Below are 72,089 nucleotides of genomic sequence, written 5' to 3' on the forward strand. Positions count from 1 at the left end.
ATGGTGGAGTAGGGAGGGCACTTACTGCTCTAGCCCAGGAGAAGATAGTTTTAAAAAAGTGTAAATAGAGTAGTCTCAGGGAAGAGTTAGGGAAAAAATGACAGAGGAAATTCTACTGACATTAGAGGGACATGGTAGAGGTGGACACCTGGAGGGCATGGTGCCCACAGCTCACACCTCCTACAGCTGAGAGCCTATGCACCAGAACTGTAAAGTGAGGTGAGTGAGACAAGACCACAGTAGCCCGAGCCACCAGCAAAAATGGGGCAGGAACCTAGAGGGAATGAGGCTTAAGTCTCTGAGGGAAAGTGTGTCAGCCAAAATAGAGGAGAGAAACAAAAGGGGACAGTACAGACACCTTTCTTTCTCTCCAATCACCTCACAAAGGCATGCAAGCTGATAGAGCAGGAGCCATTTTGAACATACATAACAGCTGTGCCAGCTTGTGTCTGCACCAGGTAAGCAGCCGACTCCTGACTCTGGTGGGGAGAAATAACAGGAAACTAGGAACTTATAACTGTGTGAAGCTTCTGAAGCAGGACTGAGAAAAAATAAAAAACTGAGTGTGTGTGGGAAGACTTTCAGTGTGGCTGGGACTTTGAGCACTCTCAGTGGGAGATGCCACAAGCTTGGGGGTTCTTGGTTACCTGATGAGAGACATTTCTGGAGAATCTGAACTTATACTGAGGACTACACAGATCCTTTGTGTGGTTCTTTGGACAGAGCAGACAAATATTATACCTACTGGGGCTAGTACTCAAGCACTGGTCTCCATTGAGGAGAAGAGCCCAACTGAGCAGAATATACTTCCCTTCTGATTAAAAAAAGGAGAGAGAAGACTTAACATGCCAAACTTGGGTGTGTCACCTGAGGCACATCCTTAACCCTGGAGACTGAACAGAGCTCTCTGGCCACACCCACTACAAGCCTCCAGAGATTCAGTGAAAGCAGAAAGTCCACTTATCTACTGAGTCATAATACAAAGATAAAATCCACCACAGTGAAAAAAAAAAGAAGTCTTGCTGGTCTGGACAAGTGGTGGCAAATTCGTTCAATTTCTGTTTGTTATGAAAGGTCTTTATTTCACCTTCATTCATAAATGAGAGCTTTGCAGGGTGTAATAATCTTGGATGACAGCTTTTTTCTCTTAGGAATTGGGCTAGATTTTGCCATTTTCTCTTAGCCTGCAGGGTTTCTGATGAGAAGTCTGCTGTGAGTCTAATTGGAGATCCTCTGAAAGTAATGTGGTGTTTCTCTCTTACCCATTTTGGAATCTTCTTTTTGTTTCACTGCAGCAGTTTGATTACAATGTGTCATGGCAAGGATGTTTTCTGGTCATGTCTATTCAAAGTTCTGTGTGCTTCCTGTACTTGGATGTCTCTTTTTCCAAACCCGGAAAGTTTTCTGCTAGTGTTTCACTAAAAATGCCTTCTAATTCTTTCTCTCTCTTCATGCCTGCAGGAACTCCTAGAACCAGAATATTGGTTTTATTTCTTTATAGTATCCTGTAGATTCCCAACAGTTTTTAGATTTCTAATCTCCTATTCTTGTGTTTGGTTTGACTGTACACTTTCCTGTGCTCTGTCTACTAAGTCTGATGTTCTCTCTTCTGCCTCACTGATTCTATTGTTAAGGCTCTCCACTGCACTTTTTATTTGTTCTGTTGAAATCTTCATCTTGATTCCTCCTGATAATTTCAATTTCATGGGAGAGATTTTTTTTCATGTCCTTCTTCATGGATTTCAGTAGTTGGTGCATTTGCTTTCGATTACTTCTATGTAATTTTATGACCAAATTTTTGAATTCTATTTCTTCTATCTCATTGTCTTCATGATCTAGTATTGAAGTGTCATGTTCTTTTGGGAGCATGATGATGTTTTCCTTATTCTTGCTTCTTGGATTCTTGCATTTGTTTGGCATTTGTGCAGATACTCATCTTTTTTTTTTTCTGCTGTGGCGGTTTTTATCATTGTATTATGACTGTAGATTAATGGACTTTCTGCTTTCAGTGAATCTCTAGAGGCTTGTAGTGGGTGTGGCCAGAGAGCTCTGTTCAGTTTTCAAGGGTAAAGGGTATGCCTAAGGTGACACACCCAGATTTGGCATGGTAAATCTATTTTTTTTAATCAGAAGGGAGTTATATCCTGTTCAGCTGAGTTCTTCTCTTCAATGGAGACCAGTGCCTGAGTACAAAATCAAGTGGGTATAATATTCACTCTGTCCCAAGGACCACATAAGAATCTGTGCTCTCCATGTGGGACCTCTGTCCTTAGTGAGAATTAACAGTAATCTAGTCTTCAAACACCTGTTTAGCTGGGAGCCTAGGGAAAAAGTTCTCAGGCAAGCAATATTGTGAAAAATTAGTTCTAAGTAATATGAAAGATAACCCAGATAGCCATGCAACCTAGGAAAAGTGTTCCTCCTGGGGGTATCCTGGGAATTAACTGAATGTAAATGAGATTTATATAAATCCAGAAAGGACTATGTAAATTGCAAGGGATAAAAACACACATTTTCAATAAAAATGAGGGCCACCTGCAGGAGCAGGGAATAATATAAAAAAAGTTAAAAAAATGATTAGTTAAATTAATACAAAGGTGTACTACAGGGACCAGCACTGTGTCACAGAAGATTAATGCCCTGACCTGAAGTGCCGGCATCCCATATGGGTGCTGGTTCGAGACCCAGCTGCTCCACTTCCAATCTAGCTCTCTGCTATGACCTGGGAAATAGTAGAAGAAGGCCCAAGTGCTTGGGCCCCTGCATCTACATGGGAGATCTGGAGGAAGTTCCTGGCCTTGGATCAGCACAGTTCTGACCATTGTGGCCAATTGGGGAGTGAACCATTGCGTGGAAGATTCTCTCTGCCTCTGCTCTTTCTGTGTAACTATGACTTTCAAATAAATAAATAAATCTTTTTTTTTAAAAAAAAAGTACACTACATTTATGCTTCTGCTTCTCTGTTGAAATGGTTACCACCTGGATAGACTTCATCCCATGTCTTCTCTCAAGGCAATTAGGAATAGAATGAAGAAGTGTAGAAAAGGGGGATCATGGGTGAAAAAGGCATTATGCACTCAGTAATACAGGAAAATTCAGATGAGTGTTGCAACTTATAGGGTTTGAGGTTGTCCCATTAAAGAATGAGGGTGATGTGTGCGACAACATCTACTTGCATATTCAAATAGACCTTGGGTAGTGGAGTCTAATCCAGATGTGTGCACAGATAAGTTGAAATTTCTCATGGTATATAGGTCACCACAAACTAATTGCCTTGTGCTGCACACAACACTTATTATCCAGGCCTAGGGTACAGTATTATGGCTGGAACACATGTACTTGATATGCCTATGGTCACATCACTGGTTTGCACTACAATAATGTGGGGAAAGAATCCTGGGTGGCCCACAAATCAGCAATAAAACAAATAACTTTGTAATTGATGAAGATGGTATTCCAAATAACTGTTGAAATAACTGTTACTCAACTTTAAATTTTTATTAACAAAATTTACACAAGAGCCCAATTCAGTTCATATACTTGATCACAATAATAAGAAACCAAAAGTGCAGCTTGTATAAGAGAAAAAATTTCTGAAAAAATGCTTAACTGCTCTGTCACAATTCATCATGAAAACTGCCCAATACTTACTAAGGTGTGATTCTACCAAAGAATTCTTCCAAACAAATTATATTTCAGGGGCTTTCTGTAATCTTGCTATGTTTTGTGGAAGTTTGCCTAATAATAAAGGTATTTCCCATTACAGTACAGTCATAGGATTTTTTCTTTCTATGAGTTGTCAGGTAACCATTGAGAGGTGACATATGGTACATGACTTTTGTATGCATGTATGTTTTCTCATTTCTGAGTCTCTTCATGTGAATTGATTAATGGCAGAAGAATTTTTTCACATTCATTCAATTGACATTTTACTGTTTGAATTCTCTGGTGTTTGTTGATGTTTAATTTCTTGTTTTTTAAGATTTTTATTTATTTATTTGACAGGTAGAGTTACAGACAGTGAGAGAGACAGAGAGAAAGGTCTTCCTTCCGTTGGTTCACTCCTCAAATGGCCACAATGGCCAGAGCTGCACTGATCTGAAGCCAGGAACCAGGTGCTTCTTCCTGGTCTCCCATGTGGGTGCAGAGGCTCAAGCACTTGGGCTGTCTTCTACTGCTTTCCCAGGCCACAGTAGAGAGCTGCATTGGAAGAGTGGCAGCTGGGACCAGAACTGACACCCATATGGGATGCCAGCATAACAGGTGGAGGATTAACCTACTGCTCCATGGCCCCAGCCTGATGTTTAATTTCGGGTTATGTTTTTTTCAGATCTACTGCACTTGAAGGATATCACCTTTTTTGAGCTGCATATTTATGCAAGCCTGAATTCCATGAAAATATACTTCCACATTCATTACATTCCTAAGAAACCCCTTGTGTGAATTCTCTGATGTATAATGATTGATTTCTGACAAATGTCTTTTTGTCACACTAATAATATTTTTGAACTTCATTTTTTAAAATTATTTATTTATTTGAAAGACAGAGTTACAGAGAGAAAGAGAAGCAGAAAGAGGTCTTCCATCCACTGGTTCACTCCCCACATGGATGCAATGGTTGGAGCTGCAGCGATCCAAAGCCAGGAGTCAGGAGTTTCTTCTGAGTCTACCACGTAGGTACAGGGCCATCTTCTACTGCTTTCCCAGGCCATAGCAGAGAGCTCGATCAGAAGAGGAGCAGCCAGGACTAGAACCAGTGCCCACATGGTGTGCCAGCACTTCAGGCCAGGGCTTTAACCTACTGTGCCACAGCACTGGTCCCAACCTTTCTTCCTTACGGGAGTGCCTATTGTATGGGATGTAATTTCCAGCAATAGGCTCTGTCACATAGTTATGTTGATTTTGGAAAAAGTCCTTCACATTCATTATATTCTTAAGTTCTCTCCCTTGTGTGAACTACATGTGTTATGAGGTATTCCTTTTGACAAAAGGCTTTCCCACATTTATTACAAGATTTCCACCATGTAATCAATTCTCTGATGTTATAATGCGTGATTTTGGCAGAGTGTTACAACACTCATTCCATTCATAAGGTTTCTCCCCCATGCAAATTCTGATGTTTCATGAGGTGTTACTTATGGATAAAGACTTTTCCATATGCATTATATCCAAAGTGTTTTCCCCCATATGAATTTGATGATGTGCAATGAGGGCTGAATTATGGGAAAAAGCTTTCCAAGTCATTATGTTTAAAAGGTTTCTCTTCATGTGAATTTTCTGATGCATTCAGAGATGTGACTTATTGCCAAGGGCTTTTCTACAGTCATTGCATTCATGAAGTTTCTCCCCGGTGTGAATTCTCTGGTGTGATATGAGCTATGCTTTATAACATATGATTTATAAAGGCATTTCCAAACTCATTAGATTCATAAGGTTTCTGCCCTGTGTGAATTGTGTATGATATGAGGTATAATTTATAGGAAAAGACTTTTCTGCATTTATAAGGTTATTTCCCGGTGTGAATTCTCTGATGCATTTGGAATTGGAACTTAAAATCAAAAGTTTTTCCACAGTCATTACACTCATGAAGTTTCAATACTGTGTGCATTCTCTGGGGCATTATGAGGTTTGACTTTTGTCCAAAGGCTTTTCAGTCATTACATTCATGAGGTTTCTGCCCCATGTGAATTCTCTGATACACGATGAAGGTTGACTTATGGCTAAATGCTTTCCACACTTACTACAATCACAAGTTTTCTACCCTGTGTGAATTCTCTGCTGTGATATGAGCTTTGCCTTTTGTCCAAAGGCTTTTCCAAAGTCATTACATTCATGAGGTTTCTCCCCTGTGTGAATTCTCTGATGATTCCAAAGGATTGATTTTATCCAGAGGCTTTCCCTCAGTCATTACATTCATGGGGTTTCTCCCCTGTGTGAATTCTCCAGTGTGATCTGAGGTGTGACTTTCATACAAAGGCTTTTCCACAGTCATTACATTTATGAGGCTTCTGCCCTTTGTGAATTCTCTGGTGTATGATGAGGTGTGACTTTTGTCCAATGGCTTTTCCAGTTATTACATTCATGAGGTTTCTGCCCCATGTGAATTCTCTGGTGTAATATGAGGCAGGACTTGTGTCCAAAGGCTTTTCCACAGTCATTACACTAAAATGGTTTATCTTCTGTGTGATTTCTCTGGTGTACAATGAGGTCTGACTTTCTTCCAAAGGCTTTTCCACAGTCATTACATTTATGAGGTTTCTCCCCAGTGTGAATTCGCTGATGTAGGATGAAGGCTGACTTTCTTGCAAAGCCTTTTCCACAGTCATTACATTCATGAGGTTTCTGACCTGTGTGAATTCTCTGGTGTACGATGAGCTGTGACTTTTGTATAAAGGCTTTTCCACAGTCATTGCATTTATGAGGTTTCTCTCCTGTGTGAATTCTCTGGTGTAATATGAGGTATGACTTTTTTCCAAAGGCTTTTCCACAGTCATTGCATTTATGAGGTTTCTCCCCTGTGTGAATTCTCTGATGTATGAAGAGGTGTGACTTTCGTCCAAAGTTTTTTCCACAGTCATTACATTTATGAGGTTTCTCCCCTGTGTGAATTTTCTGATGTTTCCTGAGGTCTGACTTTTGTCCAAAGTTTTTTCCACAGTCATTACATTTATGAGGTTTCTGCCCTGTGTGAATTCTCTGGTGTACGATGAGCTGTGACTTTTGTATAAAGGCTTTTCCACAGTCATTACATTTATTTGGTTTCACCCCTGTGTGAATTCTCTGGTGTAATATGAGGTATGACTTTTGTCCAAAGGCTTTTCCACAGTCATTACATTTATGAGGGTTCTGCCCCGTGTGAATTCTCTGGTGTACGATGAGGTGTGACTTTTGTATAAAGGCTTTTCCACAGTCATTACATTTATGAGGTTTCTCCCCTGTGTGAATTCTCTGGTGTAATATGAGGTATGACTTTTGTCCAAAGGCTTTTCCACAGTCATTACATTTATGAGGTTTCTGCCCTGTGTGAATTCTCTGGTGTACAATGAGGTGTGACTTTTGTATAAAGGCTTTTCCACAGTCATTACATTTATGAGGTTTCTCCCCTGTGTGAATTCTCTGGTGTAATATGAGGTCTGACTTTCTTGTAAAGGCTTTTCCACAGTCGTTACATTCATGAGGTTTCTCCCCTGTGTGAATTCTCTGATGTATGAAGAGGTGTGACTTTTGTCCAAAGTTTTTTCCACAGTCATTACATTTATGAGGTTTCTCCCCTGTGTGAATTTGCTGATGTTTCCTGAGGTCTGACTTTTGTCCAAAGGCTTTTCCACAGTCATTACATTCATAAGGTGAATTAAAACTGAGTGATTTTCCAGAAGGTTTACATTTATAGAGTTTTTCCCTTGTATTTAGTATCTGATTCATTGCAAGATGTGACTGGTGAATGACAGGTTCAACATACCTAATGTACCTATAAAATTTCTTTCTTGTGTGACTTTGTTGATGCATACTGAGGCTATAATTTTCATGGATAGCTTTTTCTATTTGAGTTGCTTTTCCAAAAGTGACGGTTGATTTATCGCAGTTTTCTGCCATATGAACCCTCTCAGATTTACAGAACATCTTTCTTGTGAAGACTTTTGCTTGTCCAATGGGTCCAAATGGCTGCTTCGTGATGTGGATATTGTCATGCTGACCAAGAGGCTCACAGAACTGGAGACAATTTCCAGGTATCTTAGTGTTATCAAATTTCTCTCCAACCTGTAGTTGTTCAGGCCCACTGGGGCAATACACAGTGTGACATTTATTGCATTTCTCAGGATTCAATCCTGAATAGGTTCCCTTTTCAATAATCAGTGTTGGAATATGGCTTGAATTTAAACTAGGAGTTTTTCTTAATTCAACTCTCTTGAGAGCTGATGTCTTGTTATTTTCCATAAAATCCTGATTCAAATTTTTATCCTGATTTTCCTGGTTGATCCTAATCAGGTCATCCCTTTTCATGACCACTGAAATGAGAAAAAAGCAGAGATGTCACTGAATCACACGTAACTGTTTCTCCTGGCATACTCATGTAAAGGGAATTAAGTTACTTGTTATCCAAGTGGCATAAGATTTTCACAAAATCAGTATGAGGTACTTATTTATGACCATTATATGGTTTTTCTCCTTAATACATTAATATACCATGAGGTTTCCCATGATCCTGTTTACTATGGGAATTTGTCAAGGATGGTAGAATGACATTTGTGCTATGATGCGTGGGATGCCTGCTTCTCAAAACAGTGTCAGTTTGAGCCCTGACTACTCTGCTTTCAGTACAGCTCTCTGCCTGTGTAAACTGGAAGGAAGCAGATAATTGTTCATGTGCCTGGGAACCTGTGAGACACCAGGGAAGACTAAATGAATTCTAGAGTTTCAGCTTCAGACTAGTTAGACCTAAATGTTGCAGGCATCTGGGAAGTGAGCTCCTAGAAGACCTCTTTTTCTCTCTTTCTTCTCTATCACTCTGCAATTTTTCATCACTATCACTCTGCCATATTTCATCACAAAGATGAAATAACTATAATATATTTTAAAGAATGGACAAATATTTAATAAAATATTCACCCACTACCTAGCAACCATTTTTCCCTGTGCTTTTTCTCCAGTTTATTTTTATAAAAATTGTGTGTTTTTTGCTTCTCTGATATTTCAACCATGAATATAAAGAAGTTTTACTGATCATTTACTTGCAGGTGGAGAAGAGTGAAATGTGCCTGTACTTTAAGCAGGACAACATTGAAGGAGTATGATTTGAATCTATGATTGTCTCATATTCAGTCTTCCTAGGTAAACATCAGTGAAAGAGAGAAAGGTCTTCTTTTGCCGCTGGTTCACCCTCCAATGGCCACCATGGCCGGCGCACCACGCTGATCCGATGGCAAGAGCCAGGTACTTATCCTGGTCTCCCATGGGGTGCAGGGCCCAAGCACTTGGGCCATCCTCCACTGCACTCCTGGGCCACATCAGAGAGCTGGCCTGGAAGAGGGGCAACCAGGACAGAATCTGGCACCCTGACCAGTACTAGAACTCGGTGTGCCAGCGCCACAAGGCGGAGGATTAGCCTAGTGAGCCACGGTGCCGGCTATTTGCTTATTTTTCAATGATACTGAAAAATAAGAGAGAAATCATACTTCAAACTTCACCATTAAAGAAATCTGAGCCACTCAACATCAACCCACAAGGCTACTCAACCTTGGATCTCAAAATCTCATTACTTTCATGGTGAGTCTAGGATCACTTATTTTCATGTTTTATATAAGTTCATGCTTAGTTTTTTATTTCTTTTTTTTCAAAGATTTACTTTATTTATTTGAAAACTAGAATTATAGAGAGAGATAGAGACAGAGAGAAGTCTTCCATCTGGTGGTTACTCCCCATATGGGCACAACAAGCAATGCTGGGCCAAGATGAAGTTAGGAGCCAGGAGTTTCTTTCTTGTCTCCCAAAGGGGTACAGGGTGCCAAGGACTTGGGCCAACCTCTGCTCCTTTCTCAGGTGCATTAGCAGAGAGCTGGATTAGAAGAGGACCAGCTGGGATTTGAACTGGCACCCATATGCAATGCTAGTGCTGCAGGCTGGAGCTTTAACACACTGCACCACATTGTCATTCCTAGCTTCATAATTTCTGATGTCACATCACAGAGGCTTACTCATGACCATCTTTTTTTTAAGTTTTATTTATTTATTTGAAAGTCAGAGTTAAACAGAGAGAGGAGAGGCAGAGAGAGAGTAAGGTCTTCCATCTGCTGGTTCAGTCCCCAATTGGCTGCAATGGCTGGAACTGCACCAATCTGAAGCCAGGAACCAGGAGCTACTTCTAGGTCTCCCTTGGGTGCAGGGGTCCAAGGACTCAGGACATCTTCTACTGCTTTCCAAGGCCATAGCTGAGAGCTGGATCGGAAGTGGAGCAACTGGGTCTCAAACTGGTGCCCATATGGATGCTGGCACTTCAGGCTAGGATGTCAATTCACTGCTGCACAGCACCAGCCACATGAACATCTTTTAGTATTTACTTATTTACTTACTTGAGAGTCAGAGAGACAGAATGAGAGATAAAGACAGGCTGAAACAGAGGTTTGCCAGATATAGGCTCACTCTTCAGATGTTTCCAACAGACTATAATTTTCTTATTTATTTGAGAGGCACAGACAAAAAAAAAGAAAGAAACTAAGAAAGAGAGAGTTCACATTTATTGATTCAGTCCTGAGAAAGTCCTATGCCTGGGCAAAAATCATGAGTGAGAACTCAATCTGAGCAATGAGTTAGAATAAGTTTCCAGGAGCTGGGATTGGGGCATAGCAAGTAAAGCCACCACCTGCAGTGCCAACATCACTTATGGGCACCAATTTAAGTCCTGGCTGCTCCACTTCTGATCCAGCACTCTGCTATGGCCTGGGAAAGCAGTAGAAAATGGCTCAAGTCCTTGGAGCCCTGTACCCATGTGGGAGACCAGGAAGAAGCTCCTGGCTCCTGGCTTCAGATCAGTGCTTCTCCAGCCATGACAGCCAATTGAGAAGTGAACCAGCAGATGGAAAACCTCTCTCTCTCTCTCTCTCTCTCTTTCTATCTGCCTCTCCTTCTCTCTCTGACTTTCAAATAAATAAATTAATAAATAAATCTTTAAAATAACAGAAACATTAATCTTAAAAAAATAAGTTTCTGTATGTTGCCTAATTGACAAGCACTGAAGGAACTAATAAGTGCATGAAGGAAAAGGTATGAAAGTATAGAGAAGGACAGTTAGAATTGGTGGAATGTATCAAACCTAGATAAAAGCCTTAATAACATCAGAAAATGACTGGATTTTTTTTAATCAAAGAGCATCTTCACTAAGAACAAAAGTTAGAAAGATACTGGTATCTCTAAATGCCTGTGTCTGATGCACAAAGCCAACTGTCATCAGGAGTAAGGCTTGAGAAAAATTCATGGAAAGAACATCAGTCAACATCTGCACACTTTCTGTCTTGGCCTCCCTGTCCCTGATGTGCAGACTGACCTGGAAGGCTCCGATTCAAGCATTCATCCACCATCCATGGCTCTGCTCCTCGCTCCAACTTGAAGATCAAGTCAGGTTTGGTAGTGCAGTACCCTATTAATGGAAACAATATAAGACTATGAAATCACTATCTTGGGTTATTTAAAGGACTACAGCTTGGTCCAGCAGCTATATAACAAATGTTCAAATTTGAATCTTTTGTAAGATGGTAGATATTCAGATTATTCATGGACTCAAATTCTATACCTGCCCAATATCAAACTTCATAAAGTGTTCCCTTATTTGTCAAATAGCAATAAAATGTTATCGCTGGGCATGTGATGGGTGTCACTCACCCAAGGAGAACAGACTGCTGTAGGTCTCCAGCATCACATCTCGGTACAGGATTTTCTGAGCATTGTTCATTTTCTTCCATTCCTCCCACATAAAGTACACAGCAAGGTCTTCAAATGCTATCATCTCCTATGATATTACACTTCCAGTCAACATATTGACTCTGCACAAAATAAACACTGACAGTTGTGTGGATATGAAGGAAAAAAGGAAGGATATGGTTTCACATTAGACTTATTGAGTGTTTAGAAAGCCACACAGAGCATTCAACAGAGTCAAACCCATGATCTACAGGCTGTGAGAAATGCCCAAGCTGCAGGAAAATAGGAGGTTCAAATCACAAAGGCCACATCTGTCAAGGGGAATTGCACAGCTGGCTAAAAAAGGGGCAATATTGACTCTTGAATGGGCAATGTGAAGAAGTATGTAGAAGCATTGAGAAAAAAAGGCAAGAAACATCAGTGAAACTATGATGGGATTGAACAGAAAATAATTTCCAGGAAAACACCATGCATATCATTTGCAGTATGTCAGAGAAAAATAATAATAAAGACAGGGCAGACATTTAGCTTATTGTTTATGATGCCACTTCAGAGTGTCTATGTTTGATTTCCAATGTCAGCTCTAGTCTTTAGCTCCCAGATAATTCAGACCTGGGGAAACAGCGGTGATGTCACCAATGAAGGAGGCCTAGATTCCACTCTTCAATCCTGGCTTCAGTCCTGCCCCAACTCTGTTTGCTATGGTTATCTAGGAAGTGAATTAATGTGTCAAAGCTCTCTATCTCTCAGTCCATCAACTTTTTTCTCTATCAGGCTAAAAATATTTTTAAGTAAGAGAAAATACAGGTCAAAGAATACAAATTAGCTTTTGCCCTTGTCTATGATTATTCTAATGATAAACAATTGAAATAATATTATACCTAATTAAAGTGAAAGCAATGGAAATACTTGCCCAAAACATTCAAATGGTAAACATTTGAAATAACATTATACATAATGAAAGTGAAAACAATGGAATTATTTGTCCAAAAAGAGAACCTGGGAATGTCTGTAGTACAATCTGCATTTGTGACTCACTGAGAAAAATGCTTAGAGATTTGTTTAAGAACCTGCAATAGTCACCAGAATTGTGATCCAGCAGGCTAAGCCTCCACCATCAATGCTGGCATCCCATGTAAACAGAGGATTTGATTCCTGGCTGCTCCACTTCCAATCCAGTTCCCTGCTAATCTGACTGAAAGAGCAGTGAAAATGGCCTGAGTATTTGAACCCTTCCATCAAATTGGGAGACCCATGGAGTTTCAGGCTCCTGACTTTGGCCTGGCCCCAGTCTCAGCCATTATGGGCATTTGGGGAATGAAACAGTAGATAGAAGATATCTCCTTTTGTCTCCCTGTCTCTCCCAATCTCTGTAAGTTTGCCTTTCAAATAAATAATCTTAAAAAATAAATGAGCCAAGATGGCGGAATAGTGAGGGCGCACACCAGTTGTCCGGGAAAAGATAGTTTAATAAAAGTGGAGTTACTGTAGCCTCAGGAAAAGGCTCAGGAAAAAATTGCAGAGGAAACTCTTCCAGATCTAATGGATGTGACATGGAGGACCTACGGGGAGAGCAAGGTCACCCACCGCATGGAAGCCAAGCTGCGGAAGCCAAGCCACAGAGTCTGCGCACCAGTGCTGGAAGTGGAGGTGACACAAAAACCTTGGTAACCTGAGACATTGGCAGGGAAAGGCAGAAAGAGCCTACAGAGAATGAGGCCTGCAGCCTCATGGGGGAAAGTTCACCAGGCTGACTGGAGGAGAAAAAAAATGAATAAATAATGGGAACCGGCAGAGACATTAGCCTCTCTCTCCACTCACCTTATGAAGCCAAGCAAGACAAAGAGCAGGTGCCATTTTGCGTATGTAAAGCAGTGTGCACCATTTTGCCTATGTAAAGCGGCGCCTGTCATTAGCCAAGCAGAAAAACCTGACTTTGGTGGGGAGAAATAACAGGACGTTAAGACCTAGTGAAAGTGTGGAGCTAACGATCTGAGACTGAAAATCTGAGGGTGGGCAAGAGAACTCACCGAGTACACAAACTCAGTAACCTGGGCAACCTGGTGAAAGATTGTGGAGAAATTTGAGAGCACACTGAGGGCTGCATAAACTCTTTGTGTGGTCCCAGGGGTAAGCAGACGAATACCCACAGGGGCCAGATTTCATATATCAACTACCCTCAATTCTACTCAGCTGTGTGGAATTACTTCCCAACTGAGTCAAAAAAGAGAGAGAGAGAGCAAAAGAACAATCTGGGTGAGTCAACTTTGGCACACGCTTAACCCTGAAGAACCAAACAGAGCTCTCTGGCCACACCCATCACAGCCTCTAAGGATCCATCAAAAGCAGACAGTCCACTTAATCTAGAGTCACAGTATAATGAGAAAAAACACCACACCAAAGAAACCAAAGAATATCTCCAATATGCCAAACAACAAACGCAGAAACAGAGGTAACAAGAACAAGGAAGACACTGTGATGCCCCCAAATGAAATAGACATCCCAATTCAAGATTATGAAGATAATGAGATAGAAGAAATGCAAGAAGCAGATCTCAAAAAAATGGATAAGAACATTAAGAAGTTCTCAAAAACAAATTCTTGAACTACAGAAATCCTTAATGGACAAGATAGAAAATCTCTCTCGCAAAAATGAAATATTAAAGGAGGAATCAAAACGAAATGAAACAACTAGTAGAACATGAAACTGTGATAGTGATGAGAAATCATAATGAAATTAAGAATTCAATAGATCAAATGACAAACACATTCGAGTGCCTTAAACACAGAATGGGTGAAGCAGAAGAAAGAATATCGGACTGAGAAGACAGAGAACAGGAAAGGATACAGTCAAACCAAAGAAAAGGAGAGGAAATTAGAAATCTAAAAAATACTGTCAGGAATCTACAGGATACTATTTAAAAAACCAACATTCAGGTTCTAGGAGTTCCTAAAGGCATGGAGAGGGAGAAAGGATTAGAATGCCTTTTTAGTGAGACAACATAAACTTTAACACAAAAACTATTAGGAGAGACAAAGAGGGGCACTATATAATGATTAAGGGATCAATTCAACAAGAAGATATAATGATTATCAATGAATATGCACCTAATTACAGGGCACCAGTTTATTGAAAAGATTTGTTAAGGGACTTAAAGGGAGACTTAGATTCCAATACAATAGTACTGGGGGACTTCAATACTCCACTCTCAGAAATAGATAGATCATACAGACAGAAGATCAACAAGGAAACAGCAGATTTAATCGACACTATTGTCCAAATGGATCTAACAGATATCTACAGAACTTCTCATCCTACACATAAAGCATTTACATTCTTCTCAGCAGTACATGGAACATTCTCTAGGATTGACCACATACTAGGCCATAAAGCAAGTCTCAGCAAATTCAAAAGAATTAGAATCATACCATGCAGCTTCCCAGAACATAAAGGAATGAAGTTGGAAATTAGCAACTCAGGAATCCCTAGAGCATATGCAAACACATGGAGATTGAACAACATGCTCCTGAATGAACAATGTGTCATAGAAGAAATTAAAAGAGAAATCAAAAATTTTCTGGAAGTAAATGAGGAGAACAGCACAACATACCAAAACTTATGGGATAAAGCAAAAGCAGTGTTAAGTTAAAAGTTTTTATCAATAGGTGCCTACATCAAGAAATTGGAGGGAGGAAGCAAGATGGCAGAATAGGAAGGGAGCACACTGATAGTCCAGGGAGAGATAGTTTAATAAAAGTGGAGATACTGCAAGTTCAAGGAAGAGTAGGGGAGGAAACAGCAGAAGAAACTCTTCCGGAACGCGTGATTCACAGTGGACCTGCGTGGAGAGCGTGGGAGCCCACAGTTCGGGACACCAGCGGCAGACTCAACACACCAGCGCTGGAACGTGAGGTGAGCCGAACCTCAATAGCCCAAGACACCGGCAGGCAAGCAGAGACAGGAGACTAGAGGGAACGACCCAGAGTGGTGAAAGTTCACCAGGCTAACTGGAAGAGAGAGAGAGAGAAAAAAAGTGACTGCTTTGGACACGGGTTTCTCTCTCTCCGCTCACCTCTCAAGGGGGAGCAAGACAAAGAGCAGGCACCATCTTGGACATACGTCATAAGCAGAGCAACCTCAGGTCTGCATCGGCCCTGAGCCTAGCAGAAAAACCTGACTCTGGGCGGGGTGAATTAACAGGAGATTAGGACCTAGTAAATTTGTGGTGCTACTGAACTGAGACTGTGAAAAAAGAGACGGTGGGGGAGAGAACACACGGAATTCACGTGAGCACTCTCCAGAGACACTACAATTCCGTAACTTTGGCAACCCAGTGGGAGACTGAAGGAGACTTTGAGCCCACTCTGAGGGCAGAACAGATTCCCTGTGTGGTCCTTGGGAAAGAGCTTCCGATCTCTGGCTCCTGCGGGTGTATCATTTGCCTGCTAACTACCTCCAACTTCGTTCAGCTGCACGGAATTACTTCCCTTTTGAATAAAAAAAAAAGAAAGAGAGAGAGAGAGATTTGCCACGCCTAACCTGGGAGTGTCACCTTTGGCACACCAAACAGAGCTCTCAGGCCACACCCATCTCAAGCCCTAAGGCTCCATCAAAAACAGATAGTCCACTTAATCTAAAGTCATAGTATAACAAGAAAAAGCACCACAGTGAAGAAACCAAATATCTCCAATATGACAAATAACAAACGCAAAAACCGAGGTAATAAAAAACAAGGAAGTCACCATGACACCCCCAAATGAAAAAGACACCCCAATTCAAGATTATGAAGATGATGAGATAGAAGAAATGCAAGAAGCAGATCTCAAAAAATTGATAAGAACATTAAGAAGTTCTCAAAAACAAATTCTTGAACTACAGAAATCCTTAATGGACAAGATAGAAAATCTCTCTCGTGAAAATGAAATATTAAGGAGGAATCAAAATGAAACGAAACAACTAGTACAACAGGAAACTGTGATAGTGACTGAAGTGAAGAATTCAATAGATTAAATGAAAAACACAATAGAGAGCCTTACAAACAGAATGGGTGAAGCAGAAGAGAGAATATCGGACTTAGAAGACAGAGAACAGGAAAGGATACAGTCAGACCAAAGAAAAGAAGAGGAAATTAGAAATCTAAAACATATTGTCAGGAATCTTCAGGATACTATTAAAAAAACCAACATTCGGGTTCTAGGAATTCCTGAAGGCATGGAGAGGAAGAAAGGATTAGAAGGCTTTTTTACTGAGATATTAGCAGCAAATTTCCCAGGTTGGGAGAAGGACAGAGACATCCTAGTACAGGAAGCTCATAGAACCCCCCAATAAACATGACCAAAAGAGATCCTCACCATGACACGTTGTAATTAAACTCTCCACAGTGAAACATAAAGAAAAGATCCTAAAATGTGCAAGAGAGAAACGTCAGATTACTCTCAGAGGATCTCCAATCAGACTCACAGCTGACTTCTCATCAGAAACTCTACAAGCTAGGAGGGAATGGCGAGATATAGCCCAGGTACTAAGAGAGAAAAACTGCCAGCCCAGAATATTATATCCTGCAAAGCTATCATTTGTGAATGAAGGTGAAATAAAGACTTTTCATAGCAAACAGAAATTGAAACAATTTGTCGCCACTCATCCAGCCCTGCAACAGATGCTTAAAGATGTGTTACACACAGAAACACGGTCATCAATATGAAAGAAGATAAAGGAAGGAAAGCTCACAGCAAAAGATCACAGGGAATTCAAAGCATATATTAGAACTTATCTTTGGCAAATGGCAGGGCAAAGTTACCACTTATCATTAGTCACATTGAACGTGAATGGCCTGAACTGTCCAGTTAAAAGACACCGATTGGCTGATTGGGTTAAGGAACAAAACCCATCTATTTGCTGCTTACAAGAAACACATCTTTCCAACAAAGATCCATACAGACTGAAAGTGAAAGGCTGGAAAAAGATATACCATGCTAACAGAAATGAAAAAAGAGCAGGCATAGCCATCTTAATATCGGACAACATAAACTTTACCACAAAAACTATTAAGAGAGACAAAGAGGGGCACTATATAATGCTTAAGGGATCAATACAACAAGAAGATATAACAATTATCAATGTATATGCACCTAATTAAAGGGCACCGGTTTATTTAAAAGATTTGTTAAGGGACTTAAAGGGAGACTTAGACCCCAATACAATAGTACTGGGGGACTTCAATACTCCACTCTCAGAAATAGACAGATCAATAGGTCAGAAGATCAACAAGGATACAGTAGATTTAAACGACACTATAGACCAAATGGATCTAACAGATATATACAGAACTTTCAATCCTACAGCTAAAGATTTTACATTCTTCTCAGCAGTACATGGAACCTTCTCTAGGATTGACCACATACTAGGCCATAAAACAAGTCTCAGCAAATTCAAAAGAATTAGAATTATACCATGCAGCGTCTCAGACCATAAAGGAATGAAGTTGGAAATTAGCAACTCAGGAATCCCTAGAGCATATGCAAACACAGGGAGATTGAACAACATGCTCCTGAATGAACAATGTGTCATAGAAGAAATTAAAAGAGAAATCAAAAATTTTCTGGAAGTAAATGAGGATAACAGCACAACATACCAAAACTTATGGGACACAGCAAAAGCAGTGTTAAGAGGAAAGTTTATATCAATAGGTGCCTACATCAAAAAATTGGAAAGGCACCAAATAGATGAGCTTTCAAATCACATCAAGGATCTAGAAAACCTACAGCAAACCAGACCCAAATCTAGTAGGAGAAGAGAAATAATTAAAATCAGAGAAGAAATCAACAGGATTGAATCAAGAAAAACATTACAAAAAATCAGCGAAACGAGGAGCTGGTTTTTTGAAAAAATAAACAAAATTGACACACCATTGGCCCAACTAACTAAAAAAAGAAGAGAAAAGACCCAAATCAATAAAATCAGAGATGAAAAAGGAAATGTAACAACAGACACCACAGAAATAAAAAGAATCATCAGAAATTACTACAAGGACTTGTATGCCAGCAAACAGGGAAACCTATCAGAAATGGATAGATTCCTGGACACATGCAACCTACCTAAATTGAACCAGGAAGACATCGAAAACCTAAACAGACCCATAACTGAGACAGAAATTGAAACAGTAATAAAAGCCCTCCCAACAAAGAAAAGCCCAGGACCAGATGGATTCACTGCTGAATTCTACCAGACATTTAAAGAAGAACTAACTCCAATTCTTCTCAAACTATTCAGAACAATCGAAGAAGAGGGAGTCCTCCCAAATTCTTTCTATGAAGCCAGCATCACCTTAATTCCTAAGCCGGAAAAAGATGCAGCACTGAAAGAGAATATAGACCAATATCCCTGATGAACATAGACGCAAAAATCCTCAATAAAATTCTCACCAATAGAATGCAACAACACATCAGAAAGATCATCCACCCAACCAAGTGGGATTTATCCCTGGTATGCAGGGATGGTTTAATGTGCGCAAGACAGTCAATGTGATACACCACATTAACAGACTGCAGAAGAAAAACCATATGATTATCTCAATAGATGCCGAGAAAGCATTTGATAAAATACAACACCCGTTCGTGATGAAAACTCTAAGCAAACTGGGTTTGGAAGGAACATTCCTCAATACAATCAAAGCAATCTATGAAGAACCCACAGCCAACATCCTATTGAATGGGGAAAAGTTGGAAGCATTTCCACTGAGATCTGGAACCGGACAGGGATGCCCACTCTCACCACTGCTATTCAATATAGTTCAGGAAGTTTTAGCCAAAGCTATTAGGCAAGAAAAAGAAACTAAAGTGATACAAATTGGGAAGGAAGAACTCAAACTCTCCCTCTTTGCACACAATATGATTCTTTATTTAGGGGACCCAAAGAACTCTACTAAGAGACTATTGGAACTCATAGAAGAATTTGGCAAAGTAGCAGGATATAAAATCAATGCACAAAAATCAACAGCCTTTGTATACACAAGCAGTGCCATGGCTGAGGAAGAGCTTCTAACATCAATCCCATTCACAATAGCTACAAAAACAATCAAATACCTTGGAATAAACTTAACCAAGGACGTTAAAGATCTCTACGATGAAAATTACAAAACCTTAAAGAAAGAAATAGAAGAGGATACCAAGAAATGGAAAAATCTTCCATGCTCATGGATTGGAAGAATCAACATCATCAAAATGTCCATTCTCCCAAAAGCAATTTATAGATTCAGTGTGATAGCCATCAAGATACTGAAGACCTTCTTCTCAGATCTGGAAAAAATGGTGCTGAAATTTATATGGAGGCACAAGAGACCTCGAATAGCTAAAGCAATCTTGTATAACAAAAACAAAGCCAGAGGCATCACAATACCAGATTTCAGGACATACTACAGGGCAGTTGTAATCAAAAGAGCATGGTACTGGTACAGAAACAGATGGATAGACCAATGGAACAGAATTGAAACACCAGAAATCAATCCAAACATCTACAGCCAACTCATATTTGATCAAGGATCCAAAACCAATCCCTGGACTAAGGACATTCTATTCAATAAATGGTGCTGGGAAAACTGGATTTCCACGTGCAGAATCATGAAGCAAGAACCCCTACCTTTCACCTAACACAAACAGTCACTAAACATGGATTAAAGACTTTAATCTACCACATGACACCATCAAATTATTAGAGAAAATTGGAGGAAGCCTACAAGATATACGTACTGGCAAAGATTTCTTGGAAAATACCCCAGAAGCACAGGCAGTCAAAGCCAAAATTAACATTTGGGATTGCATTAAATTGAGAAGTTTCTGTACTTCAAAGGAAACAGTCAGGAAAGTGAAGAGGCAACCGACAGAATGCCACCAAATATTTGCAAACTATGCAACAGATAAAGGGCTGGTAACAGGAATCTACAAAGAAAACAAGAAACTCCACAACATCAAAACAAACCACTTAAGAGATGGGCCAAGGACCTAAATAGACACTTTCCAAAGGAGGAAATCCAAATTGCCAACAGATACATGAAAAAATGTTCAAGATCACTAGCAATCAGGGAAATGCAAATCAAAACCACAATGATGTTTCACCTCACCCCGGTGAGAATGGCTCACATACAGAAATCTACCAACAACAGATGCTGGCAAGGATGTGGGGAAAAAGGGACACTAACCCACTGTTGGTGGGAATGCAAACTGGTTAAGCCACTATGGAAGTCAGTCTGGAGATTCCTCAGAAACCTGAATATAACCCTACCATTCAACCCAGCCATCCCACTCCTTGGAATTTACCCAAAGTAAACAAAATTGGCAAACAAACAAGCTGTCTGCACCTTAATGTTTATTGCAGCTCAATTCACAATAGCTAAGACCTGGAACCAACCCAAAAGCCCATCCACAATAGACTGGATAAAGAAATTATGGGACATGTCCTCTATAGAATACTATACCGCAGTAAGAAACAACGAAATCCAGTCATTTGCAACAAAATAGAGGAATCTGAAACACATCATGCTTATTGAATTAAGCCAGTCCCAAAGGGAGAAATATAATGTGTTCTCCCTGATTGGTGACAACTAACCAAGCAGCGAAGGGGAAACGTGTTGAAGTGAAATGGACACTATGAGAAACAGTGACTTGACCAGCTCTTGTCCTGACTGTTGATGTATAATGTAATAATTTATCCATTTTAGTATTTTTTGTCTAGTATTATTGGTTGAAGTCTGTAATTAACACACAATTATTCTTAGGTGTTTAAATATTAATAGAAAATTGATTCATGTTAGTAATTTGGAAACATTATGCTGAGTGAATTAAGCCAGTCCCAAAGGGACAAATATCATATGTTCTCCCTGATCGTTTACAACTAAGCGAGCACCAAAAAGGAAACCTATTAAAGTGAAATGAATACTATGAAAAACATTGAGTTGATCAGCCCTTGCCCTAACTGTTGATGAACAACTTAATACATTATCCCTCTTTGGTTTTTTTGTTTGTTCTACTTAATACTTTTGGTTGAATACTGTAATCAATAGACAATTCTTCTTAAGTGTTGAAACTTAACTGAAAAGTGATCACTGTTAAATAGAAGAGTGGGAATAAGAAAGGGAAGAGATGTGCAATTTGGGACATGCTCAAGCTGTCTTACCTCAAATGGTAGAGTTAGAAACATACCAGGGGATTCCAATTCAATCCCATCAAGGTGGCATGTACCAATGCCATCTCACTAGTCCCATTGATCAATTTCTGTTCACAATTGATCATAATGATAGGACTAAGAGCCAAAGTAATCACATAAACAAGACTAGTGTCTGCAAATACTAGCTGATAGAATAAAAAAGGGAGAGAATGATCCAACATGGGAAGCAGGATACACTCAGACTCATAGAATGGTAGATGTCCTAAACAGCACTCTGGCCTCAGAATCAGCCCTTAAGGCATGTGGATCTGGCTGAAAAGCCCATGAGAGTATTTTAGGCATGGAAAGCCAAGACACTCTGGCAAAAAAAAAAAAAACACAAAATAAAAAACAAAACCTAAATGAAAGATCTCCACGAGTGAGATCCCAGTGCAAAGAACAGGTCATCAAAGAAGGAGGTACCTTTCTCTGAAGGGAGGAGAGAACTTCCTCTTCTGACTACAACCTTGTCTAAATATGATCAGAGTCAGTGAACTCAGGCGGCTTCCATAGCCTTGGCAGCTCATGACAAGTGCCTAGGGTGATAACTGGTGCCATAAACAAGAGTGTCAATTTGTAAAATCAACAACAGTAGTCACTGTGCACTTACTCCTCATGCAGGATCTCTGTCCTTAATGTGCTGACCATTGTGATTTAATGCTATAACTAGTACTCAAACAGTATTTTTCACTTTGTTTTTCTTTGTGGGGGCAAACTGTTGAAATCTTAACATATGCTAAACTGATCTTCTGTATATAAAGATAATTGAAAATGAATCTTGATGTGAATGGAAGGGGAGAGGGCGAAGGAAAGGGGAAGGTGGTGGGTGGGAGGGAAGTTAGGGGGTGGGAAGCCATTGTAATCCATAAGCTGTACTTTGGAAATTTATATTCATTAAATAAAAGTTAAAAAAATAAATGAGCCTCCAATAGATTATTTTCTCCACACATTCCTTATCCTATTCCAGAATCCAATTCAGCTTCTCAAAGGTATTCAGGACTCCATTACTCTAACAATTCAAAAACAAAATTAACTCTTTGTGCTTTAGCACTAGGTAACTCTTACTCTTTCAGAATGCTAAGTGTTTACTTCATAGGTAGCACTAAAACACTTCTGAGTACATTTATCTATGTTTAGACTGTTTCAGACAACATGACCCCAAAAATGTAGCATATTGTGCTTAGTTTCAACTCAATTCATGTAACAAATATATATTTTGCTATAGCAACAGAAAGATAAGAGACCAAACTGCATTATAGATGACAATGTTTCATAATCATGCCAAATTCATAATTCATTTCTGTATATTCCATGAGAACCAATTTTATGTTTTTTTCTATTTAAAATTTTTTTAAAGATTATTTATTTGAAAGAGTTATACAGAGAGAGGAGAGGTAGAGAGAGAGAGAGATCTTCCATCTGCTGGTTCAGTCCCCAGTTGCCTGCAATGGCTCAAACTGCACCAATCTGAAGCTGGGAACCAGGAGCTTCTTGTGGTTCTCCCACATGGGTGAAGGGGCCTAAGGACCTGGGCCATCTTCCACTGCTTTCCCAGGCCATAGTAGAGAGCTGGAGCAGAAGTGGAGCAGCCGGCTCTCAAATCAGTGCCCATATGGAATACAGATGCTGTAGACCGGGGCATTAACCCACTGAGCCACAGAGGTAGCCCCATATTTTCCATTTTAATTAACTAGTATACTGGGACTGGCACTGTGGCATAGCAGGTAAAGCCACTGCCATATTGGTGCCATTCAAGTCCCGGTGGCTTCGCTTCCAATCCAGCTCTCTGCTATGGCATGGGAATTCAGTAGAAGATGGCCTAAGTCCTTGGGCTCCTGAACCCATGTGGGAGACCCAGAAGAAGCTCTTCAGTTCTAGCTTTGGATCAGTGCAACCCTGGCCATTGTGGTAAAACGGAGAGTGAACCATCAGATTGAAGACTCTCTCTCTCCCTCTGCCTCTCTGTAACTCTGACTTTCAAATAAATAAAAAATTGTAAAACAATAAATAAATAAATAAACTAGTATTAAACACCTAAAATAACTACTGAGAAGCTGGGGAATAATTTAAAAAAAAACAGACTGCAATACCTGCATGGGAATAGAAGACAGAAAGGTTTCAAGACAACAGATGAATTGTGAAAGAGAGCAGCTGAGGATTTTTCCATGAGGAAATGTGTATGTCTAAAGATTCTAGCATCGGTGGAGCCAAGATGGTGGAATAGTGAGGGTGCGCACCGATAGTCCGGGAAAATTTAGTTTAATAAAAGCGGAATTACGGTAGCCTCAGAAAAAGGATCAGCAAAAAATTGCAGAGGAAACTCTTCCGGAGATATTCGCTGTGACTCAAAGGACCTACTGGGAGAGCAGGGTCACCCACCACGCGGAAGCCGAACCATGGGAGCTGCAGAGTCTGAGCACCAGTGCAGGACGGGGAGTCTATGTGACAAAGACACCAGCGGGGAGAGGAGAGATGCCCAGGGCTCCGAGTCCACACATCGGCGCTCGAAGCGGAGGTGAGCTCAGTAACCGGAGACATTGGCGGGGAAACGGCGGACAGAATTTTAGAGGGATGTGGGTTTGGAAGTGGGAAAGTACAACAGACTACAGGAGAGAAGGAAAAATAAATAAATAAATAAAAAGGTGGGGGCATACTGGTACAGACAAGTTCCACTCTCTGCCAACCTTGCAAAGGCCAGCAAGAGACAAAGAGCTGGGATATACATAATAAAAGGCAAGAGTTAAGCCTACAATTCAGTAGCCTAGGCAACCCAGTGGGAGTCCACAGGAGAAACCAAGCCTGCACAGATTCTTTGGGTAGAAGCCAGCTGAAGCTAAATACGATCCATTCTGCTCAGCCTTGCAGTATTACTTACTTCCTGAACAAAAAATAAAATAAAATAAAATAAATGAATAAATAAATAAATAAAGAGAGATTTACCACAAATAACCTGAGGGATCACCTTTGCACACCTGTAACCCTGAAGAACCAAGCAGAGCTCTCAGGCCACACCCATCTCAAGCCTCCAAGGCTCCTCCAACAGCAGGCAGTCCACTTAACACGGACATAGTATAATAAAAAAAAAAAAAAACTCACAGTGAGGGAAACAGAATTAACCATGCCAAACAATAAACACAGAAATTGTGGGAACAAAATCAATGATGACATTATGATGCCTCCAAATAAACAAAACACCACAAGCCATGATTATGAAAATGATGAGATAGAAGAAATGCAAGATACGGATTTCAAAAATTTATGATAAGAACATTTAGAAGTTTTCAAAAGCAAATCCTTGAACTACAGGAATCCTTATTGGACAGGATTGAAAATCTCTCTCGTGAAAATGAAATTTTAAGGAAGAATCAAAATGAAACGTAGAAACTAGTACAGCAGGAAAGTGTGATAGTGAAGAGAAATCAAAATGAAATGAAGAGCTCAATAGATCAAATGACAAGCACATTAGAGAGCCTTAAACACAGAATGGGTGAAGCAGAAGAAAGAATATCAGACTTAGAAGACAGAGAACAGGAAAGGATACAGTCAAACCAAAGAAAAGAAGAGGAAACTAGAAATCTAAAAAATATTGTTGGGAATCTACAGGATACTATTAAAAAAAACAATATTCAGGTTCTAGGAGTTCCTGAAGGCATGGAGAGAGAGAAAGAATTAGAAGGCCTTTTTAGTGAGATACTAGCAGAGAACTTTCCGGGTCTGGAGGATAGAGACATCCTAGTACAGGAAGCTCATAGAACCCCCAATAAACATGACCAAAAGAGATCCTCACCACGACACGTTGTAAATAAACTCACCACAGTGAAACATAAAGAAAAGATCCTAAAATGTGCAAGAGAGAAACATCAGATTACTCTCAGAGGATCTCCAATCAGACTCACAGCTGACTTCTCATCAGAAACACTACAGGCTAGGAGGGAATGGTGAGACATAGCACAGGTGCTAAGAGAGAAAAATTGCCAGCCCAGAATATTATATCCTGCTAAGCTCTCATTTAAAAATGAAGGTGAAATAAAGACCTTTCATAGCAAACAGAAATTGCAAGACTTTGTGGCCACTCGTCTGGCCCTGCAAAAGATACTTAAAGATGTGCTACACTCAGAAACACAGAAACACGACCATCAATATGAAAGAAGGGAAAGGAAGAACACCTACCAGTAAAAGAGCATGGGAAGCTCAAAGCATATACTAGAAAATATCTCCGGAAAAATGGCAGGGCAAAGTCACTATGTATCAATAGTCACATTAAACGTGAATGGCCTGAACTGTCCAGTTAAAAGAAACAGACTGGATGACTGGCTTAAGGAACAACACCCAATTATTTGTTGCCTACAAGAAACACATCTCTCTAACAAAGATGCATGCAGACTGAAAGTGAATGGTTGGAAAAAGATATTCCATGCTAACAAAAACCAAAAAAAGCAGGGGTAGCCATATTAATATCAGACAAAATAAACTTTAATACAAAAACTGTTAAGAGAGACAAAGAGGGGCACTATATAATGATTAAGGGATCAATACAACAAGAAGATATAACAATTATCAATGTATATGCACCTAATTACAGGGCACCAGTCTATTTAAAAGATATGTTAAGGGACTTAAAGGGAGACTTAGATTCCAATAAAATAGTACTGCGGGACTTCAATGCTCCACTCTCAGAAATAGATAGATCATCCAGACAGAAGATCAACAAGGAAACAGCAGATTTAATTGACACTATTCCCCAAATGGATCTAACAGATATCTACAGAACTTTCAATCCTACATCTAAAGACTTCACATTCTTCTCAGCAGTGCATGGAACCTTCTCTAGGATTGACCACATACTAGGTTATAAAGCAAGTCTCAACAAATTCAAAAGAATTAGAATCATACCATGCAGCTTCTCAGACCACAGCGGAATGAAGCTGGAAATTAGCAACTCAGGAAACCCCAGAAAGTATGCAAAACATGGAGACTGAACAACATGCTCCTGAATGAACACTGGATCATTCAAGAAATCAAAAGAGAAATCAGAAACTTTCTGGAAGTAAATGAGGATAACAAAACAACATATCAAAACTTATGGGCTACGGCAAAAGCAGTATTGAGAGGAAGTGTACAGCAATAGGGCCCTATATTAAGAAATTGGAAAGGCACCAAAAAATGAGCTTTCAGCGCATCTCAAGGACCTAGAAAATTTGCAGCAAACCAGACCGAAATCAAGGAGGAGAAGAGAAATAATTAAAATCAAGAAGAAATTAACAGGATTGAATCAAAAAAAAATTACAAAATATCAGCCAAGCAAAGAGCGGGTTTTTTGAAAAAATAAAAAAAAATTCACACCCCATTGGTCCAACTAATGAAAAAAAGAAGAGAAAAGACCCAAATCAATAAAATCAGAGATGAAAAAGGAAACATAACAACAGACACCACAGAAATAAAAAGAATCATCAGAAATTACTACAAGGACTTGTATGCCAGCAAACAGGGAAACCTATCAGAAATGGATAGATTCCTGGACACATGCAATCTACCTAAATTGAACCATGAAGACATAGAAAACCTAAATAGACTCATAACTGAAACAGAAATTGAAACAGTAATAAAGGCCCTCCCAACAAAGAAAAGCCCAGGACCAGATGGATTCACTGCTGAATTCTACCAGACATTTAAAGAAGAACTGATTCCATTTCTTCTCAAACTATTCAGAAAAATCAAAAAAGGTGGAATCCTCCCAAATTATTTCTATGAAGCCAGCATCACCTTAATCCCTAAGACAGAGAAAGATACAGCACTGAAAGAAAATATAGACCAATATCCCTGATGTACATTGATGCAAAAATAAACAATAAAATTCTCACCAATAGAATGCAACAACACATCAGGAAAATCATCCACCCAGACCAAGTGGGATTTGTCCCTGGTATGCAGGGATGGTTCAACATTCGCAAATCAATCAATGTGATTCACCACATTAACAGACTGCAGAAGAAAAACCATATGATTATCTCAATAGATGCAGAGAAAGCATTCGATAACATTCAACACCATTTCATGATGAAAACTCTAAACAAATTGGGTATAGAAGGAACATTCTTCAATATAATCAAAGCAATTTCTGAAAAGCCTACAGCCAGCATCCTATTGAATGGGGAAAAGTTGGAAGCATTTCCACTGAGATCTGGCACCAGACAGGGATGCCCACTCTCACCACTGCTATTTAACATAGTTCTGGAAGTTTTAGCCAGAGCCATCAGACAAGAAAAAGAAATTAAAGGAATACAAATTGAGAAGGAAGAAGTCAAACTATCCCTCTTTGCAGACGATATGATTCTTTATTTAGGGGATCCAAAGAACTCTACTAAGAGACCATTGGAACTCATTGAGGAGTTTGGCAAAGTGGCAGGATATAAAATCAATGCACAAAAATCAACAGCCTTTGTATACACAAGCAATGCCATGGCTGAGAAAGAACTGCTAAGATCAATCCCATTCACAATAGCTACAAAAACAATCAAATACCTTGGAATAAACTTAACCAAGGATGTTAATGATCTCTACGATGGAAATTACAAAATCTTAAAGAAAGAAATAGAAGAGGATACCAAAAAATGGAAAAATCTTCCATGCTCATGGATTGGAAGAATCAACATCATCAAAATGTCCATTCTCCCAAAAGCAATTTATAGATTCAATGCAATCCAAATCAGGATACCAAAGACATTCTTCTCAGATCTAGAAAAAATGATGCTGAAATTCATATGGAGGCACAACAGACCTCGAATAGCTAAAGCGATCAGGTACAACAAAAACAAAGCCGGAGGCATCACAATACCAGATTTCAGGACATACTACAGGGCAGTTGTAATCAAAACAGCATGGTACTGGTACAGAAACAAATGGATAGACCAATGGAACAGAATTGAAACACCAGAAATCAATCCAAACATCTACAGCCAACTTATATTTGATCAAGGATCTAAAACCAATTCCTGGAGCAAGGACAGTCTATTCAATAAATGGTGCTGGAAAAACTGGATTTCCATGTGCAGAAGCATGAAGCAAGACCCCTACCTTACACCTTACACAAAAATCCACTCAACGTGGATTAAAGACCTAACTCTATGACCTGACACCATCAAGTTACTAGAGAACATTGGAGAAACCCTTCAAGATATTGGCACAGGCAAAGAATTTCTGGAAAACACCCGGGAGACACAGGCAGTCAAAGCCAAAATCAACTATCGGGATTCCATCAAATTGAGAAGTTTCTGTACTGCAAAAGAAACAGTCAGGAGAGTGTGAAGAGACAACCAACAGAATGGGAAAAAATATTTGCAAACTATGCAACCGATAAAGGGTTAATAACCAGAATCTACAAAGAGATCAAGAAACTCCACAACAACAAAACCAACAACCCACTTAAGAGATGGGCCAAGGACCTCAATAGACATTTTTCAAAAGAGGAAATCCAAATGGCCAACAGGCACATGAAAAAATGTTCAAGATCACTAGCAATCAGGGAAATGCAAATCAAAACCACAATGAGGTTTCACCTCACCCCTGTTAGAATGGCTCACATACAGAAATCTACCAACAACAGATGCTGGCAAGGATGTGGGGAAAAAGGGACACTAACCCACTGTTGGTGGGAATGCAAACTGGTCAAGCCACTATGGAAGTCAGTCTCGAGATTCCTCAGAAACCTGAAGATAAACCTACCATTCGTCCCAGCCATCCCACTCCTTGGGATTTACCCAAAAGAATTTAAATTGGCAAACAAAAAAGCGGTCTGCACCCTAATGTTTATTGCAGCTCAATTCACAATAGCCAAGACCTGGAACCAACCTAAATGCCCATCAACGGTAGACTGGATAAAGAAATTATGGGATATGTACTCTATAGAATACTATACAGCATTCAAAAACAATGAAACCCTGTAATTTGCAACAATATTGAGGAATCTGGAACACATCATGCTGAGTGAAATAAGCCAGTCCCAAAGGGACAAATACCATATGTTCTCCCTGATTGGTGACAACTGACTGAACACCAAAAAGGAAACCTGTTGAAGTGAAATGGACACTATGAGAAAAAGTGACTTGATCAGTATAGCCCTGACTGTTAATGAACAACTTAATACATTATCCCTCTTAGTAGTTTTTTTTTTTTTGTCTGCTCTACTTAATATGACGGGTTTAATTCTGTAATTAACACACAGTTATTCTTAAGTGTTGAAATTTAACTGAAATGTGATCCCTGTTAAACGTAACAGTGGGAATAAGAGAGGGAAGAGATGTATAATTTGGGACATGCTCAAGCTGACCTGCCCCAAATGGTAGAGTTAGAAACATACCAGGGGACTCCAATTCAATCCCATCAAGGTGGCATGTACCAATGCCATCTCACTAGTCCAAGTGATCAATTTCAGTTCACGATTGATCATAATGAAAGGACAAAGAGTCAAAGGGAGCACATAAACAAGTCTAGTACCTGCTAATACTAACCGATAGAATAAATAAAGGGAGAGTGATCCAACATGGGAAGTGAGATACTCAGCAGACTCATAGAATGGCAGATGTCCTAAACAGCACTCTGGCCTCACAATCAGCCCCAAAGGCATTCCAATCTGGCTGAAAAGCACATGAGAGTATTTCAGGCATGGAAAGCCAAGACACTCTGGCAAAAAATAAATAAATAAAAAATAAATAAAAATTAAAAAAAAACTAAATGAAAGATCTCTGTGAGTGAGATTCCAGTGGAAAGAACAGGTCTTCAAAGAAGGAGGTACCTTTCTCTGAAGGGAGGAGAGAACCTCCACTTTGACTATGACCTTGTCTAAACAAGATAAGAGTCAGAGAACTCAAGGGGCTTCCATAGCCTTGGAAACTCATGACTGGAGCATGGGGAGATTACTGAGGCCATAAACAAGAGTGTCAATTTGTAAAGTCAACAACAGGAGTCACTGTGCACTTACTCCTCATGTAGGATCTCTGTCCTTAGCGTGCTGTACATTGAGACTTAATGCTATAATGAGTACTCAAACAGTATATTGCACACTGTGTTTCTATGGGGGTGCAAACTGTTGAAATATTTACTTAATGTATACTAAACTGATCTTCTGTAAAAAAAAAAAAAAGAAGAGGAAGAAGAAGAAGAAGAAGAAATTATCAATTCCCAACTTGACTCTCACTGGGATTAAACATGACAACAGGTCTGATCTGATTTCATCATCATTTAAAAAATCATCTATTATTTTTCACTTTATGCTTCTGTGTGGGAGCAAACTGTTGAAATCTTTACTTAATGTATGCTAAACTGATCTTCTGTAGATAAAGAGAATTGAAAATGAAAAAAAATAAAATAAAAAATATAAAAACACTTAGAGGTGATATATTAATTTTCTTTCCTCTTAGAAACATGTGGAGGACCCAGAATCATACCTGGGAGTTAAGGTGAATGGCAGGAGTTCAAAGAAAACTCTGGAGGCCAATGTTGTGGCATAATGGGTAAAGCTGCTTCCTGCAGTGCCAGCATTCCATATGGTGCTGGCTCAAGTCCTGCCTACTCAACGTACAATCTAGCTTTCTATTATGTCTGGAGAAAGCAGTGGAACATGGTCCAAGTCCTTGGGCCACTGCACCTGCATGAGAGACTCAGAAGCTCTTGGGTCTTGGCTTTGGATCAGCTCAGCTCAGGCCTTTGCAGTAATTTGGAGGGTGAGCCAGCAGATAGAAGACTTTCTCACTCTCTCTGCAACTCTACCATTTGGGGCAAGTCAGCTTGAGCATGTCCCAAATTGTACATCTCTTCCCTCTCTTATTCCCACTCTTATGTTTAACACATTTCAGTTAAATTCAGTTAAATTTCAACACTTAAGAATAACTGTGTATTAATTACAGAATTAAACCAGTCATATTAAGTAGAACAGACATTATCCCTCTTAGTAGTTTTTTTTGTCTGTTCTACTTAAAATAAATGAAATCTTAAAAAAAACCCTCTGGTTTCCTTCTGCACTGAACAGTGGAAAAAAGAATATGATAGAATGAAGAAAGAACAATAAATACATTAACCAAGAAAACATCAGCTTCACTGTGGAGGAATAAACCTGTAAAAGTGGAAATACATAGGAAAATGCACCCACCTATATTAAGTGGCAGAGATTAAACAGAAGTTATCATTGGATTAACCAAAGCATTATCTACAAATTTTCTAATATAATAGTGTAAAAGTAAAAAGAAATGTTAACAGTGTTCAAATAAATGAGGTTGCCAGAGATAGACATTATGTTGTTATTAAAGTTTATACTAAAGAAAGTTAACACATAGACATAATGTATATTTAATGCAGTGCACTTTACCAGTAATGATTCTAAACAGACCCTTTCCCTGTATTCATCCCTTCACAAAACCCTGGATTGGTGCTGGCACTGTGGCCTAGTGGGTAAAACTGCCACCTGCAGACTGGCATCCAATAGGGGCACTGGATTGATTCCCAGCTGCTCCACTTCTGATCCAGCTTTCTGCTATGCCCTGGGAAAGCAATAGAAAATGGCCCAAGCTCTTGGGCCCCTGTAACCATGTGTGAGACCCAGAAGAAGCTCCTGGATCCTGGCTTTGGATTGGCACAACTCTGGGCATTGCAGCCAACTGGGGAGTGAACCAGCAGACGGAAGAGCTCTCTATCTCTCTATGCCTCTCCCTCTCTGTGTGTAACTCTTTCAAATAAATCAATAAATCTTTTTAAAAAGACCCTGAATTTCACCATTTCACTTGATTTACCCCATGAGATACCAGTAAGTGTGATAGAAATAGACAATTTATTAAAAGATTTATTTATTTGAAAGAGTTACACAAAGAGAGAAGGATAGGCACAGAAAAAGAGAGAGAGAGAGAGAGGGAGGGAGGGAGAGAGCAAAGGAGAGAGGGAGAGAAGGAGGGAGGGAGAAAGAGAGGTCTTCAAACCGCAGGTTTACTCCCCAGATGGCTGCAATGGCTGGAGCTGTGTAGATGCAAAGATATGAGCCAGGAGCTTCTTCCAGGTCTCCCACAAGGGAGCAAGGGCCAAAGGACTTGGGCCATCTTCTACTGTTTTCCCAGTCCATAGCAAAGAGCTGGATCAGAAGTGGAGCAGTCGAGTCATGAACTGACACACATATGGGATGCTGGCACTGCAGGCGGTGTCTTTACCTGCTATGCCACAGAACCAGCCCCAGAAATAGACAATTTGTAAAGTATTTGCCTTCTCAGATCTTTTATCTGACAGTTCTCTTCTGAAAAACCCTGGGGCCTGCCTGTTGAAGAGATAGTATGTAGGTTAGCGCCACAGCTCACTAGGCTAATCCTCCACCTGCGGCACTGGTACCCCGGGTTCTAGTCCTGGTTGGGGCACTGGTTCTGACCCAGTTGCTCCTATCCCATTCCAGCTCTCAGCTCCAGCCTCAGAAGGCAGTGGTGGATGACCCAAGTGCTTGGGCCCTGCACCCACATGGGAGACCAGGAGGAAGCACCTGGCTCCTAGCTTTGGATCAGCACAGCATGCCGGCCATAACGGCCATTTAGGGGGTGAACCAATGGAAGGAAGACCTTTCTCTCTCTCTCTCTCTCTCTCTCTCTCTCTCTCTCTCTCTCTCTCTCTTACTAACTCTGCCTGTCAAAAAAAAAGAGAGAGATAATATGTAGCCGAGATTCACCACAAACCCCAGACACTTAAGTGAAGCCTCAATCAGTTCCCCAAATGACAAACTCTCATTTCTGCTCCTGGACTGATCATAGGAACTGCCCAGCTGAGTGCAGTCCATAACACAGAGTCAGAACTGCAAATCAAATGGCTATTTGTCAAGCCATTGTGTTTTCTGATTTGGCCTACATCAAATGCTGATGTATATCTGTAAGTATGGCAGAAAGTTGAATTACATGCAAACTACAATGCATACAACTTCAAGATTTCATTTAGAAGTTCCCATAAAACAGGCCAGCATTGTCACATATCAAGTAAGCCTGCCGTCTGCAATACAAGCACCCCGTATGAGCACTGGTTCATGTTCTGGCTGTTCTGCTTTTGATCCAGCTTCCTGCTGATAGCCTGAGAAAAGCAATGGATGACGATCCAAACACTTGGGCAAATGCTACCAATGTGGGAGATCCAGATGAAGATCTTGGTTCCTGGCCTCATTCTGTCCTGGCCCTGCTCAATGTGGCCATCTGTGATGTGAACAAGGAGAAGGACGATCTCTCTGGGTCTCTCCTCTCTATACAATATTTTCAAATACATTTTTTAAAAACTAAGAAAAAAGCCCCTATAAACACAATCTTTGCCTATCAATTAGACCTTAGAAAAGCTGCTGATATTAAAAAAAAAAAGTCCTGGGATTCATACAAATAAATTATCTGGAGACCATAGGTTGTTCTTCACATTTTGGCTTATATATGGTCAATGTGTTCTTTTGGTTTATATTTTAAGAAGCTTATTATCATATGAAATCTAATTTAATATAATTTTACTATCTCAGAAAGCAGGATAAAGGTTCACAGTAATTTTCTGTAGCTACATGTATACTTTATTGTTCAAGAAGAAATTACTGAAGGGGAAAATTTTTATGATATGCTTTTTGGTTTTTTTTTTAAAGATTTATTTATTTATTTGAAAGCCAAAGTTACACTGAGAGAGGAGAGGCAGACAGAGAGAGAGAGAGATCTCCATCCGATGGCCCACTCTGAAAATGGCTGCAATGGCCAGAGCTGCACCAACCAAGCCAGGACCCAGGAGCTTCTTCCAGGTCTCCCACATGGGTGCAGGGACCCAAGGACTTGAGCCATCTTCTACTGCTTTCCCAGGCCATAGCAGAGTGCTGGATCAGAAGTGGAGCAGCCAAGTCTTAAACCCGTGCCAAAATGGGATGCAGGTGCTTCAGGCTAGGGCATTAGCCCACTGTGCCACAGCGCCGGCCTCATGATAGGCTTTTTGAAGTCACACACTCTAAACAAAGCATTGGTAGCAAAAGGGAAGACATGCTCATGAAAGTTTTCTAAAGCAGTACTATTTGAACTGGTGACAATTTCTGAAATGGATCTGAAAAATAATTTTTTTAATTAAGTGTGCAAGATAGAGAACATTAGACAGAAGTTAGGGTGCTGGGGATTTACAAATCATGTGACACTACAAAAAGCACTTTTCTCCTGAAATATAATTTGTTTCATCTTTTTTACAGAGATCCTGGCAAATTTCCTTGAGCTACCAGGAAGGACTATTAGAATACAGGGGACAGTAGTACGGCAAATGGCAGAATATGGAGGGAACACACTGATAGTCCTGGAAAAGATAGTTTAATAAAAGTGAAGATACTGTAGTTTCAGGGAAGAGTTAGGAAAAAATGCAGAGGAAACTCTCCACAACTAGTGGGACATAGTGGACCTATGTGGAGGGCATAGATACCCACAGCTCAGGACCCCAGCTACCGAGTCTATGCACCAGCGCTGGAAAGGGAAGTGAGGCAAAACCTCAGTAGCCCAAGACACTGGTGGGAAAGTGGCAGGAAGAGCCTAGAGGTAACAAGGCTTGAAGCTCTTTGGGGGAAAGTCCACCTGACTAATTAAAGAGAGGAAAAAAATAAAATAATGTAAAAGGGACCAGTATGGACACGATTCTCTCTCTCCACTCACCTTACAAAGGTGAGCAAGACAAAGAGCAGGCACCATTTTGGACATATGTAAAAGCTGTGCCACCTCAGGTCTGAGCCTGCCCTCAGCTAAGCAGAAGAACCTGACTATGGTGGGGAGAAATAACAGGAGAATAGGACCTAGTGAATGTGTGAAGCTGTGACTGTGAAAAAAAAAAAAACTGAGGATGTATAGGAGAACTCATGGAGTGGCTGAGATGTGAGTATTCTCGGGAGACGTGGAAGCCTGGTAACCTTGGCAACCCAGTGGGAGATTGCAGGGGAATATGAGCTTACACGGAGGACTGAACAGATCCTTTCTGTGGTCCTTGGGACAGAGCAGACGAATATTACACCCACATGGGCCAGAGCTCAGACACTGACTGCCTTCAATTCTGCTTAGCTGTGCAGAACTATTTCCCTTATGAAACAAAAAAAAGAGAGAGAGAGAGAGAAAGAGAGAGAGAGAAGAGAGAAAATTTAATATGTCTAACCTGGGTGTGTAACCGTTAACCCTAAGAATCAAACAGAGCTCTCATGGGCCAAGGACCTCAACAGACATTTTACAAAAGAGGAAATCCAAATGTCCAACAGGCACATGAAAAAATGTTCAAGGTCACTAGCAATCAGGGAAATGCAAATCAAAACCACAATGAGGTTTCACCTCACCCCGGTGAGAATGGCTCACATTCAGAAATCTACCAACATCAGATGCTGGCGAGGATGTGGGGGAAAAGGGACACTAACCCACTGTTGGTGGGAATGCAAACTGGTCAAGCCACTATGGAAGTCAGTCTGGAGATTCCTCAGAAACATGAAGATAAACCTACCATTCAACCCAGCCATCCCACTCCTTGGAATTTACCCAAAGGAAACAAAATTGGCAAACAAACAAGCTGTCTGCACCTTAATGTTTATTGCAGCTCAATTCACAATAGCTAAGACCTGGAACCAACCCAAATGCCCATCAACAGTAGATTGGATAAAGAAATTATGGGACATGTACTCTATGGAATACTACACAGCAGTCAAAAACAATGAAACCCTGTCATTTGCAACAAGATGCAGGAATTTGGAAAACATGCTGAGTGAATTAAGCCAGTTCCAAAGGGACAAATATCATATGTTCTCCCTGATCGGTGACAACTAACTGAGCACCAAAGGGGAAACTTGTTGAAGTGAAATGGACACTATGAGAAACAGTGACTTGATTAGCTCTTGTCCTGATGGTTGATGTACAATGTAACACTTTATCCATTTTAGTATTTTTTTGTTCTAGTACCATTGGTTGAACTCTGTAACTAACACACAATTATTCTTAGGTGGTTAAATTTTAACTAAAAAGTGATCCCTGTTAGGAATTTGGAAAACATTATGCTGAGTGAAATAAGCCAATCCCAAAGGGACAAATACCACTTGTTCTCCCTCATAGGTGAAAACTAATTGAGCACCAAAAAGCAAACATGTTAAAGTGAAAGGAACACTAGGAGAAATGGTGACTTGATCAGCCCTCACCCTGACTGTTGATGAGCAACTTGATATGTTACCCTCTTAGTATTTTTTTTGTTTGTTCTACTTAATACTTTTGGTTGAATACTGTAATCAATACACAATTCTTCTTAAGTGCTGATCTTAACTGAAAAGTGATCACTATTAAATAGAAGAGTGGGAATAAGAGAGGGAAGAGAAGTGCAATTCGGGACATGCTCAAGCTGACTTACCTCAAACGGTAGAGTTAGAAACATACCAGGGGATTCCAATTCAATCCCATCAAGGTGGCATGTACCAATGCCATCTCACTAGTCCAAGTGATCAATTTCAGTTCACAATTGATCATAATGAAAGGACTAAGAGTCAAAGGGAGCACATAAACAAGTCTAGTACCTGCTAATACTAACCAATAGAATAAATAAAGGGGGGAGTGATCCAACATGGGAAGTGAGATACACAGTAGACCCATAGAATGGCAGATGTCCTAAACAGCACTCTGGCCTCAGAATCAGCCCTAAAGGCATTCGGATCTGGCTGAAAAGCCCATGAGAGTATTTTAGGCATGGAAAGTCAAGGCACTCTGGCAAAAAAATAAAAAATAAAAACACCACACCTAAATGAAAAATCTCCGCAAGTGAGATCCCAGTTGAAAGAATGGGTCATCAAAGAAGGAGGTACCTTTCTCTGAAGGGAGGAGAGAACTTACACTTTGACCATGGCCTTGTCTAAAAATTATCATAGTGAACTCAGGCGGCTTCCATAGCCTTGGCAGCGCATGACAAGAGCCTAAGGTGATTACTGATGCCATAAACAAGAGTGTCAATTTGTTAAGTCAACAACAGGAGTCACTGTTCACTTACTCCTCATGTAGGATCTTTGTCCTTAGTGTGCTGTACATTGAGATTTAATGCTATAACTATTACTCAAACAGTATTTTTCACTTTATGTTTCTATGTGGGAGCAAACTGTTGAAATCTTTACTTCATGTATGCTAAATTGATCTTCTGTATATAAAGAGAATTGTAAATGAATCTTGATGTGAATGGAAGGGGAGAGGGAGTGGATAAGGGGAGGGTTGCAGGTGGGAGGGACGTTATGGGGAGGAAGCCATTGTAATCCACAAGCTGTACTTTGGAAATTTATATTCATTAAATAAATGTTAAAAAAAATAAACAGAGCTCTCTGGCCACACCCATCACAAGATCTAAGGATCCATCAAAAGCACACAGTCCACTTAATACAGTCATAGTGGCCGGCACTGCGGCTCACTAGGCTAATCCTCTGCCTTGTGGCGCTGACCCACTGGGTTCTAGTCCCAGTCAGTGTGCCGGATTCTGTCCCAATTGCCCCTCTTTCAGGCCAGCTCTCTGCTGTGGCCAGGGAGTGCAGTGGAGGATGGCCCAAGTGCTTGGGCCCTGCACCCTATGGGAGACCAGGAGAAGCATCTGACTCCTGCCATCAGATCAGCACGGTGTGCCGGCCGCAGCACGCCAGCCACGGCGGCCATTGGAGGGTGAACCAACGGAAAAGGAAGACCTTTCTCTCTGTCTCTCTCTCTCACTGTCCACTCTGCCTGTCAAAAAAAATACAGTCATAGTATCATGAGAAAAACCACTACAGAAAAACAAAAAAAGAAGAAGAATCCAAAGAATATCTCCACAATGCCAAGCAACAAATGCAGAAACTGAGGAAACAAGAAAAAGGAAGACATTATGATGGCCCAAATGAACAAGAAACCCCAATTCAAGATTATAAATCTGATGAGACAGAAGAAATGTAAGATACCGATTTCAAAAAATTTTTGATAAGAACACTTAGAAGTTCTCAAAAACAAATTCTTGAACTACAAAATCCTTACTGTACAGGGTAGAAAAATCTCTTGAAAATGGAATCTTAAGGAGAAATCAAAATGAAATGAAGCAACTAGTAGAACATGAAATTGTGATAGTGAAATCAAAATGAAATGAAGAATTCAATAGGTCAAATGACAAATGCATTTGAGAGCCTTAAAAACAGAATCAGTGAAGAGGAAGAGAAAAAATCAGAATTAGAAGACAGAGCACAGGAAAGTATACAGTCAAACCAAAGAAAATAAGAGGAAATTAGAAATCTAAAATATATTGTTGGGAATCTACTGAATACTATTTAAAAAATGAACATTCAGGTTCTAGGAATTCTTGAAGGCATGGAGAGAGAAAGGTCTTGTTAGTGAAATACTAGCAGAAAATTTCCCAGGTTTGGACAAGGACAGAGACATCCTAGTACAGGAAGCTAATAGAACCCCTAGTAAACATGACCAAAAGAGATCCTCACCACAACATGTTCTAATCAAACTCAACACAGTGAAATATAAAGAAAAGATTCTAAAATGTGCAAGACAGAAATGTCAGATTACTCTCAGAGGATCTCCAATTAGACTCACAGCAGACTTCTCATCAGAAACCCTACAGGCTAGGAGGGAATGGCGAGACATAGCCCAGGTACTAAGAGAGAAAAACTGCCATCCCAGAATATTACGTCCTGCAAAGCTCTCATTTGTGAATGAAGTTGAAATAAAGACCTTGCTTAGTAAACAGAAATTGAAAGAATTTGTCACCACTTGTCCAGCCTTGCAAAAGATGCTTAAAGATGTGTTGCACACAGAAACACAGAAACACGGCCATCAATATGAAAAAAGGTAAAGGAAAGAAACCTCCCAGTAAAAGGACACAGGAAGTTCAAAGCATATATTCAAAATATCTTTGGGCCTTTCTCTCTGTCCCTCTCTCTCTCACTGTCCACTCTGCCTGTAAAAAAAAAAAAAAGCCAGCGCCGTGGATCAATAGGCTAATCCTCCACCTAGCGGAGCTGGCATACAGGGTTCTAGTCCTGGTTGGGGCACTGGATTCTATCCTGGTTGCCCCTCTTCCAGGCCAGCTCTCTGCTATGGCCCAGGAGTGCAGTGGAGGATGGCCCAAGTGCTTGGGCCCTGCACCCCATGGGAGACCAGGAAAACCACCTGGCTCCTAGCTTCGGATCAGTGCGGTGCACCGGCCGCAGTGCACTGGCCGTGGCAGCCATGGGAGGGTGAACCAATGTCAAAGGAAGACCTTTCTCTCTGTCCCTCTCTCATTGTCCACTCTGCCTGTGTGTGTGTGGGGGGGAGAAACATCTTTGGGAAAATGACAGGGCAAAGGTACTACTTATCAACAGTCACATTGAACGTTAATGGCCTCAATTCTCCAGTTAAAAGACACAAACTGGCCGAATGGATTAAGGAACAAAACCCATCTATTTGGTGCTTACAAGAAACACATCTTTCCAACAAAGATGCATGCCAAGTGAAAGTGAAAGGTTGGAAAAATATATTCCATGCCATCAGAAATGAAAAAGAACTGGTGTAGCCATCTTAATATCAGACAAAATAAACTTTAACACAAAAACTGTTAAGAGAGACAGAGAGGGTCACTATATAACGATTAAGGCATCAGTTCAATAGGAAGACATAACGATTATCAATGTATATGCACCTAATTACAGGGCACCAGTTTATTTAAAGCATATGTTAAGAGATTTAACAGGGAGACATAGACTCCAATACAATAGTACTGGAGGACGTCAATACTCCACTCTCAGAAATAGATCAACTGGACAGAAGATCAACAAGGAAACAGCAGATTTAAATGACACTACTGCCCAAATGGATCTAACAGATATCTACAGAACTTTCAATCCTACATCTAAAGACTTTACATTCTTCTCAGCAGTACATGGAACCTACTCTAGGATTGAACACATACTAGGCCATAAAGCAAGTCTCAGCAAATTCAAAAGAATTAGATCCTATCATGCAACTTCTCAGACCACAGAGGAATGAAGTTGGAAACAGTCAAGAAAGTGAAGAGGCAACCAACAGAATGGGAAAAATATATTTGCAAACTATGCAACAGATAAAGGGTTAATAACCAGAATCCAGAAAGAGATCAAGAATCTCCAAAACAAAAAAAAACACTCCACTCAAGAGATGGGCCCAGGACCTCAATAGACATTTTTCAAAAGAGGAAATCCAAATGGCCAACAGGCACATGAAAAAATGTTCAGGATCACTAGCAATCAGGAAAATGCAAATCAAAACCACAATGAGGTGTCACCTCATCCCTGTTGGAATAGATCACATACAGAAATCTACCAACAACAGATGCTGGAGAGGATGTGGGGAAAAAGGGACACTAACCCACTGTTGGTGGGAATGCAAACTGGTTAAGCCACTATGGAAGTCAGTCTGGAGATTCCTCAGAAACCTGAATATAACCCTACCATACAACTCCAATTTGGGCTGAGTTATCAGACTGGAAGTCTGGTCAAAGATTGTCACCCACTAAGGAATCTGGACAGAGGAATGGTCAAAAAAGAACCATTAGGAGATGCTCACAATAGGAATCAGAGAACTAAGTGGGTAATAAATGCACAGATCTTAGACCAAGGCAACAGGCAATGCCAACCTTCTCTTTTGTTGCAAAATTTTCTTATTTTAAATTAAAGGCCTTGAGAATCGTTATATAGACATCTCATGTGTAAGACAAACACGGATCATTCATAATTGGCCTATAAATATTAGCATTCTTGCCCTGATCAATGAGCCTCTGGACCTAGCTCAGGGAGGGGCAAATAAAGGGAATCACTTCCGTCTCATTTCTATGGAATTATACATCCTCCATGAACTGCTTCTTACAAAATATTTCTCAAATTTTGCATGAAAAATACATCAACTCTGAAGTGGCTACTTTTTTTTTCCAAAGAGCCCAATACCTGTCTTGGGAATCACCTGTGATGCCAGGTAAATGGATAAGAAAGACAATTGGAATCATCTACTAGAAGACAAGATACTTTACCCAAATCACTATATTTCACGCTACAGAAAAATGCAAACTGAATCACAAAGAACTCCAGTCAATCAATCCCCTGGTTTAAGCAAAGGGCATATTTCCATTACTCCAGATATGCAGGCCTCTTTCTGTTGTACTCTCATGTGGACTATCTGCATAGGGATACAGAGTGTGAGGGGGAAGCTGCACCAGTAAAAAATGGTCAATGTTTCAATTGTAAAACTAATTTTTAATTATCTCAAATGCATTCATAAAAATTCTGCTGTAAGCAAGACACATAAAGCCAAGCTCATCCCTTTCTCAACAAAAATTTAATGCTAACTGCATATTTAGGAGTGTATTATTGCATTTAATTACAGTACTTCTGTACATCTTATTTTTTAATATTTTATTTATTTGAGAGGTTGAATTATAGACAGTGAGAGGAAGAGACAGAGATAAAGGTCTTCCATGTGCTGGTTCACTCCCCAAATGGCTATAACAGATGGAGCTGCACTGATCTGAAGCCAGGAGCCAGGAGCTTCTTCTCTGTCCCGCCTTGGGTGCAGGGGCCTAAGCCCTTGAGCCATCTTCTACTACTTTCCCATGTCATAGCTGAGAGCCAGATCAGAAGAGGAGCAGCTGGGGCTAGAACTGGTGACCATTTGGGGTGCCAGTGCCACAGTACCAGCCCATCGACATCTTATAAGTACATCTTACCTGTAAGAAGAAAACTGAAAAGTGAGTCAAGTATATCACAAATTATGTTAGAGATTATCTCTAATTTAAATAAAAAAGGAAAACCCTAAAATCGAAATAGTTAATTTTGGCAATCTGCAGAAATGACCTGTGTCCTATTACTTTATCCTTTGGAATACTTTTCAAGATTTCTTCTGGCCTTCCCATCTTCCCTTGTTCTTCATACCCTTTCAATATCACTGTCCTTGGGCTGACGCCATGGCTCACTAGGCTAATCCTCTGCCTTGCGGCGCCGGCACACCAGGTTCTAGTCCCGGTCAGGGTGCCCGATTCTGTCCTGGTTGCCCCTCTTCCAGGCCAGCTCTCTGCTGTGGCCCGGGAGTGCAGTGGAGGATGGCCCAAGTGCTTGGGCCCTGCACCCCATGGGAGACCAGGATAAGTACCTGGCTCCTGCCATCAGATCTGCAGCGTGGTGCGCTGGCCGCAGCGCGCTGGCCGCGGTGGCCATTGAAGGGTGAACCAACGGCAAAAGGAAGACCTTTCTCTCTGTCTCTCTCTCTCTCACTGTCCACTCTGCCTGTCAAAAAAAAAATATCACTGCCCTCTTGGTCCCTGCAGCTCTCTACCTTTGGAAGCAGTCTTATAGACTGTCAATCATTATTTCAAAATGTTTTGTAGGGAGGGCCTACATGGTCAATCATTATTTCAAAATGTTTTGTAGGAAGGGCCTGAATGGCATTCTAATATCCCTTAAATATATATTTCCATAAAACAGATAATAGATGGGCTGGTACTGTGTCCCAGCAGGGAAAGCTGCTGCATGCATTGCCAACATCCCTTATGGGAGCTGCTTTGAGTCTTGGCTGCTCCATTTCTGATCCAACTCTCTTCTACGGTCTGGGGAAGCAGTAAAGGATTACCCAAGTCCTTGGGCCCCTGCACCATGTGGGATAACTGGAAGAGGCTCCTAGCTCTTGGCTTCAGTTTGGGGTAGCTCCAGACATTGCAGCCATCTGGGGAGTAAACCAGAAGATGGAAAACCTTTCTCCCCCTCTCTCTCTGCCTCTGCATCTCTCTAACTCAAGTAAATAAAATAAATAAAAATAATAATAAATAAAAATAATAAAAAAAACAGACAGTAGAGCACAGTGAGAAAGACATTGCCTGTGATGCTGGTATTCCGTATTGTGCATGAGTTCATGTCCCACCTGCTCTACTTCTGATCCAGCTCCTTCATGTGCCTAGGAAAGCTGCAAAGGATGGTGCTCCTACTCCCACATGGGAAATGTGGAAGAAGATACTGGCTTCTGACTTTAATCCAGGTCCAATCCCAGGTGCTGTGGCCATTAGGGGTGTGAAACAGTGGATAAATGATTTACATCTTTCTCTTCTTTGTAACTCTGCCTTTCAAATAAATATTGGCCGGCACTGTGGCTCAATAGGCTAATCCTCCTCCTGTGGTGCCGGCACCCTGGGTTCTTGTCCTGGTTGGGGCAATGGATTCTGTCCCAATTGCTCCTCTTCCAGTCCAGCTCTCTGAGTTGGCCCAGGATTGCAGTGGAGGATGGCCCAAGTGCTTGGGCCCTATACCCACATGGGAGACCAGGAGAAACACCTGGCTCCTGGCTTCAGATCAGCACTGTGCACCAGCCACAGTGCACCAGCTGCAGCGGCCATTGAGGGGGTGAACCAATGCAAAAAGGAAGCCCTTTCTCTCTGTCTGTCTCTCTCTCACTGTCCACTCTGCCTGTCAAAAAAAAAAAACAAATAAATGAATATTTTTAGTTTTTTTAAAAATTTAACAATGGCCCTAAATATTCTGACTCATCTTGACATGTAACAGGAGCCAAGAAAGTTGCTGCTGACTTTATGTAGTGCCTCCTCAATCCATTTTATAAGAAAAAATATTTATTTCTTTTGCTATCCAAGCACTCAAATCTAAAAGAAATAATACTACCCAGTACAGCTCTCTCTAAGGCTGCTCTTGCACTGAAGAAAAGTAGCAAGGGGCCCAAACCCTGTGTGGCAGGCTGGCATTCCCCTCCTCACTCTGCATCTGAGTTTCTGGTTAGAGATGGAGACAAAGGCAACTCCAGAGACTGCAGTGGTGCACAAACAGCCTCAATCACAGACACTCCTTGTGTTGTGCAACAGAAGGAGAGCATGGAACACTATGTAAGGGAGGAATACATTGAACACAAAAGGAAAGGATGTGAATGGACATAGCTAAGAATTTCCCCACTCTGCTGATCACAATCTCAAGGATGTCCAGGCCAGAATTCCATTTCACTTTGGAAAACCTACTCCATAAAGTTTTCTCCACCTAGGTGTATTCTTCAGTGAGGAATCTGTCCTCCTGAGAGATGGCAGCACCACAAACTGAAAGCCAGTCAAAAAGCAGAGTGATGGCTTTAATTCTCAGAGGTGAATGCACAACCACATCTATGAATTCTGCCTTGAAAAATAAGCTTCCTTCTGCTCTAGGAATCTGATATAGGTTAGGGCTAAAATGAGAAACACAAGACCAGTTGGGTCTGTTAGGTGAGAAGAAAGGAAGCTTGATTTCCAGTTGTTACTTTGTAACATGTAAGTTTTGAGAGGATTTCATTTCCCACTTCTATTTGAAGAAATGGAAATGTAGAATCAGTGCCAGCCTAACACACAGCAGCTTTAGCCGCTGATGACATCACAGCTTGCTACCCAAAAGTGGCAGCCAAAATAAACTCAACAAATGAGAACCAAAATAAAACAGAAGAGTCTAATATAATACCAACATTTGTTCAGCAGATATTACCAAGATCTTGACACACAAGTCATCAGAAGGATAAAGGGTGGGCCTGGCTTTGTGGCACAGTCGATTAAGCCACCACCAAATAAAATGCTGGGATCCAATATGTGTGTCTACCCTTTAAAAAAGATTTATTTATTTGAAAGTTAGAGTTTTGGGGGTCGGTGCTGTGGCACAGCTGGTTGAGGCCCTGGCCTGCATCCCATATGGTCACCCGATTGGATCTTGGCTGCTCCACTTCCAATCCAGCTGCCTGCTAATGTGCTTGGGAAAGTGGCACAGTATGGCCCAAGTCCTTGGCCCCCTATATCCACATGAGAGATGCAGAAGAAGCTACTGGCTCCTGGCTTCAGATCAGCTAAGATCTGGCCACTGCGGCCATTTGGGGAGTGAACCAGCAGACTGAAGACCTCTCTATCTGTCTAGCTCTATCAGTAACTCTTTCAAATAAATAAAATATATCTTAAAAAAAAACTGTCAGAGTTATGGAGAGGAGGGAGAGTCAGATGGGATGGCATTGTGGATTAGCAGGTAAAGCTGCTGCCTGCAATGCTGGCATCCCATATATGCACCAGTTCATGTCTTGGCTGCTCCACTTCTGATCCAGCTCTCTGCTAGTGGCCTTGGAAAAGTAGAAGATGGCCCAATACCTGGGTCCTTGCCACCCAAGTGGGAGACCTGAATGAAGCTCTTGGGCCTGGCCCAGTTCTGGCCATTGCAGCCATCTAAGGGAGTAGACCAGCAGATGGAAAATCTCTTTCTCATTCTCTCCCTTTTTCTATATTTGCCTTGAAAAGAAATAAATGCTAAAAAAGAGAGACAGATATTCCATCTGAGATGGCTGCAATGGCCAGGGATGAACCACAGAGAAACCAGGAGCCAGACACTTCATCTGGTTCTCTCACATGGGTTACAATGGCCCAAACACTTGAGTCATCCTCTGTTGCTTTTCTCAGGCCATCAGCAAGGAGCTAGGTTAGAAGTGGAGCAACTGGGACATGAACTGCTGCTCATCTGGGAAGCTGGCATTGCAGATGGTTGCTTTCCCTATTGTGCTACAATGCCAGCCCCATGAGTGCCAGTTTGAGTCACAGCTGCTCCGCTTCTGATCCAGCTCCCTGCTAATGTAACTGGGGAAGCAGAAACAGATGGCACAAATACCTGGGTCCTTGCACCAACATCGGCACTTGGTTGGACTTCCAGGCTGTGCCAGCATTATTCATTGCAGTCTCTTGAGTGAACCAGCAGATGCAAGATCCCCATCCTTCTGTCTCTCCCTCTTTATAACTCTACCTTTAAAATAAAATTTTTAAATCTTAATAAAATAAAGAGAAAGGGTGAGAGAGGAGCCACAGTAAAATAACAGAGCAAGGCTACAGTTGTGCTGTCCCTCAGCAGCATTCTGCCTTAAGTGGGAAGACTCTGGCTTACAGACACTGACATAAAAGACACATTCACAACACATTTCAAAACAAGAGATGAGAGGTTTACAAGGCATATTGATTTGATGATTTTCATTCAGTAGGTACACTGGGTTTAGATATATGCCTTTTAGTGCATGCAGCCAAGTTAACCCAGAGTCTAATTCAAAGAGACGTACTGCGGAAGATGTGCTGCCAGGGGAGAGAGCTGCTATGTCCCATTGTTCTTCTAGCATCATAAAGAGAAGAAAAAGGTCTACGATGTCCATGGTTATAAGGACAGAAGCACAAAAATTTCAGAACAGGGAGCAAATTTCAAATATAGTTATTTTAAGAAAATAAAATGAAGTAAATTTCAGAATATAATGTGGGGTAGAAAAACACCATCAGTTCATCAATTCTCATAAGGATCCAGAAAACTGCTCTGCTTACCCATAGTCCAAATGTTTCAAAACACATTTTCTGATTAAATTCAGAAGATTACAGGAATTAGCACTTTGGGTGTTCAAATGCCAAATTAATTTTTAGTTTCCACTATGGGCAAATGTAGCCCAACCACTCAGAACATGAGAAAAACTTTTCCATAAGGAGGAACATGAAATATTCAGTCACACAGAATAACTGTATTTAGTGTATTTAGTGAACCCCAGGATAAGCACCCAGAAAACCTGTTAGGTCTTGGGTCCAGCACTGTGGTGTAGCATGTAAAAATTTATTCATATAAAAGGCAGAGTTACAGAGAGGCAGAGGCAGAGGCAGAGAGAGGTCTTCCATTCACTGATTCACTCCACAAATGGCTGCAATAGCCAGAACTGGATCTATCTGAAGCCAGGAGCCAGAAGCTTCTGTCAGGTCTCCCATGTGGGTGCAGAACCCAAGAACTTGCACCATCTTCCACTGCTTTCTCAGGCCATGGCAGAAAGCTGGATCTCAAAAAAGCACCCATATGGAATGCCAGCACTGTAGGTGGCAGCCTCACCTGCCATGCCACAGTACCAGACCTAAAAATAAACCTATTTTCAAAAGCATTTTAAATGAGGAATGGGAGAGAGTTTGTTTATCCAAAGCAAGGATAACATAACTACTACACAGAAGAAGCTCCTGGCTCTTAGCTTTGGATTGGCACACTGTAGCCAATTGGGGATCGAACCAGCAGATGAAGTTTTCTCTCTCTGCCTCTCCTTCTCTCTGTGTGTAACTACTAGTACTCATTAACTTCAAAAATATAGAAATTTAATGAAACACAAAATATAACCAAAATCATCATCTACTACAAATTATAATCTTTATTTTGAGTCATATTAGAAAAAATTAACCCCTCCCCCCTTTGAAAAAATGCACATGGGACTGGTGTAGTAGGTTAATCAGACCCTGGCAGTGCCAGCACCCCGCATGGGCACTAGTTCAAGACCTGGCTGCTCCATTTCCTATATAGTTCCCTTATAATTCTCCTGGGAAAGCAGAGGATGATGGCACAAGTGTTTGGGCCCCTGCAATCAAGTGTGAGAACCCGAAGAAGCTCCTAGCTCCTGGGTTCACCTGGCCCAGCCCAAATCATTGTAGCCATTTGAGGAGTGAACCAACAGATGGAAGACCTCTCTTTCAATCTCTGTAAATCTGCCTTTCGAGTAAATAAAATGAATCTAAAAAAATACACTGTATGCAATGTAGTATTTTGGTTATTCCCTCATACAAAGAAAGCTCAGATAAACTGTAGATGAATCCTCCTGGCTTGATGCAATTCAGGAGGAGGATTGCCTTCTGCCACCCTGTGCTAGACATCAATGAAAGTCATTAATGGGAAGATGAATGGACACCATCAGACTGCTTCCTCACATGGCACCTTTTCTTAAAGACATCACTGCTATATTACCAGATTATGTCTCTCGTGTGAAACATGTCTCCCCTAAAAATTTTAAAGAACTTGCCAGAAACTTTCAGCAGAGCAGGGAATGATGTGCCAAGAACAGTCAGTTACCCTGAGTAGTCTAGGAATCCTGTTCTTGGCTGTTTTCAAGTTCATATTAATGTACACACAACATAATTGCTGAGAAAGTATCTTATAGTTGTTTCCTGGGTGTGAAGCAACTCTTTTCAGCAGAAACACATAACTGCTTGTCCACTCACAAGCACTGTGATAGGGAGTACATGGGAGAAAAGGTCAAAAACACACTGGGTTTGACAAGAAGAATGTTGTTACCCTAACAACCTCTATCCAGGATTCCCTTTCTATTTTTACTTCCTAGGTAACCTTACTATGTTAAATGAGTTTCACAGATTAGTAATCTGGTGACAACAGGACTCTAACAGAATCTATGAATCACTCAGTTAATCCAGTGAAAATTTCATTATACTGAAAGTTAGTCTATAGCAATAGTTTTCAGGGCCACATCTCTCTTTTTCAGAAAATGTTTTAGTTATTTATTTAAGAGGTAGAGTTACAGATACTGAGAGGGATAGACAGAGAGAAAGGTCTTCCTTCTGCTGGTTCACCCCCCAGATGGCCAAAATGTCCAGAAGAGCTGCACTGATCTAAAGCCAGGAGCCAGAGCTTCTTCTGGGTCTCCCACATGGGTGCAGAGGCCCAAGCACTTGGGCCATCTTCCACTGCCTTCCCAGGCCATAGCAGAGAGCTGGATCAGAGGAAGTGCAGCTGGGACTCAAACAGGTGCCCATATGGGATTCTGGCACCACAGGCAGAGGATTAACCTACTGAGTCACAGTGCCAGCCCAAAGCCACATCTTTTACTGTACTGTGTGTGCATGTCTGTGGGGGAGGGGGCATATTTTCTCTTTTCTTCCTTACCCCTCCTCACCCTTGTACCCCCTTGTACAAAGGCTTCCACAGACCACAGTCATTATGAAAATCTATCACTAATAGGTGTTGAAAATGTCATGGGTTAAACACAGAACCCAGAATAAGAAAAGTTACTTGAGGCTGGTGTTGTGGCTGAGTGGTTAAAAGCATAAGGGTGCTGGTTTGAGACCTGGCTGCTCCACCTCTGATCCAGTTCTCAGGTATGGCCTGGGAAAACATTGGAAGATGGCCCAAGTGTTTGGTCCCCTGCATCTATGTGGGAGACCTGGAAGAAGTTCTGGCTCCTGACTTCAGATCCATGCAGTTATGGCCATTGTGACCATCTGGAGAGTGAACCAGCAGGTGGGAGACCTCTCTCTCTCTCTCTTTGTGCCTTTGCCTCTCTGTAACTCTGCCTTTCAAATAAATAAATAAAACATTGTTTTAAAAAGTAACTGGCCCTCTTAATTAAAACTGTATGGACTGTAAGATAATCAGCTTGGTGGAGCACTGAGTGACTTTAAAGAACTAGAAGAGAACAATTGCTACTTTTCTGTATTTATGTTTTCATTGCTCTCCACTTTATGAAAATCCATATTAAAGTAGCTCATTATTAACTCACACGGTAGACTTGCATTAATTTCAGTTCACTTCTCACTTTGCAAAGGATTAGTAGCAGGTAAAAATAGTTGACATCCCTAATAACATAAGAAAGAAGGGTTGAAGACAGAAATCAAAAAGCAGGAAAATAAATCAGCTACGTGTCCATGGCCTCAAGCTCCAGATTGAAAAAGGGTCTGTTAATTAAACATGGAGGAGAGATCAATCCACAAAGCTACTGCACAAGCTTCACATTGCTGCTGGGAAATACATCCAAAAACAAGGCGCCCCAGCTGTCAAATATGTTCATGGGGTCCAGGAGCCAGATCCTACTCTGATCTTCCATCTCCACCTCTCCACTGCCTCGGGCTCCCAGCTGAAGGCCACCAAGCCCTGCCCAGCTGGAACTACCATGGCATATAACCTGAGGCCCAGCCAGAAGGCATTCTTTGACCCATCCAAAGTGAGAACTGGGCTTACTTAAATATAGAGAAAGGGACTCCTTCCTTCGTCCACGCTCTCAACTGCCCTGCTAGTGTTGTTCCTCATCCAGTGTACTTTAAGCAGAATTTGAGTGAGGCAGCCCGTGGGACTGGCCGAGCGTTTGGAAACTGGGAAGCAGCAGTGGGAGACACAACACCTGGGCCCCAGCCTTGACTCTGCCAGAGAAGCTCCTAGGATCACTGAGAAGCAAATGATCAACATCGGGGAGCCACCACCTGCCATTGCACCCACCCCTCTCCCACACACACATAGATGCCCCTTCCTGTTCTCTATACTTGCCGTGGAAAATCTCCGGAGCATGTCCCCTTTCTTTGGGACACACGGGGAGCAAAGCGGAGAGTGTGGGCCAGGAGAAGTCACTGGAACTTGGACCCAGGGGTGGTAAATGCAGAAGCACAGAAGCAGCGGGCAGCAGGTGTGGGGTGTGTGCTCCCAAACTGCCTGCAATTGCACTTGCAGAGCAAGACTCCCCAGTGAATGTGGGAGAAGGAGCAGCGCGGCCTCTCAGGGCACACTCTGATCAGTAAATGAACTTCATCTGTTCCCAACCCCGAGCCACAGGGAAAGGCACGCACATGCGCAGTTCTCCCACATGCACACGCACAGGCATTCAGAGCATGAAGAGTGTTACAGCACCAGGTGATTCTGGGAAATGGAGTCCAGGCCGGGGCATTCCTAGATAGACTTACTGGCTCTCTCCTCAGGATTCGGTGTGGGGTGGGTGGAGACAGGCTGGGAACCAGAGGGCATTTGCTTTTGTTTACATCCCTCCTTCCCTTCCTACCCACCCCAAATCTCAAGGGTCAGGTGCTGTTCTTCCTTTCTTGAACAAAATCTTAAGAAGTGACAGCCACTGCTGCTGAGTCCCAAATGATGGTTCCCTCACACACACTGTTTCCCTCAGAAAAATCCTACTGCTGCTTTATTCCTGGACAGCTTCTCTCAAGTAATAAATGACAACAATTTCAATGTAACTCACAGCACAGGTGTAGACGGCATAGTTTAACCTCTAGATTTGAGAATACAATTTTTTGTGTGTCTTGTTGATGTTCATTGTTCTTTTCAAATTATTTTGCACCATCCTCTAATTCACCAAGTAAAAAAAAAAAAAAAAAACAGGAGAACTGGATACAGAACTAACATTGCCAAGTATATTCCAGGGGCCAGATTAAGAGTCAAGACCTTACTTTGTATCATTTATACCTTAGATTAATTCTGGAGACAGTATTAGCAATTTACAAAGAGAAAGTTGAGGAGGAAAGAGTTTAGAATTGAATTTGCCCATGGAAATATGGTTAAAAAGACTAGGTTAAAGGCCAACCAAAGTGAAATATTGGTTTAAAAAATCTTTCAGGACCAGCACTGTGGCATAGTGGGCTAAGCCTCTGCCTTCAGCACTGGTATTCAATATGGGTGCTGGTTCAAGTCCCTGCTGCACCACTATCAATCCAGCTTTCTGCTCTAACCTATGAAAGCAGTAGAAGATGGCCCAAATGCCTGGGACCTTTTATCCACATTGGAGACCCAGAACTTCCTAGCTCCTGGTTTGCATTAGCTTAACTATGGCTATTGCAGCCGTTTGGGGAGGGAATCAGTGGATAGAATACTTCTCTCTCTCTCTGTCTCTGCCTATCTGTAACTCTGCCGTTCAAATAAAAAATAACTCTTCTTTAAAAAAGTAAATATTTCTTTTATCTTGGGACTCAGTTTCTAAAACCCCAGGTTTCTCATCTCTAAAAAGTGAGGAAGAGGAAGAGTATCTATAATGCCAATCTTCACTGTAGAGAAACACATAGGATTGTAACTTGTCTGAAAAAGAAAGGAGATTCCAAGTTGCTGTTGCTTTATGGTTATTTTTTTCATGTTTAATATCAAGATAGCATATAAATGCATTCTTAAGTATATTTGTAGTGTTTGATTTTCAAGATTCTAAGTAGAAATGTAAATGGAAGCAGGATGACATGGAGTTCTGTTTGTGATTACTTCTGTCAATTATAATTCATGGGATTAGAATTGCTGGATTAGGAATGCTTAAATGTATCCATTCATTTCACACTAATGTTTATTATATCAGGCAATAGTCTTTGTGTAGACTGCTTTTTCATGCCAGATTGAAAAATCAGGAGGGCAAGAAACATGTTTGCTTTGACATTAAAACTCAGCATCTTGATAGAGTCATTCTTTTAGTTGAATGAATAAATGAGGATATAAAAAGAAATAAATACAATTTCTGATCCCCAAGAACTACCTAGTTGAAGAGACAATGAAATAGATGTCTATTTGATAACTGCCACAATCAAATGATTGTATAATTTGTTGCTCAGAGACAAATTTGATAATAAAAGAGACATATTAATAATGACACAGGGTTGAAATGTATAACAGAAACCATCCAGGACCAAGCAGGTTAAATGTTCACCCTAGCTTGTAAGGCATTCCATCCACTATTTAGTAAACATTTACTGAGCATTCTTTTGTGTGGTGTGTTGAAAGAACTACCAGCCACATGATTTTCCTAGATATTGGAGTAAGAGATCCTGAGCAATCAGAAAAAGGCTGAGATGAACTGAGAGGCTTTTGACACAAAGGTAAACAAACAAACAAACAAAAAACCAAAAAAACCCAGAGAAGTCAATTAAAAAGTATATCAAAGATAATTTAGTAGGACCTGAACCAAGGTATGGTGGTAGTGGGAATGAAGAAGAGGCAACAGATTACAAGGAGATCTAAAAGGCAGAAACAACAGGATTTCAATGGTAGATGAAGGCAGGAGGGAACTCATGTGTAAATCTTCATTTGAAATTTATTATTTTATAGGCAAGGAGTTCTCAGTACATTAATGTTCATCAGTAATAAAAGGCTACCTCCAACTGACTTGTAAACTTCCCCTAAATCCAGGACACAATCTCATGGGTATCTACTATCTATAAGCCTTATGTTGATCATCAAGCCAAATGTTTTTAACTGCTACAATATACAATGGTCCTCATTATGAAGCAGTTACTTAGAAACTAGAAGACAAATCAGTGTCTATAAGAACAATCTAGCCTGGCGACATGGCTCACTAGGATAATCCTCTGCCTGCGGCACCAGCACCCCAGGTTCTAGGCCTGGTTGGGGTGCCAGATTCTGTCCCGGTTGCTCTTCTTCCAGTCCAGCTCTCTGCTGTGGCCCAGGAGTGCAGTGGAGGATGGCCCAAGTGCTTGGGCCCTGCACCCGCATGGGAGACCAGGAGGAAGCACCTGGTTCCTGGCTTCACTTGGGGGGTGAACCAACGGAAAAAGGAAGACCTTTCTCTCTGTCTCTGTCTCTCTCTCACTAACTCTGCCTGTCCAAAAAAATAAAAAAGAACAATCTAAATAAAAAAGTCACATTTAGGGGCCAGGGCTGTGGTGCAGCAGGTTAACACCCTGGCCTGAAGTGCCAGCATCCCATATGGGCCTGTTCGAGACCCGGCCACTCCACTTTCAATCCAGCTCTCTTCTATGGCCTGGGAAAGCAATAGAGGATAGCCCAAGTCCTTGGGCCCCTGCACCCACATGGGAGACCTGGAGGAAGCTCCTGGCTACTGGCTTCGGATCGGCACAGTTCTGGCCATTGTGGCCAATTGGGAGTGAACCATCAGATGGAAGACCCCTCTCTCTCTCTGCCTCTCCTCTCTCTGTGTAACTCTTATTTTCAAATAAATGAATGAATAAATATTTTTTAAAAAAGAATAGTAATGGTCAATATTTATTAAAAGAATTAAATTAAAAAACCAAAAATCATATAAATGAAAGCTATATTTGGAATACCTTGCTAATTCACAATTTATATATTCACCAAACTTAGGTAACTAAAGTATAATTAAGCAGAAAAGAAGTGAAAAAAATTTCCCTGGGCCGGGGAATGGCACTATGGTGTAGTGGGTAAAGCTGCCACCTGCAGTGCTGGCATTCCATATGGGCATTGGTTTGAGTCCCAGCTGCTCCACTTCCACTACAGCTCTCTGCTATGGCCTGGGATATCAGTAGAACATGATCCAAGACCTTGGGCCCCTGAAGACCTTGCAGCCAACTAGGAATGAAACAACATTTGGAGGACCTTTCCCTCTCTTTCTTCCTCTCCTCTCTCTCTCTGTAACTATTTTAAATAAATAAATAAATATTTTTGCAGTATTATTTTTTAATTTTTTATTTAGTAAACACAAATTTCCAAAGTACAGTTTATGGATTACAATGGCTTCACCCACACATAATTTTACTCCCACTCGCACCCCTCCCATCTCCCGCTCCTTCTCCCATTCCATTCACATCAAGATTCATTTTCAATTATCTTTATATACAGAAGATCAATTTAGTATATATTAAGTAAAGATTTCATCAGTTTGCACCCACACAGAAACACAAAGTATAAACTACTGTTTCAGTACTAGTTATAGCATTACTTCACATTGGACAACACATTAAGGACAGATCCCACATGAGAAGTAAGTACAAAGTGACTCCTGTTGTTGATGAAACAATTTGACACTCTTGTTTATGGCGTCAGCAATCTTCCTAGGCTCTAGTCATAAGTTTCCAAGGCTATGGAAGCCTCTTGAGTTCGCTGACTTTGATCTTATTTAGACAAGGTCATAGTCAAAGTGGAAGTTCTCTCCTCCCTTCAGAGAAAGGTACCTCTTCCTTTCAAGGCCCTGTTCTTTCCACTGGGAACTCACTCGCAGGGATCTTTCATTTAGGTCTTTTTTTTCCAGAGTGTCTTGGCTTTCCATGCCTAAAATACTCTCATGGGCTCTTCAGCAAGATCCAAATGCCTTAAGGGCTGATTCTGAGGCCAGAGTGCTGCTTAGGACATCTGCCATTCTATGAGTCTGCTGTGTATCTCGCTTCCCATGTTGGATCGTTCTCTCCCTTTCTTATTCTATCGGATAGTATTTGCAGACACTAGTCTTTTTCATGTCTAATTGGAGATCCTCTGAGAGTAATCTGACGTTTCTCTCTTGCACATTTTAGGATCTTTTCTTTCTGTTTCACTGTGGTGAGTTTAATTATAACGTGTCGTGGTGAGGATCTCTTTTGGTCATGTTTACTAGGGGTTCTATTAGCTTCCTGTACTAGGATGTCTCTGTCCTTCTCCAAACCTGGGAAATTTTCTGTTAGTATCTCACTAAAAAGACATTCTAATAGTTTCTCCATCTCCATGCCTTCAGGAACTCCTAGAACCCAAATGTTGGGTTTTTTAATAGTATCCTGTAGATTCCCAACAATATTTTTTAGATTTCTAATTTCCTCTTCTTTTCTTTGGTTTGATTGTATGTTTTCCTGTGCTCTGTCTTCTAAGTCCGATATTCTCTCTTCTGTTTCATTCATTTTGTTTTTAAGGTTCTCTAATGTGTTTGTCATTTGATGTATTGAATTCTTCGTTTCATTATGATTTCTCATCACTATCACAGTTTCATGTTCTACTAGTTGCTTCATTTCATTTTGATTCCTCCTTATTATTTCATTTTCATGAGAGAGATTTTCTATCCTGTCCAGTAAGGATTTCTGTAGTTCAAGAATTTGTTGTTGAGAACTCCTTAATGTTCTTATCAATTTTTTGAGATTCACTTCTTGCATTTCTTCTATCTCATCATCTTCATAATCTTGAATTGGGGTGTCTTTATCATTTCAGGGCATCATAGTGTCTTCCTTGTTCTTGTTACCTGTGTTCCTGCATTTGTTTGGCATTGTGGAGATATTCTTTGGTTTCTTCATTGTAGCAGTTTTTCTCATTATACTATGACTCTAGATTAAGTGGACTGTCTGCTTTTGGTGGATCCTTAGAGGCTGTGATGGGTGTGGTCAGAGAGCTTGTTTGGTTCTTCAGAGTTAAGTGTGTGCCAAAGGTGACTCACCCAAGTTGTTCTCTCTCTCACTCACTCACTCTCTTTTTTTTTAACTCAGAAGGGAAGTAATTTGGCACAGCTGAGTTGAATTGAGGGTAGTTGATGTATGAAATCTGGCCCCTGAGTGTATAATATTCATCTGCTCTACCCCAAGGACCACACAAAGAGTCTATGCAGCCCTCAGTGTGGTCTCAAATTTCTCTACAGTCTCCCACTGGGTTGCCAAAGTTGTAGAGTTTGTGTATTCCATGAGTTCTCTCCCCCACACTCAGATTTTCACAGTCTCAGTTCATTAGCTCCACACCTTCACTAGGTCCTAACCTCCTGTTATTTCTCCCCACCAGAGTCAGGTTTTTCTGCTTGGCTGATGGTGGGGCCACTTTATGCATGTCCAAAATGGTGCCTGCTTTTTGTCTTGCTTGGCTTTGTAAGGTGAGTGGAGAGAGAGGCTTGTGTCCATGCCGGTCCCCCTAATTTATTCATTTTTTTTCTCTCCTCCAGTCAGCCTGTTGAACTTTCCTCAACAGATCTTCAAGCCTCATTCCCTCTAGGCTCTTTCTGCCATTTCCCCACCAATGTCTTGGGCTACCGAGGATTTGTATCACCTCCCCTTCCAGCACTCGTGCACAGACTCCAAGGCTGGACTTCCAAGCCGTGGTTGCCCTTGCTCTCCCTGTAGGTCCTCTATGTCATGTAAAAGTAGATAAGAAGAGTTTTGACTGCCATTTACTCCCGAGCCTTTCCCTGAGACTACAGTAACTCCACTTTGATTAAACTATCTTTTCCAGGACTATCAGTGCGTGCCCTCACGATTCTGCAATCTTAGCTCTGCCCAATAATAATTTTAGTTTGCACATTGGAATCGAAGGATGAACCCAACCACAACTCTCTCCATTCATCTTTTCTTCTATTTATGATCATAAGGACATCTATATATTTCCAAGATCAAAGAAAACTAATTTTTTTCCAGTAAGGTGATTACTTAATTATTCTTCAGCTTATTTCCAGTCTTATTTTTAATTCAACTTTCTGTAAACTTTTCGAAGTATATTTCTTATGTAGGTTGCTAAATAATCTCATGTACTTGGCTCTGTGGCATAGTGGGTAAAGCCACTGCCTGCATTGCTGGAATCCCATATAGATGCTGGTTCAAGTCCTGCCTGCTTCACTTCCCATCCAGCTTTCTGCTATGGCCTTGGAAAGCAGTGGAAGATGGCCTTAGTCCTTGAGACCCTGCAATCACGTGGGAGGCCCAGGAGAAGCTGTGGATCCTGGCTTCAATTGTCTCAGCTCTGGCTGCTTGTACCCATTTGGGGAGTGAACCAGTGGATGGAAGACCTCTCTCTCTCTCTCTCTCTCTCTCTCTCTCTCTCTCTCTCTTTCTCCTTCTGCCTCTCTGTAAATCTGCCTTTCAAATAAACAAATAAATATTTTTAAAAAATCCTTCCCTATTCTCATTAGAAAACAGACATGAGCCGGCACCGTGGCTCAATAGGCTAATCCTCCGCCTAGCAGCGCTGGCACACCAGGTTCTAGTCCTGGTTGGGGTGCTGGATTCTGTCCCGGTGGCCCCTCTTCCAGGCCAGCTCTCTGCTATGACCCGGGAGTGCAGTGGAGGATGGCCCAAGTGCTTGGGTCCTGCAGCCCGTGGGAGACCAGGATAAGCACGAGGCTCCTGCCTTTGGATCAGCATGGTGCGCCGGCTGTGGCAGCCATTGGAGGGTGAACCAATGGCAAAGGAAGACCTTTCTCTCTGTCTCTCTTTCTCACTGTCCACTCTGCCTATCAAAAAAAAAAAAAACAGACATGAATTAAATTTTAAAAAATGGGGCCAGTGTTGTGGCATAACCAGGAATCCTGTTGCTGGCAGTGCTGGCATCCATATGGGCACCGGTTCAAGTCCCAGCTGCTCCACTTCCAATTTAGCTCTCTCTATGGCTTAGGGAAGCAATAGAAGATGGCCCAAGTCCTTGGGCTCCTACACCTGCTTGGGAATCCTGGAAGAAGCTCCTGGTTCCTGGCTTCAAATTAGTGCAGCCTTAGCTGTCGCAGCAAGATGGGTAATGAACCAGCGAACAGAAGACCCCTCTCTCTCTCTGCCACTCCTTCTTTCTCTGTGTAACTCTTACTTTCAAATATATAAATATTTAAAATTTTTTAAAATAAAAAATTAATAGTCTCATGGCTTTCTAAAGTTCTGTGCATTTTCCTTCTCTTTTTTTAAATTAACATGATATCCTCCAGAAGTTAGTGTTCTGTTTTATTTCAAAGATTTATTTATTTTACAGGCAGTATTACAGAGAGAGGAGAAGAGACAAGGAGAGAGAGAGAGAGAGAGAGAGAGAGAGAGAGAATATTCCATCCATCCGTTCACTCACCAATAGCTGGTATATCCAGGGCTGGGTCAAGCTGAAGCGAGGAGTCAGGATCTTCATCCAATTCTCCCACATGAGTACACACTCTCAAGTACTTAGGGCATCCTTTGTTGCTTTTCCAGGCATATTAATAAGGAGTTATCAGAAGTAAAGCAAGCCAGGATTAGAATCGGTGCCCAAATGGGATGCCAGCACTCCAGGCAGCAGTTTAACCTGCTAAGCCACATGCTAGCTCTCCATTTTCCTTCTTTCTTCCCTAAAGATGAGAAAATATGTATTGATCCATTTTCAGTCTTAGTCTATTTTGTGTTGTTACAAAACCAGTGTAAAATGTGTAATTTATAGAGAAAAAGTGTATCTTACAGTCCATACAAGAAGTCCATGATCAAGAGGCCCCAACAGGAGAGGGCCATATTCCTGTAACTGAACTTGGCAGAAGTCATAACATGGTGAGAGAGAGTGTAAGAGTTAAAATTTTTCACCTCAATGTCCTTTCAAAATTGGTGTCAATCTATTCCTGAGGGTTGAAACAATTGTCTTGGGGATTTTTTAAAAGATTTTGTTTATTTGAGAGGTAGAGCTACAGACAGAGAGAGGGAGAGACAGAGAGAAAGGTCTTCCATCTGATGGTTCACTCCTCAAATGGTAACAATGGCTGGAGCTTGGCCAGTCTGAACCTAGGAGCTAGGAGCTTCCCCCAGATCTCCCATATCAATGTAGGAGTCAAAGCACTTGGGTCATTCTCCACTGCTTTCTCAGGTGGTTGAGAGCTGGATTGGAGGATCAGCCAGTACATGAACTGGTAACATATGGGATGCTGGCACCACAGGCAGAGGCTCAGCCCACAGTGCCACAGCACCAGTCCCAGGTATTAGGTTTTCAATACATCATCTTGGATGATACATGTTAAATTCAGACCATTTTAAAAATTATATTCAATTTTTACTACTATTCCAATTTATTTGGCCTACAAGTAGAATATTTTATTGTAGTTACTCTATTTCACAGCTATTGAAATTAAATGTCAGCTTTAAATTTTTTAAATTTAAGGTAAACAGATTTCACGTATTTCATATATACAGATTTAGGAACATAATGATACTTCCCACCCTATCCTCCCTCCCACCCACACATCCTCTCTCATACTTCCTCTATAAAACCCTGTCTTATTTTTCCTTAAAGATCCATTCATTTTTAATTTGAAAGGCAAAGTTACAAACACAAAGGAAAGAATATACTGAGAGAGATCTTCCATCCACCGGTTTACTCCCCACATGGCTGCGATGGCTGGAGATGGGCTGGTCCAAAGCCAGGAGCCAGGAGCTTCTTCCAAGTTTCCCACATGGTTGCAGGGGCCCAAGCCCCTGAGTGATCTTCTGATCTTTTCCAGACAGATTAGCAGGGAGCTGGATTGGAAGTTGAGCCTCTGGGACTGAAACTGGGCATAGTTATCCCCATTACACTGTGTATCTGTGTGTCTGCTGTGTATCTCGCTTCCCATTTTGGATCGCTCTCCCCTTTATATTCTATCGGTTAGTATTAGCAGGCAATAGACTTGTTTATGCGCTCACTTTGGCTCTTAGTCCTATCATGATGATCAATTGTGAACTGAAATTGATCACTTGGACTAGTGAGTGGCATTGGTACATGCCACCTTGATGGGATTGAATTGGAATCCCCTGGTATGTTCAACAAATAGTATTAAGTAGAACAAAAAAATTGTAACAGGGATAAAGTATTACATTGTACATCAACAGTCAGGGCTATGCTGATCAAGTCACCGTTCCCCATAGTGTCCATTTCACTTCAACAGGTTTCCTTTTTGGTGTTCAGTCAGTTGTCACCGATCAGGGAGAACATATGGTATTTGTCCCTTTGGGACTGGCTTATTTCACTCAGCATGATGTGTTCCAGATTCCTCCATTTTGTTGCAAATGACTGGATTTCGTTGTTTCTTACTGCGGTATAGTATTCTAAAGAGTACATATCCCATAATTTCTTTATCTAGTCAACCGTTGATGGGCATTTAGGTTGGTTCCAGGTCTTGGCTATTGTGAATTGAGCTGCAATAAACATTAGGGTGCAGACCACTCTTTTGTTTGCCAATTTGAATTCCTTTGGGTAAATTCCAAGGAGTGGGATGGCTGGGTCGAACGGTAGGGTTATCTTCAGGTTTCTGAGGAATCTCCAGACTGACTTCCATAGTGGCTTGACCAGTTTGCATTCCCACCAACAGTGGGTTAGTGTCCCTTTTTCCCCACATCCTCGCCAGCATCTGTTGTTGGTAGATTTCTGTATGTGAGCCATTCTAACTGGGATGAGGTGAAACCTCATTGTGGTTTTGATTTGCATTTCCCTGATTGCTAGTGATCTTGAACATTTTTTCATGTGCCTGTTGGCCATTTGGATTTCCCCTTTTGAAAAATGTCTATTGAGGTCCTTGGCCCATCTCTTAAGTGGGTTGTTTGTTTTGTTTTTGTGGAGTTTTTGATCTCTTTGTAGATCCTGGTTATTAACCCTTTATCTGTTGCATAGTTTGCAAATATTTTTTTCCCATTCTGTCGGTTGCCTCTTCACTCTCCTGACTGTTTCCTTTGAAGTACAGTAACTTCCCAATTTGATGCAATCCCAATAGTTGATTTTGGCTTTGACTGCCTGTGCCTCCCGGGTCTTTTGCAGAAACTCTTTGCCTGTGCCAAGATCTTGAAGGGTTTCTCCAATGTTCTCTAATAACTTGATGGTGTTGGGTCATAGATTTAGGTCTTTAATCCACGTTGAATGGATTTTTGTGTAAGGTATAAGGTAGGGGTCTTCTTCATGTTTCTGTACGTGGAAATCCAGTTTTCCCAGCACCATTTATTGAATAGACTGTCCTTGCTCCAGGAATTGGTTTTAGATTCTTCATCAAATATAAGTTGGCTGTAGACGTTTGGAGTGATTTCTCGGGTTTCTATTCTGTTCCATTGGTCTATCCATTTGTTTCTGTACCAGTACCATGCTCTTTTGATTACAACTGCCCTGTAGTATGTCCTGAAATCTGGTATTGTGATGCCTCTGGCTTTGTTTTTGTTGTACAAGATTGCTTTAGCTATTCGAGGTCTCTTGTGCCTCCATATGAATTTCAGCATCATTTTTTCTAGATCTGAGAAGAAGGTCTTCGGTATCTTGATTGGTATTGCATTGAATCTATAAATTGCTTTTGGGAGAATGGACATTTTGATGATATTGATTCTTCCAATCCATGAGCATGCAAGATTTTTCCATTTTTTGGTATCCTCTTCTATTTCTTTCTTTAAGATTTTGTAATTCTCATCGTAGAGACCTTTAACGTCCTTGGTTAAGTTTATTCCAAGGTATTTGATTGCTTTTGTAGCTATTGTGAATGGGATTGATCTTAGCAGTTCTTCCTCAGCCATGGCATTGCTTGTGTATACAAAGGCTGTTGATTTTTGTGCATTGATTTTATATCCTGCCACTTTGCCAAACTCCTCTATGAGTTCCAATGGTCTCTTAGTAGAGTTCTTTGGATCCTCTAAGTAAAGAATCATATCGTCTTCAAAGAGGCATAGTTTGACTTCTTCCTTCTCAATTTGTATTCCTTTAATTTCTTTTTCTTGTCTGATGGCTCTGGCTAAAACTTTCAGAACTATATTAAATAGCAGTGGTGAGAGTGGGCATCCCTGTCTAGTACCAGATCTCAGTGGAAATGCTTCCAAATTTTCCCCATTCAATAGGATGCTGGCCATGGGTTTTTCATAAATTGCTTTGATTGTATTGAGGAATGTTCCTTCTACACCCAATTTGCTTAGAGTTTTCATCATGAAAGGGTGTTGAATGTTATCGAATGCTTTCTCTGCATCTATTGAGATAATCATATGGTTTTTCTTTTGCAGTCTGTTAATGTGGTAAATCACATTGTTTGATTTGAGAATGTTGAATCATCCCTGCATAACAGGGATAAATCCCACTTGATCTGGGTGGATGATTTTTCTGATGTGTTGTTGTATTCTATTGGCCAGAATTTTATTGAGGATTTTTGTGTCTATGTTCATCAGGGATATTGGTCTATAATTTTCTTTCAGTGCTGCATCTTTCTCTGGCTTAGGGATTAAGGTGATGCTGGCTTCATAGAAAGAATTTGGGAGGACTCCCTCTTTTTTGATTGTTCTGAATAGTTTGAGAAGAAATGGGATTAGTTCTTTAAATGTCTGTTGGAATTCAGCAGTGAATCCATCTGGTCCTGGGCTTTTCTTTGTTGGGAGGGCCTTTATTACTGTTTCAATTTCTGTTTCAGTTATGAGTCTATTTAGGTTTTCTATGTCTTCATGGTTCAATTTAGGTAGATTGCATGTGTCCAGGAATCTATCCATTTCTGATAGATTTTCCTGTTTGTTGGCATACAAGTCCTTGTAGTAATTTCTGATGATTCTTTTTATTTCTGTGGTGTCTGTTGTTACATTTCCTTTTTCATCTCTGATTTTATTGATTTGGGTCTTTTCTCTTCTTTTTTTCATTAGTTGGGTCAATGGGGTGTCAATTTTGTTTATTTTTTCAAAAAAACAGCTCTTCACTTCGCTGATTTTTTGTAATGTTTTTTTGGATTCAATCCTGTTAATTTCTTCTCTGATTTTAATTATTTCTCTTCTCCTCCTTGATTTGGGTCTGGTTTGCTGCAGTTTTTCTAGGTCCTTGACATGCACTGAAAGCTCATTTATTTGGTACCTTTCCAATTTCTTAATGTAGGCACCTATTGCTATAAACTTGCCTCTCAATACTGCTTTTGCCGTATCCCATAAGTTTTGATATGTTGTGTTGTTATCCTCATTTACTTCCAGAAAGGTTTTGATTTCTCTTTTGATTTCTTGAATGATCCAGTGTTCACTCAGGAGCATGTTGTTCAGTCTCCATGTTTTCCATACTTTCTAGGGTTTCCTGAGTTGCTAATTTCCAGTCATTTGCTGCTGACACTGTAAGTTCATGAAAGCTGAGGAACTCAATAGCAAAACCTGCCCAATTCAGTAAGAGGTGAATCTCACTTGTGCTTTTCATTCCTTTCCAGCAGATGTATCCCAGACTTGTTTCCATTACAGAAAAGATTCCTTTTTTGCAACATTTTATGTTTTTCAGGTGGGAATGCTGCTTTCATTTTATAACCACAATGCTTGTGGCAAGGGCCAGTAATGGGAGGAGTGAAGAAATGCTGAGATCCCTTTCAATGCCAGCTCAGTAAAGTAGAATAAACAGGAAATCAGATGTCATTTAAGGAATTTTTTCCCAAATGTTCAAGATTTTATATATATAATATATTTTATTAGATTTATATAATTTTATGTTATATTATATAATATTCATTATATTATTATATTAGATAATATTTATTTTCTTATATATATATATAAGAAAAGAAAAAGCACTTGCCAAAAACAAATACAGTGCCAATTTTAAGTGATTTGGAGTGCTAGTTTGTTGTGTTTTATATCTCAGCATATCAATTATATTCTTTTGTATGCATCAAATATTACATAAGAATGTAAAACAGAAGTAAATATAAGAAGATTAAACATTACTAATATGCAGCAGTACATATTTATTATTTGCAAATGGTTCAAAGCTTACAAGGCCCATTATTAATAGGATAACCACACATATGAATTATGACTTAGCAACATAGAGTGTAAAGGAAGTGACATATTTATATTAAAATACACATGCAAATGCATAACAGTCTCTCTCAAGTGCTCAGCATAGACTGCTTCAGAAGCAGGAGGCATGAAGCTGTAGAAGCTTGAATTGAATGTACACAACATATTGAAATCTCCAAGCATAAAAACTGTACCTAATTTGCCATAATAGTTTCTTTCTTCAAGTATTTGGATCTGAACTCAAGCAAAGAAAACAATGAACACCAATGATTTTCATACTATGAAAATATAAACAGGTTAACAGTTGCAAAAATCTTGAAAAACATGGAGTTTATGAGAATGAATAATGTATTTCATAAAAAAGGCCATAGCAGATCTATTTCATTGTGGCTCTACTTTGTTTATTTAATTTAAGATCTCTCTCTCTTTTTCTTCTCCCTCCCTCTTTGTAACTCTGCCTTTCAATTAAATAAGTAAACCAATCTTTAAAAAAAGAGGGACAGATATGCTGCACACACCCAAAGGAATAGATACACAAAGGCAGAACGTTGGATACATGCAATCTCCAAGTGCAGGATTTGACTGATATTGAACAATCAGTGGTAGGATGACAGCTGCACTGCAGTTATTTTCAGATCAGTGGCAACCCTCAGTTCCACAATCCAACTTGCAAAAGTTAGAATTTAGAATTCTCTTTTTCAACTCAAGGATTACCTGAGCTAATAGGGAGGATCTTCAAGCACATGTAGTCATCATTCAATTTCAAAGCCAGAGTTTTAAATGCTAAAGTTAATCTGAAAGATATCAGGCCCTTTTAGCTTCTTAGGGAACACACACTATATTTTTTTAAGAAAGCTTTTATTTAATAAACATAAATTTCATAGGTACAACTATTGGAATATAGCAATTGTTCCCCCCATACCCACCCTCCCAACCCCAGGTTGTCCCACCTCCTACTGCCTCTCCCATCCTTCTTTGATGGCCCCTTCTTTCTACTGGGATCACACTCACAGAGATCCTTCATGTAGATCATTTTTTGCCACAGTGTCTTGGCTTTCCATGCCTGAAATGCTCTCATTGGGTTTTCAGCAGCTCTATGCTTTTTTTTTTATTTTTATTTTTTTATTTTTTTGACGGGCAGAGTGGACAGTGAGAGAGACAGAGAGAAAGGTCTTCCTTTTGCTGTTGGTTCACCCTCCAGTGGCCACTGCGGCCGGTGCGCTGAAGCCAGCACACCGTGCTGATCTGATGGCAGGAGCCAGGTATTTCTCCTGGTCTCCCATGGGGTACAGGGCCCAAGGACTTGGGCCATCCTCCACTGCACTCCCTGGCCACAGCAGAGAGCTAGCCTGGAAGAGGGGCAACAGGGACAGAATCTGGCGCCCCGACCGGGACTAGAACCCAGTGTGCCGGCGCCGCAAGGCAGAGGATTAGCCTAGTGAATCACAGTGCTGGCAGCTCTATGTTTTTAAGAATTATAATTCTTGGGGCCAGCGCTGTGGCACAGCGTGTTAGTACCCTAGCTTGAAGAGTTGGCATCCCATAGGGGTTCCAATTCAGGTCTCGGCTGCTCCACTTCCAATACAGCTCTCTGCTGTCACCTGGGAAAGCAGTAGAAGATGACCCAAGTCCTTGGGCCCCCACACCCTTTGGGAGACCAGAGGAAGCTCCTGGCTCCTGGCTTCAGATCAGCACAGCTCCAGCTGCAGTGGCCCTCTGGGGAGTGAACCAGTAGACAGAAGACCTTTCTCTGTGTTTCTCCTTCTCACTGTAACTCTAACTCAAAATAAAGAAAATCTTTTTTTAAAAAAATAATTATAATTCTCTATACAAGCTGCAAGTAAAGCTAGAACAAGCCTGTGACAACATCTGAGAACTTTTGTACTATGAGGTTCCTGATTTGAAGGGATTTAAGTAAATAGATGTGGTTGATTTCCAATGAATCATTATTTACAAAAAGAGATATAATTGGCCTACAGGAACTACTAATGCAGTGAATCTTCCTTTTCAGAATATCTTGCATGTATGATATTACCATTTTATGGATACCAATGTGTGCCATACCACATTTTTCAAGTGGAAATTCAAATAAAACTTTCAAATCTTTAATTACAAAATAAGGTTTCTTTCTGCTTTTTATTTTATTTTTTAAGTAACTCAAAATTTAAATATGATTAAGAAATTTTATATTTGACTAGGGTAGAATTACCTCGTCGTTAAGTTTTTCAAACATTTTATGTTATCTATAAACCTAAGCAAGATGATAAATAGTATACATAACACATATTTGGGAATTTTGAAGAAGTCATTTTATTCTTTAGCTTTAGATGTGCATCATTTAGTACCTTGATCTGCCTTTTACTGCTGTATATTCACTTCATAGTTTAAAAGCTTTGAAGTATTGCCAATATAATTTGTAACCATTATTTAAGGATTAGAAAACACAGATAAAGTAAAATTAGATTGTGTATGGTTACGTCACTCAACAATGATGACTGTGAAAGGCTGCCTTTACGATTTGTCTCAAATATCCTTTTCCTTTACTCCTTAACTCATTCCAGTAATTTCCACTCCCCTGACCATTCAAAATTTGTTCTCTCCTGGTTGACAGTGATTTTTATAAAATTAGAGATCATTTCTTCAATGTCATTTAATGTAACCTGTCAGTAGTATTGTTCTCAACAGAACACTCTTCTCCAAAATAGCTTTCTCATTTTTCTTCCAAAATATTTGCATCCAAGGAGTGATTTTAGCTCATTATCAAATGTTAGTTGGTTGTCAATGTGTGTTTTCCTTTCTGGGGTTTCTATTTTGTCCCATTTGTTTACATGCCTATTGTGAAGAATGTCCTTGGACATTTTCATGATATTAATTTTTCTGTTCTATGAACATGTGAGATTTTTCCCATTTTTATGTCCTTTGTTTTTTTTTTTTTTTGATAGGCAGAATGGACAGTGAGAGAAAGAGAGAGAGAGAGAGAGAGAGAAAGGTCTTCCTTTTGCCGTTGGTTCAGCCTCCAATGGCCACCATGGCCAGTGCGCTGTGGCCAGCGCATCGCACTGATCCGATGGCAGGAGCCAGGTGCTTATCCTGGTCTCCCATGGGGTACAGGGCCCAAGCACTTGGGTCATCCTCCACTGCACTCCCTTGCCACAGCAGAGAGCTGGCCTGGAAGAGGGGCAACCAGGACAGAATCCAGCACCCCAGCCGGGACTAGAACTTGGTGTGCTGGCACCGCAAGGTGGGGGATTAGCCTAGTGAGCCGTAGCTCTGGCCTTTTCCTTTGTTTCTTTAATTAAGGTTTTGTAATTTTCATTGTAGAGATCTTTCACATTCTTGATTAAGTTTATCCCAAGGGTTTTTTTTTTTTTAGCTATTGTAAATGGGCCTAATCTTACAGTTCTTTCTCAGGCAGAGAATTGTTCATGTATAAGAATGACACTGGTTTGTGTGTGTTGATCTTACATCCTGCAAATTTTCTTAATTCTCTTATGAGATCTAATAGTCTCTTAGTGGAGTCTTTTGGTTCCTGTATACAAAGGACTATATTATCTGCAAACAGGGATAATTAGAATTCCTCCTTTCCAATTTGTATCACTTTTTTTTTTGCCTAATGCCTGACTAAAACTTCCAGAAGTATACTGAAAAAAAAATAATGAAAACGGTCATCTTTGGTTCCAAACTTAGTGAAATCCTTCACAGTTTTTCCTCATTCAATATGATGCTGCCTGTGGTTTAGTCATGTATTGCTTTGATTGTGTCAATGTATGCTTCTTCTATCCCGAATGTTAAGGGTTTTTATCATGAAAGGATGTCATTTTATCAAATGGTTCTCTGCATCTATCAGAAAATCAAATGGTTATATCTTTCATTTTATTGATTTTTTTTAACTTTTATTTAATGAATATAAATTTCCAAAGTACAGCTTATCGATTACATTGGCTTCCCCCCCATAATGTCCCTCCCACCCGCAACCCTCCCCTTTCCCACTCCCTCTCCCCTTCCATTCACATCAGGCTTCATTTTCAATTCTCTTTATATACAGAAGATCAGTTTAGCATACATGAAGTAAAGATTTCAACAGTTTGCTCCCACACAGAAACATAAAGTGAAAAATAACAGATGATTTTTTGAATGATGATGAAATCACATCGGACCTATTGTCATGTTTAATCCCAGTGAGAGTCAAGTTGGGAATTGATAATTTCTTTCTTTTTTTTTTTTACAGAAGATCATTTTAGAATACATTAAGTAAAGATTTCAACAGTTTGCACCCCCATAGAAACACAGTGTGCTATATACTGTTTGAGTACTCGTTATAGCATTAAATCTCAATGTACATACATTAAGGACAGAGATCCTACATGAGGAGGAAGTGCACAGTGACTCCTGTTGTTGACTTTACTAATTGACACTCTGGTTTATGGCATCAGTAATCTCCCTATGCTCCAGTCATGAGTTTCCAAGGCTATGGAAGCCTTTTGAGTTCTTTGATTCTTATCTTCTTTAGACAAGGTCATAGTCAAAGTGCAAGTTCTGTCCTCCCTTCAGAGAAAGGTACCTCCTTCTTTGAAGACCTGTTCTTTCCACTGGGATCTCACTCACAGAGACCTTTCATTTAAGGTGTGTGTTTTTTTTTCCAGAGTGTCTTGGCTTTCCATGCCTGAAATACTCTCATGGGCTTTTCAGCCAGATCCGAATGCCTTTAGGGCTGATTCTGAGGCCAGAGTGCTATTTAGGACATCTGCCATTCTATGAGTCTACTGTGTATCTCACTTCCTATGTTGGAACACTCTCCCCTTTATTTATTCTATCGGTTAGTATTAGAGGGTACTAGACTTGTTTATGTGATCCTTTTGATTCTTAGTCCTTTCATTACGATCAATTGTGAACTGAAATTGATCACTTGGACTAGTGAGATGGCATTGGTACATGTCACCTTGATGGGATTGAATTGGAGTCCCCTGGTATGTTTCTAACTCTACCATTTGGGGCATGAACATGTCCCAATTTGTACATCTCTTTCCTCTCTTATTCCCACTCTTATGTTTAACAGGGGTCACATTTCAGTTAAATTTCAACACTTAAGAATAACTTTGTATTAATTACAGAAATTATCTTTGGCAAATGGGAGGGCAAAGTTACCACTTATCATTAGTCACATTGAACGTGAATGGCCTGAACTGTCCAGTTAAAAGACACTGATTGGCTGATTGGATATAGGAACAAAACCCATCTATTTGCTGCTTACAAGAAACACATCTTTCCAACAAAGATCCATACAGACTGAAAGTGAAAGGCTGGAAAAAGATATACCATGCCAACAGAAATGAAAAAAGAGCGGGTGCAGCCATCTTAATATCACACAACATAAACTTTACCACAAAAACCGTTAAGAGAGACAAAGAGGGACACTACATAATGATTAAGGGATCAATACAACAAGAAGATATAACAATTATCAATGTATATGCACCTAACTACAGGGCACTGGTTTATCTAAAAGATTAGTTAAGGGACTTAAAGGGAGACTTAGACCCCAATACAATAGTACTGGGGGACTTCAATACTCCACTCTCAGAAATAGACAGATCAATAGGACAGAAGATCAACAAGGATACAGTAGATTTAAATGACACTATAGACCAAATGGATCTAACAGATATCTACAGAACTTTCAATCCTACAGCTAAAGATTTTACATTCTTTTCAGCAGTACATGGAACCTTCTCTAGGATTGACTACATACTAGGCCATAAAGCAAGTCTCAGCAAATTCAAAAGAATATGAATCATACCATGCAGCTTCCCAGAACATAAAGGAATGAAGTTGGAAATTAGCAACTCAGGAATCCCTAGAGCATATGCAAACACATGGAGATTGAACAACATGCTCCTGAATGAACAATGGGTCATAGAAGAAATCAAAAGAGAAATCAAAAACTTTCTGGAAGTAAATGAGGATAACAGCACAGCATACCAAAACTTATGGGACACAGCAAAAGCAGTGTTAAGAGGAAAGTTTATATCAGTAGGTGCCTATATCAAGAAATTGGAAAGGCACCAAATAGATGAGCTTTCAATTCACATCAAGGATCTAGAAAACCTACAGCAAACCAGACCCAAATCTAGTAGGAGAAGAGAAATAATTAAAATCAGAGAAGAAATCAACAGGATTGAATCCAAAAAAAAATTACAAAAAATCAGCCAAACGAGGAGCTGGTTTTTTGAAAAAATAAACAAAATTGACACCCCATTGGCCCAACTAATGAAAAAAAGAAGAGAAAAGACCCAAATCAATAAAATCAGAGATGAAAAAGGAAATGTAACAACAGACACCACAGAAATAAAAAGAATCATCAGAAATTACTACAAGGAAATGTATGCCAGCAAACAGGGAAACCTATCAGAAATGGATAGATTCCTGGACACATGCAACCTACCTAAATTGAACCAGGAAGACATCGAAAACCTAAACAGACCCATAACTGAGACAGAAATTGAAACAGTAATAAAGGCCCTCCCAACAAAGAAAAGCCCAGGACCAGATGGATTCACTGCTGAATTCTAACAGACATTTAAAGAAGAACTAACTCCAATTCTTCTCAAACTATTCAGAACAATCGAAGAAGAGGGAATCCTCCCAAATTCTTTCCATGAAGCCAGCATCACCTTAATTCCTAAGCCGGAAAAAGATGCAGCACTGAAAGAGAATTACAGACGAATATCCCTGATGAACATAGATGCAAAAATCCTCAATAAAATTGACGAATATCCCTGATGAACATAGATGCAAAAATCCTCAATAAAATTCTCACCAATAGAATGCAACAACACATCAGAAAGATCATCCACCCAACCAAGTGGGATTTATCTCTGGTATGCAGGGATGGTTTAATGTGCACAAAACAATCAATGTGATACACCACATTAACAGACTGCAGAAGAAAAACCATATGATTATCTCAATAGACGCTGAGAAAGCATTTGATAAAATACAACACCCGTTCATGATGAAAACTCTAAGCAAACTGGGTTTGGAAGGAACATTCCTCAATACAATCAAAGCAATCTATGAAAAACCCACAGCCAACATCCTATTGAATGGGGAAAAGTTAGAAGCATTTCCACTGAGATCTGGCACCAGACAGGGATGTCCACTCTCACACTTGTCGCACCCCCTCTTCGTGGAGGAACGACACTAAACCCTGCCTAGGCTTCATATCCGAGTCACGGCACCATTATGTCACTCCCCGTCTTCCTGGAGGAACAACACAGGACCCTGCGCTGTTCTTTTGTCTGCTCGGCCCTCCCCGGGTTTGCTGCTGGTTCTTCCCGGGTTGCCTACCGACCCTTCCACCTCCGTGGAAGGGCGGTTCCCCCTGCCACATTCCCCACTTCTGCAGGGGAGCGGCACACCGCCGGCCGGCTCTCTCGGGGGCTGCACAGGTGTTCCTTCAGATGTTCCCCTTAGATGTTCCTGGTGCATGCCGTCTCTCTCCTCCTTTATAGTCCTCTTCCACCAATCCCAACTCTGCTACCCACACGCCGAGTACGCTGCTCTCCTCCAATCAGGAGCAGGTCCCACAGTATATTGGTTGAACTGGAGGCAGCTGTGTAGAAGCTGTTTCCCTTATCAGCGCCATATTGTGGGAAAGCAGATGCATAGAATAAGTCTTAATTCCAGTAACGTAGTCTAGTCCGAGTTGCTCCCAGTTGCTCCCCACAACCACTGCTATTTAATATAGTACTGGAGGTTCTAGCCAGAGCTATTAGGCAAGAAAAACAAATTAC

General features: G+C 40.6%; 1 protein-coding gene across 1 annotated transcript; it reads right to left on the reverse strand.

Annotated features, from left to right (window-relative positions):
• Positions 1-6,016: 6,016 nt before the first annotated feature.
• LOC127488067 (uncharacterized) lies at positions 6,017-50,855 on the reverse strand. Its single transcript, XM_051835630.3, has 4 exons — positions 50,690-50,855; positions 11,374-11,500; positions 11,039-11,131; positions 6,017-8,006 (listed from the first exon to the last, which is right to left on the reverse strand). Exons 1-4 carry the CDS (start codon positions 50,708-50,710, stop codon positions 6,163-6,165), a joined length of 2,085 nt encoding a protein of 694 aa, XP_051691590.3. The 5' UTR covers positions 50,711-50,855; the 3' UTR covers positions 6,017-6,162.
• Between the last annotated feature and the right edge of the window lie 21,234 nt (positions 50,856-72,089).

This window comes from Oryctolagus cuniculus, chromosome 1, assembly GCF_051225735.1.
Source record: "Oryctolagus cuniculus isolate XC-2025 breed Fujian yellow rabbit chromosome 1, ASM5122573v1, whole genome shotgun sequence".
NCBI classification, from domain to species: Eukaryota; Metazoa; Chordata; class Mammalia; order Lagomorpha; family Leporidae; genus Oryctolagus; species Oryctolagus cuniculus.

Bases quoted from the DNA above. Each gene is read 5' to 3' on its own strand.
- LOC127488067 (XM_051835630.3), bottom strand. From the start codon at position 50,710: ATGCTCCGGAGATTTTCCACG. The intron at 11,501-50,689 runs GCAAGTATAGAG...GTAATATCATAG, and splicing joins TGCTCCGGAGATTTTCCACG to GAGATGATAGCATTTGAAGA. The intron at 11,132-11,373 runs GTGAGTGACACC...TTCCATTAATAG, and splicing joins CAGCAGTCTGTTCTCCTTGG to GGTACTGCACTACCAAACCT.